The sequence below is a fragment of the Engystomops pustulosus genome, chromosome 7 (genome assembly GCF_040894005.1).
Source record: "Engystomops pustulosus chromosome 7, aEngPut4.maternal, whole genome shotgun sequence".
Lineage (NCBI taxonomy): Eukaryota > Metazoa > Chordata > Amphibia > Anura > Leptodactylidae > Engystomops > Engystomops pustulosus.
In genome coordinates, this window is record NC_092417.1 from 72,467,818 (window position 1) to 72,539,906 (window position 72,089).

A 72,089-nucleotide genomic window follows, 5' to 3' on the forward strand; every position below is an offset into this window, starting at 1 on the left:
GGTCTTGTCATTCTGGCAAGCACACACAGAATGTTTGTCTGAATCTGACAACACGGGGGGCCACAACCCCCTAGGAATGCCCTGTGTCCACTCCTCCAGCGGCCATGCCCCTTCATGCCCAGATAGCACGGAGATGGCATAGTTGGGATAATAATCACTAATTCTTGCAGTGCACAAGAATTTGTGACTGTTTCAGTGTCAGAAAACTAGAGTAGAAGCACTGATAAAGCTCCCTCCACGTGTCTTCTCAGCCCTCCCAGATTGCCTAGAAGTGGCCACGGCTGGTCAGTGTCACTTATACATCAGGCCGCACCTGAAGTCACCTCGAAGTAACTTATTAGAAGTTGTCAGCTTTTCTTTACATCAATTTCTTCACAGTCCTCAATAACAAGTTCAGAGCTATAACATGTAATATCCTATGATCACTTGCAGCCCAAAACAAGTATGTACCCCCCTCCTTGCACAAACCATTTTGACACTCCAGTCCATATGTTCGGTAATGTTATTCCGCCCTCACAGCCACAACCACATGGATGGAGAGTCTGTACCGCTCCCACAGTTTGCTAAGAGATGCCTGCTAGAACCATTAACCCTAGAATAAAGGATCAGGCTCAGCTCCCGACTGCTCCATGTCTGTTCATTAAACCTTCTGCACATTTATGGAATTTTAGAGCTCAGGACCCAGGATTATGATTTAGAAGGTGGGTGAAGTAACAAGGACTTTCAGACATTTTATATCCATAGTAAATTCCAAAATGTAACTGAAAGCTGGTGATTATTTCCCTGGTTAGCAGTGCAGGAAGGATGACCTGTCTGTGGCACCCACATGGTAAAGCACTGCTGGTGCTGGTACCATCATTTTCTGGGTCTTCATATTAATGCTACTGTACTGTATAGTATGTAAATCAATGTTACTGCTGTGCCAGAAGAATCTTTGGGTAGATGGATTGATGTGTATGAATTGATAGAATGGATGCCCTCCATACACATATAAGCCTATGTTCACACCTGCGTTTGGTAGGTTCTGTTACACATTCTCTTATTAATAGCAGAAAAAATTCTGCAGCAACTTTTGTCTTTTTTCAGCTATTCATAATGAATGTGCAATGGAAGATAAGAGAAAGTCTATTAAAGTCTATGGGGAACAGAAGGGGGAATGTAACGGGCGTTGCTAGGGTATTAAAGGACGGGCATGGGCCCAAATGCATATGCACTGAATTTTCTGAAGTGTCCACTCCTTTACCCCCCACCGCCATTTACAGCTACAGAAAATACAGGTGAAAGTCATGCTTATTCCATCCACTGAACACAGGGGACGTATCCTTGCAATGTACCTGTTCTCTATCTTCTCCATTTGACCCAACATCATCATGTCTCCTCTTTCAGCAACGCCGCCCCTGTGTGGTTTACCACAACACATCTTATGTTATTCAATCTCCTATTGTCCTTACATCTTGGTTTCCTAACAGTGTCATCCTGCTGCTTCCCTTAACTCTCTCCCCCAAATACTGTAGTAGTATTTATAAGTACCTCTGAAAATACTAGAAGTAAGCAAATAATTCTTCCTACTAGAACACCCTGTAAACTCCCACTCCAATGTCCCCTTCTATACAGCATTGCCACCAGTCCATTGTAACGCCTCCTCTATGCGCTAATGCCCCCTTTATCCATAGCAATGTCCTTTATACACTAATGCCCCTTCTATACAGAAATGCCTCAGTCCACATTGAAGTCCCCTCTATTAATTAAGCCCCCCAAACCACAGTAAAGCCTCCGCCATACAGTAATGCCTCAGTCCACAGTAAAGTTCCCTCTCTACACCATAAAGCCCGAGTCCATAGTAAGGCCCCCAGTCTACAATAAAACCCCCTGTATACATCAATGCCCCCTGTATACAGTAATGTCCCCATTCTATAGCAATGCATTCTCTGTACAGTAATGCCCCCTCTGTACAGTAAAGCACCCTCAATACAGTGTACTGTAATGCCCACACTGTATAATAATAAAAAAAAACACTGCACTAATACTCACCTCTGTCTTCCCTCCTGAACCTCTCAGTCTTCTGTGCAGAATGATGTTCAGTGACGTCATCACATCGTGTCTCCTGCTCCAAGCAGCTCAGTACAGGAGTCAGGATGTAGTTACATTACCACCTCTCCTGCTCTATGTAGCAGTGTAGCTCTCTGCGTCCGGCAGATAAAAGTGTGGGGGGGGGGGGGACCTCCCTGGATAGCGGGACACATGTCCTGTTGACCAGGTGACATCCGGGGATCTGGACAAAAGATCCAGGGCACAGGCCCTGGAACTTTTGACTCAGGAACACCCCTGGTAAAGGGAGGCCTCATTGGTGGTGAACTGGACCTAAATTAGTTTCTGTTCCTTTGGCTGACAGCTATCTCTCCCTTCTGTCTCTCACACACAGGCATGTTTGTCTTGGCTGAATGTGCATGTCTAGTACAATGAGAATGACATCTGAACAGTAACTTATGCCTGTGGACAAAATGATTTGAGTATCGACTTCCCTGATCTTTATGTACCTTGATATCTGACTTCAGGGGAGCGTGGGGAGGCTCATGAAAAATGACTAGATTCCGCCAATATTCTTCTAGAGCTGCATTCACATTGGGGCACATCTATTATGCTACTTGGTTCCATTGTTTTCTGGTGCGCCTCCTGCGGCCTATTTATTATGTGTCGGCGCCACAAATTTCCTCATTTTCTGATGCTCAGTGATTCAGTGTCTCTTAATTGGCCCCCCCTCACTTTTCCTGCACTTCCAGTTTACTGATTTGTGCAATTTGTGTCACACACTTAGACCCGCAAATAGAGCAGAGTCATTTCAGAGTCTTTCTTCCATGCACCAAATTATAAAGCCCTTGCAACACAATCCAAAATCACAGCCTAAAAAAAACACAATTTATGTCCCAAAAACATCTGCAACACAAGTAATAAATGTGCCCCACTGTGTTTCCCACAGTATATGATGTCCAGTAAATGTCTATGTACTGTACACCATGTCTATTGGTAAGATAAGTTAAAAAAAGGAGTGTGCACATATTTATTCTGTAAGATATTGTTCAGAAGTGGAGCTGGGCATTAACGTTTCATTGATTTCACATCAGACATGTCCGGTTCTTGTTTTGTTACGGTCCCTTGGGGTGTTGCTATGGATTTATAATGAGAAGCTTGCAGCCTAGTTTCCTTACTAAACAAATGCAACCTAGAATTAAGTCAATTAACCTACTAATGAAGCCGCATGCAAAGCAGAGAGAACATTTGGATTGGAATTTGCATTTGTTTTACATAAATTGCTTGAAAAATTGCAAATTTATAATTGGGCACTTCCTGAATTAAAACTGCCGGGGGAAAGTGTATAAATAATCCTAAAACAAAGTGATATAACAAAATGGTACCCCAATGGTCTCCTAAAGTATCAATGAACCCATATGCACAAAACACCCCAAATCTCCAGAATTCCTGCAGCTGTCTCTCCAGTCTCCTTGAATGCACAGCCTCCTTTATTTAATTAAGTTTCCTTCACTCAGTCCCTTGCTTTAGGTCTCTAATTTATTTATGCATGAATGCATTAAACACACAGACGTCTGGAATTGTCCTTGTACAGGACGCCAAACATAGCAGGGCGACTGAGCTTTTCCTGACACAGACTTGTGATGTGATTTCTTAAAGAAAATTTGCTCCAAATTTATCTTATATTAAATTACCAAGAAATGTAAAATCCTCTTGTTGCCTGCTTCTGTTTTATTTCCATTTTTATGGTTATATCTGTTTTTGGGAAAGCTGGGTAACTGCCTGTGAAATTGAAAATATAGCTTCCCTGGACTGTACTTGCTATGTAGAGTTATGTCCTTTACATTTGTATTGCTAAATCACTAGACAGATGATTTGCTTTTAAGGACTAGGTGCTCACTTATATGATTATAAGAGGATAATTTATTAATTTGGGCGCAGGGTGGCTTTGGAAACGTGCTTTAATTTTCAGTGTGATATAAGTTTGTGGCACAAGGGATTAATGATTTGGCGTACAATAAGGTTCAGAACTGTTTCCACATTCATGAAGGTGAAATAGAACTCTCTAGACCAGCTTTAGTTTCCCTAATTGTGTGCCAAAAATTGTGTGTAATTGTGTGACAACTCAGAATAACAAAATAGCACATTCTCTAATTCAATGTTATTAACAAAAATACAGCACTTCACAGATATAAGTCCAACCTGTCTCTATCAGTCCTGGTGTACACAATTTCAGTTGCCCCTGGACACGACCCTGTAACTTTTAACTTACAAGTAAGCCATCTTGCTTTTCTGTCTGACACTCTGGAGCTGAGCTCCTCTCTGCCTCTAGCCCTCCCCCCTCCATTTGAGGACATGTTCACACTGATACACACACACCGACTTCCTGCAGGCAAAAAGCACATCACATCGCATCCTGAGGAGAGCTGCAAGCTACCGTCAGATAAGGGACATCAGATCTAGCAGTGTGATGTAGATAAGCAGAAATGTAGCAGGGCTAACTGTGTCATTATGTGTTATACCCATCTCATGGATCTCATGGATATAATCTCTGATCTGTCTCATCTCTCTTTTTATGTGTCAGATGCTAGTAAATGTTCAGAAGGTAAATTAAAGTGTATATAAACCTGTACCCTGATAATCTAACCACATTGTCAGCTCACAGAACTACAGGGATCATGAAGTGTCTGCTTAGAGAGTCCCTGCCCACACTCTGGAATATCACACTGACCATCACTAAGTAAAAGGAGCTAAAATAGCAATAAAACTAAGTAAATTGTAAAGTGAGGCATTGAAAATTATCTTTATTGTGTAAACATCACTAGTGGATGAAAGTTAGGTCATGGGTTCTCAAAAAAATAGGACATTCCAGCTCTTTTATTTTCGGTTTTTCTAGTAATAACATAGTGGAGTAATGATTACTTTTTCATAAAAACTGAATGACAGTCAATATAGTTGTTGTATTAGAGTTAGAATATTGGCCCTCATCCAGCTTTCCCAGAGACAGATTTCCCTAGTCCTTCTGTAGTGTCTGGAGGTTACTTGCTGCCAGATTAGGTTCTACATTCATATGCTGTCTGGTCTTGGCTGATATGTGGGCCGTTGGCATCCCTGTTACAAGTAACATTTTAAGTGGTTCTTTGTTAACGTTTCAACATAAAGAATGTGTCGCGTTTCCTCCCACACAGAGGGACATGACGGAGGTGTCAGAAAGTGCTGCTGCTGCAAGGACGTATGTGGGATCACAACAATCATAAAGAATAAAGTGCTGGCAAATGCATTAGGGCAAAGCCAGCTGTGCTAAGAACACAGGGAAAGGACAAATGACAGTCGTGCAATTGTACTTTGTCACATCCAGTATTTTTAGACTTCACTTTTGTGCAGCGGTGCTTGACAGTCATTCTTCTCTCTAAGTGCGTTCTTTCTTTGAATTGTTCCATGTTTATTGACTTATATTGTTATCGCAGTTTCATGCCGTCTCCTAACGGAGCCAAAAGCGAGGAAATGAACAAAGGTCAAATGATACAAATTCTGATTAAATGTAAACTAAATGCCTGTTCTCTTCCATTATACTTAATATAAAGAGAGCAACAGGGGAGGAGTGACGACACACTTGGCAGCAGCGGCACTGCATTACATTTAGAAAAGAAGTTATTACATTTTTATTTCTGTGGTTTTCCTACAGGCGTGACATACATAGGGTTACGTCATACTTGCAGGAAGGTTTCTTTCTTATTTAAGCTTGGGATCATGTTTGCTTTCACCATGTATTACAAAATGATGCAGACTACATCAAGAGAAGGATCAGCCCCAAGGTACCCTAAGGCTGCTTTCATATGGTCAGTATTGATCAGTTTTTTGCATCAGTTTTTGACAGCCAAAACCAGAAGAGGTTTCTACACTGAGAAATAGTATAATGAAAAGATTTGTGTCTCCTTTTGTTTTTCATGACAACATTGTACAGATTCAAATTGTCACAGTAAAGGAACATTATGAATATAGTTGTGATCAAAGCCGTCGGGGTTATTCCGGCATTTTAGCACAAAAGATAAAAACAAACATAAACATCTATGAACACATATCCACTGGTACCGGGGAAGTAAAATTACAAGCGTTATCTCAAGTTACCTATAGAGTATTGAGATCTCTGAAATCTTACGGCACCAAGTGAGACATAATTGCATCATATTGGAGGAACCCCAAGCGAGGAGGGAGTAGTAACGTACATGGTCAGAGAATTGCACCATCTATTCCAAATTTTAGTAAATATATCATGGGAGGATGTAAATTTACTCAGAATTTGTTTGAATGGAATGATAGTATTTATTAATTTTTTCTATTGTAGCACACGTGGGGGAGGAGGGTCCATCCAACGCAGGGCTATCACTTTACTTTAATTATTAGATCAGAAACATAGTAAATATTATCATAAAACCTGTTAGTAGGACTCCTGATACATTATCAACCGTCAAAGTCAAAAGTGAAACTGTGACCAGAAATGTAATTTTTTTTTGGTAGTGACAGGTTCCAATAGCATATGTTATGCTGATTTAAAAGAAATGCCTTTGTCAGCATTTTGAATCATTTTACTATTTTATATAAGTTTAATTCACATTACCTGGCTCCCTGTCAGCAGTATGTGTTGAGTCCCAGGGGAGGGGGCAGCTGCAGCCTGTGTGTGCCTGTGTCAGTCTACTCCATACTCATGTAGCTCCCTGACCCCTGCCCACTTCCTGTCATGTGCTTTGAATAGGCAGGAAAGGGGGATGGTGTGGAGGTGAGGGAAGAATGCATGAGGAGACACAGGCACACACAGTCTGCCCCTCCCCTGGGAATCACCACATGCTGCTGGCAGGCAGTCCGGTAATGTAAAATAAACTATTATAAGCTAATGTAATGATTCAGAATTCTGACAAAGGCATTTTTAAAATCAGCATAGCATAGGCATCAGAGAATAAATGGATTTTTATTGTCAAAAAATATGTGATTATTTGTGGTGATTTTTGACATTTCAAAATACACGTTATTGCAACACATCTCTGTGCTTTATTACTTTACTGAGTTTGTGTCAAGGTATGAACAGTTAGCTTGTCAGGGGAGAGCCAAGTCATTTCCTCGTTATATATTGAAATCAATGGACATTTTAATTCAAGATGTGCATATGATATCAGAAAACATTCAAATTTGAATAAATGCCTGAAAATTGCATAGATATATGTATATCTTTTGAGTATTGTATTCAGGGCCGGATCATAGGCGGGGCTCCCGGGGCTCGAGCCCCGGGGCCCCCACCATCTTGCCCCCCCAGGGGGCCTCCACCAGATAGCACCCCCCGTGCCTCACTTCCTGAGCAAAAATCTCCCTGAAGCCCGGCCGCGGAACAAGAGACTACCACCTGCCCGCCCCCCCAGCACAGGTCACCGCCTCCCCAGCACAGGTCACCGCCTCCCCACCCACACATCCGCTTGCATGGTCGACCGCCCCGGGCTATTCCCCTGCAAGGCCGAGCCACACACCCCCGGTACAGTTGACCTCCTCCACGCCCGCATGGCCGAACCACCATGCAGCCCCGCTAGTACTCATGCCGCCCCTGCGCGAAAAAGCATATATATGATATATTCTGTATATTCTGGGTATATGTGTATATACAGTGTATATGTGTATATATGCATCTACTGTGTATATGTGTATATACAGTGTATATATGCATATACAGTGTATATGTGTATATACAGTGTATATGTGTATATATGCATCTACTGTGTATATGTGTATATACAGTGTATATGTGTATATATGCATCTTCTGTGTATATACAGTGTATATGTGTATATATGCATCTACTGTGTATATGTGTATATACAGTATATATGTGTATATATGCATCTACTGTGTATATGTGCATCTACTGTGTATATACTGTGTATATGTGCATCTACTGTGTATATGCTGTGTATATGTGTATATACTGTGTACATGTGCATCTACTGTGTATATACTGTGTATATGTGTATATATGCATCTACTGTGTATGGGTACATTCACACGCGGTATGCCCGTTGATCCCTCCTCCCTCCATAGAAAACAGCGGCGCATGGCCACACACTCGCAAAAGGATGGCGCATGCTCTATCTTTTTGCGGTGTACGGCGCGGATCGGCACCGTACCGCTGCCGGGCCGTCATTGCCCTCTATGGGGACATATATGTGGCCCCACGTATGTACGTCCCCCCAGACGGCCGTGTAAAGGAGCCCTAAATATGTATATACTGTGTGTATATATGTGTATATATATATGTATATACTGTGTGTATATATGTGTATATATATATGTATATACTGTGTGTATATATATATATGTATATACTGTGTGTATATATATGTATATACTGTGTATATATATATGTGTATATATATGTATATACTGTGTATATATATGTGTATATATATGTATATACTGTGTATATATATGTGCATATATATGTATATACTGTGTATATATATGTGTATATATATGTATATACTGTGTATATATATGTATATACTGTGTATGTATATGTGTATATATGTATATATATATATGTATATACTGTGTATATATGTGTATATATGTGTATATATTCATCTTTTGTGTATATGTGTATAGATGTGTATACTGTGTATGTGTATAGATGTATATACTGTGTATATGTGTATACATGAATCTACTGTGTATATGTGTGTACATGAATCTACTGTGTATATATGTATATGCTGTGGATATAGGCATAGATGCATATACTGTATTTATATGCGTATAAATTTATGTAAGCATATATATGTGCACCTTTAAATATATGTATATATATGATGTGTGTTTTTGTATATGCTGTGTATATGGTATGTATGTATATGCTCTATACAGTGAATGTATGTGTGTGGCTGTGCGGGCTGAGATGTACGTTACATGGGACTGCATATCTGGTAGGGGTGAAGGTAGATATAAAGATGTGTTACTGGGGGCGAGGCGGCTGTATGTAGCTGTGTTACTGGGGATGAGGCGGCTGTATGTAGCTGTGTTACTTGGGGTGAGGCGGCTGTATGTAGCTGTGTTACTGGGGGCGGGGCGGCTGTATGTAGCTGTGTTACTGGGGGTGAGGCACTGTATGTAGCTGTGTTACTGGGGATGAGGCGGCTGTATGTAGCTGTGTTACTGGGTGCGAGGCACTGTATGTAGCAGTGTTACTGGGGTGAGGCGGCTGTATGTAGCTGTGTTATAGGGGATGAGGCGGCTGTATGTAGCAGTGTTACTGGGGATGAGGCGGCTGTATGTAGCTGTGTTACTGGGGTTGAGGCAGCTGTATGTAGCTGTGTTACTGGGGGCGAGGCGGCTGTATGTAGCTGTGTTACTGGGGATGAGACGGCTGTATGTAGATGTGTTACTGGGGGCGAGGCGGCTGTGTGTAGCTGTGTTATTGGGGATAAAGCAGTTGTATGTAACTGTGTTACTGGGGGCGGGGCGGCTGTATGTAGCTGTGTTACTGGGGGTGAGGCACTGTATGTAGCTGTGTTACTGGGGATGAGGCGGCTGTATGTAGCTGTGTTACTGGGTGCGAGGCACTGTATGTAGCAGTGTTACTGGGGTGAGGCGGCTGTATGTAGCAGTGTTACTGGGGTGAGGCGGCTGTATGTAGCTGTGTTATAGGGGATGAGGCGGCTGTCTGTAGCTGTGTTACTGGGGATGAGGCGGCTGTCTGTAGCTGTGTTACTGGGGATGAGGCGGCTGTATGTAGCTGTGTTACTTGGGGCGAGGCGGCTGTATGTAGCTGTGTTACTGGGGATGAGGCGGCTGTCTGTAGCTGTGTTACTGGGGATGAGGCGGCTGTCTGTAGCTGTGTTACTGGGGATGAGGCGGCTGTATGTAGCTGTGTTACTTGGGGCGAGGCGGCTGTATGTAGCGGTGCTACTGGGGGCGAGGTGGCTGTATGTAGCTGTGTTACTGGGGGCGAGGCGGCTGTATGTAGATGTGTTACTGGGGGCGAGGCGGCTGTATGTAGATGTGTTACTGGGGGCGAGGCGGCTGTATGTAGATGTGTTACTGGGGGCGAGGCGGCTGTATGTAGATGTGTTACTGTGGGCGAGGCGGCTGTATGTAGATGTGTTACTGTGGGCGAGGCGGCTGTATGTAGATGTGTTACTGTGGGCGAGGCGGCTGTATGTAGATGTGTTACTGTGGGCGAGGCGGCTGTATGTAGATGTGTTACTGGGGGCGAGGCGGCTGTATGTAGATGTGTTACTGGGGGCGAGGCGGCTGTATGTAGATGTGTTACTGGGGGCGAGGCGGCTGTATGTAGATGTGTTACTGGGGGCGAGGCGGCTGTATGTAGATGTGTTACTGTGGGCGAGGCGGCTGTATGTAGATGTGTTACTGTGGGCGAGGCGGCTGTATGTAGATGTGTTACTGTGGGCGAGGCGGCTGTATGTAGATGTGTTACTGGGGATGAGGCAGTTGTATGTACAGCTGGGATAGTGGAAAGTGAGCAGGAGGACGTGTATGTACGCTACAATCAGTGGGGGCCTCCACCAGATTTTGCGCCCAGGGGCCCCCACCAACCTTAATCCGGCCCTGATTGTATTGGAGTATTGTGTTGCTGATGACTCCAGTTTTACACATGCACTGGACATGAGTGAGTGGAGTTGTGTCTAGTAACAGAATCTTCCTGGGGCAGCTGAGGACATGTAGCCAGCGATGTCAGCCATTGAGATGGCTGCTTAATGTTTATTATACTGCTGTCCCAATGATTAATCCTGCAAATGAGAATGAATAAATGAAGATTTGAGAGAAAATTGTAATCAATCGTCCCGAGATGGCATCTCTGAGGGTTGAAGATGGATTGATGTCCACCGTGATGTATAAAACAGGTCCTAAATTTAAAAATTATTAACAAACAGCATCTGGAAGATACTTGAGGATTTGTCATTTAAACAGTATGGTCATCATTAATTGTCACAGGAGCTTTGTTACAATGTGTCAGTCTGTAAAAAGCTACCATGACAAGACAGGTCTGACTGAGATACACATAATATAAGGTAGATGGTGCATGATGAATTCAAGATGCAGCATAATCATTTGGATGGGGCTCATTTTCAATTATAACTTATAACTTCACAGGGTGAACCTGATTAAAACTTTCCTGCTCCCTTTGTTGATATATCTGGGCAGTGTTTGCATCTTGCTCAAGCCTCTAAGGACTCGGATCTACACTCTGCTCTTCAGCTGTTTTGAGGGAATAGGCTGAACCTAGTCAAGAGGGAGTTTTATAAGACCTTTAAGGATGCCTTGATTCCTCTCTTGACTGAGGTATTCAATGAGTGTCTTTCCTCCGGTGCTCTGCCGAAGTCAATGAAGAGGTCTGCCCTGATCATCCTGTCAAAGGTTAAGGACGAATGTTGTATTGGGAACTGGCAACTCATATCGCTTCTTATCGCTTCCAGGTGCTATTTAATGGGCTGGTACAGTTTGCGCGCTGGCTCCATTTGGTGGCCCAGCACTGCTCTGTTCCAGGCAACAGTACATTTAGTGCTGTGCTCTGTGTCTGGGAGGCGGTGTAGCAGGGCAGGGCGGGTCACTGGAAGGGGTACTTGCTGTCCTTGGTTCAGGCAAAAGCGTTTGATCCGGTTAACCACGAGTACTTATATTCTGTCCTTCTGAAGTATGAGCTGCCAAGCAGGTTTGTCAATTAACTGAAGGTTTTGTGTGCAGGGACAGAGAGTTTCCAGCTTGTGAATGGTTGGATTGACCGCTCTTCTGAGTTTGGGTCTGGTGTTTGCCGTGGTTGTCCTTTGAGCCCACTGTTTATTTGCAATTGACCCATTCCTTAGGAGGGTTGATCGTGGGCCATTGGTGGGATTTGGAATAGACCAGGCAGCACCGGAAGCCATTCTAAGTTTGGTAGATAAGCCGATGGATGTCACCATCTTTGTTTCCTCGTGAGGGAAGGCACAATGGGTAATGTCAGAGGTCGACCGCTATTCAGAGGCCAAGATTAACTGGGATAAGAACCTGAACAAAACTTACCTGCTCCCATTGCTGATACAGTATATCTGAGCAGTGTATGTATCTTGCCTGAACCCCTCTGGACTCACTTCTACAGTATGTTCTTCCAACTGTTATGTGGAATAGGCTGAACCTAACCAAGAGGGAGGTTACTTACCACACGAGGAGACATGCAGGGTTATGTATCAATCCTGTGATATTATTAGTGAATACCTTTCTTAAGATCAATGTTGCAAAACTCTGTAAAGGGAGGGCTCCTCCGTGGGTATACTCCTGTAGGAAATGGTTTTGGCCTTTCTTCCAAAATGGTAGACAGGAGGGCAAGTCCCGGCAGGGGGGAAGCCGGGAGAGGAGGGGGAGAGCAGAGGAGGCCCGGGAGCAGAGGGTGGTTTGAGCGGGAGATTGGTGCCTGCCGGGAACGGAAGGGGGGAGTGGAGGTGAGTGGAGGTATGCAGGGGGTCGGGCTCGGAACCAGCCATAGGGCGGGCGGGAGCTGGATGCTGGCCGCAATGGGTGCAATGGCCGGTAAGGGCGGGAGATTGATGCTGGCTGGGGGGTAGAGATCAGTGGCGGGGGTCAGGAGCTTGATGCTGGCTGGCGGGGGGCAGGAGCTTGATGCTGGCCGACGGGGGGGGGGGGGGGGAGGGGCGGGGGGGGGCTCTCAGAGCTTGATGCCGGCCGGAGGGCGGAGATCGATGTCGGGAGCTTGATGCCAGCCGGAGGGCGGAGATTGGCGGCGGGAGCAATGCAGGGGGCGCCAGATTCATGAAGAACATGTGACACATTTCCTGAATCTGTTGCACACTGCACAATCTACAGGCAAACTACACATAGTGTTAGCATAGTTAGCACTATTTCTGCTAAATATGGGCCATTGACTTTTTGCTTTTCCTTGGCTGTAAGCCATAATCACCAACATTAACAAACAATTGAAAGAGTTCACTCTGTTTTTAATGACTTTATGTAGTATATGAGTTTCACTTTTTGAATTGAATTACTGAAAAAAATTACTTTTTGCTGATTTTGTAATTAATTGAGAAGCACTGAAGCACTTGTATATAACCAGCACAATGGAGACAAGAGGTGGACAAGTACTTTGACATACTCTTATTTCTGTACATCATGAGTCTTGGGCTCGCTCGCCTGCAGTACAAACCCTATATAGCAAAGATGGAAATAATATGATGGAATAAGCTTTTTCAGTCAAACAATGAGCCACAGGGAATAGGAAACAACAATGTAACAATGTACTTTCTGTAAAGTGCTCTCTCTGTATGTTCTGTACAATTGCATCTGATCCTGGCATTGAAGACTTGTAGACATTATATTGTGTGAGTAGTGTGTATATATGCCCCATACTGTGCAGGGCTCTGCTCTTCGGCTCCTCCACACTCTTCTATTTCATTCTGAAGCCTTCTGGAGCCACAGCCATCTGCATGAGGCACTTAATGAGCTCTTTGTGTTCTCTAATTGTTCTCGATGACTATTGTGATCTGTCCAAGCCCTTTATGTTGCAGGACTTTGTTATTGGTTAATACCAGTTAATTTCACTTTTTGGCCATTTTGCCATTTTAGACAGGATGAAGTCATGTCTATCAGAGTCACTAATCCCACCAAGCTGAGCAAAGTACTCAGATTACTCTGTGGGTTAATGACATGGGTGGGAAGCTGGCATATAAACCTGCACAGACCAAGGCAATACAGATATACAGAACTATGGACAATGTCCTTGGTTATACAATGTAATGATGTTGCTATACCTGGAGCTTTTATGTACAAGATTACTGGAGACTTGGGTGCAAGTACAGACATTTTCCTCAACTCAGTCCTGACCCAAAGAACTTGTAATGTGATATATAAGTAGGAACTTTCAATGAATTCAATTGCTAGTGGATTGTAAACTAAGTTCCATTTAGACAAGAGACAAGTGACTGTGTGTTACTTGATAGCAATTTTTCACTCTACGCCTACAGGTTTTACTGCAAGTCTAATGGAGGAATATTGCAGAGAGTAAAGACTTAGCTTTCATTTTGTTTCAATTAAAATAAACAAACAAAAACGCCACAACGCGGATATTTACTAAGGTTCAGAGTGAAAACCACTTTCATTAGACTTTTAGATGCTTTCGGTATTTGCACAGCTTTGACAGGTATTTAACAGAGGTCTGTGCCAACACGTGATTAGATTTTGGTGCAGCTGTGCTGGTTCCGCTTCCCTGCGGACCCGAGCAGGGAAGCGACACATGCAGGATATTGGGTGCACAATCTTAGTGAAGAGTGTTTTATTGTTGAACAATACACTTTCGGGGGAACTTCGTCAGACAGGTAAGTAAATGTGCATGTGTCCCATAACCAGTTACAATAGTTTCAATCCTCCTTGCATCCACCAAATAAGTATAGCATGAGTATCTGTTATACTTGTATTCAGTCTTGACCAGTGGTGGCGAACCCATGGCACGGGTGCCAAAGGTGGCACTCAGAGCCATTTCTGTGGGCACTCAGACCATTGCAACAGGACAGAGTTCACCAAACAGGACCAAATCTTCCTGCAGTCCCAGGCCACGTTAGAGATGCTGCTCCCAGCACTATTTTAAAGCTGTTTGGAACTGCATGAAAATTGAGAAGGTTTTGACAGAACTTCCTCTACCGAGAGACCCTGGAGAAAAGCTACGTCTGAATTTGCCTTCCTTCTTTCAACTCTATTGGTTGCCTAAGGGGGCTTATACGATTAAAGGGGACCTACCACCACGATTCTACCTATAAAGGTAGAACGGGTAGTCGGTGGATGAATGGGACGTGAGGATAGCCCTTTTTAGGGCTAATCACGTCCCGGCTATCCTTTTGCAAACTTTATTGCTTGTATATGCTAATTTTCCAGGTAATCTTCGGCGCGCAGCTCCTCGTAGCTGCGTGCCCTCGTCCGAATACCATGTGTTCTGCACATGCGAAGAACGCAGGCCTACGGGTGCGCGGCCTTAGCTCCGTGGCCGGTGTAGCTGTGCGACGAAGATTACCTGGTAGGCGGAGGAACGAGGCTACTAGGGCGTGGAGTAGCTGCAACTAGTAGCCTCATGTCCGGCTACTCCACGCCCCAGTAGCCGCTTAAGAAAATTAGCATATACAAGCAATAAAGTTTACAAAAGGATAGCTGGGACGTGAGGATTAGCCCAAAAAAGGGCTATCCTCACGTCCCATTCATCCACCTACCACCCGTTCTACCTTTATAGGTAGAATTGTGGTGGTAGGTGCCCTTTAAAAGATGTGGAAGAACATGTTGCAATAAGTTACTGCAAAAAATGCCTTGTTGGCACTTCACAGTAAATAAGTGGATTTTGGTTGTAGTTTGGGCACTCAGTCTCCAAAAGGTTCGCCATCACTGGTCTAAACAGTCCTCTGCAATCTACAGATAAAGTTGGACTTGTACATTTTACCTGCTCTGATACATTGTTGCAGCATAGCAAAACAGGAGATAACTGGCAATAGGTTAAACTTACAGAGATTTGGTTACTGCTTTCTTTGTCTGTATGACTGTATGATCACTGAAGAAGAAGAATTGTGAATATAAATCGAGAGATGAATCCATGGTACAAGACAAATAAGGTGATGATCATTACTGTAATGTCTAGAAAATAAAAGAGAAAAAGTGTTTGAGCAGTTTGCAGGTAATATAACACAAGCGGATCAGGTGGATGATAACATAGTCTACACTCTCTAGAAGCACAGAAGAAGGACTCCTGATGTTCAGTCATGGAATTAAAAGCTATAGAACATTTTACAACTTTTTAATACATCTTGGGGCTTCTATTAATGATTCTAGCATATTCCTTGTATTAGAATGGAAATCTACCCTAACAGGTTCTGACATGGATTGGGTAAATGTATCGCCACCCTGCCGTATCTTTTTTTAAAATGGCTCCTTTTGAGTTTCAAATTGTCAACATTTCCAAGCTTTCCCCCACTATATATTTTAATCTGAAATTACCAGGCATTACCTTTTTGTGTTCTCAAAAAAGCACTACCAATCCAATAAAAAAATTGTTCTATATTTTGCAACCACCCCACTTGGTTACAGTGTGTTGAGCCCCTATGTGCTACTGCACAGTGATCGGGTTCCATATGGGGGCTGTAATCCCACTGCAAATCGTGCAACCGAAACACAGGCTCCTATATAGCCATGTATATTGGGCATTAGACTGCGTTCCCACATTAAGCTTTTCAGATGCAGTATTTGATGTCCAAACCAAGAGTGGAGTTAAGAAAGAGGAGGAGTAACAACTCTCATTTATTCTTTCTCATAAATTATAATCAACACCTGCATTTGGCTTTAAAAACTGCACCTGTAAAACTGAATTCCCCTCCAGCTCCAATAGGAGGTTGGCTGTCTCACCTTCTAAAAAGGCCAATGTGTTCCCATCTATCGGCAGTCACCTGGGGCTATGTAACCCTGCATGGCCTGCTATTCAGAGCCTGAGGAAATGTTCCTACTTAGTCTGGTCCTAATGTACGGTATTTCTGATTCTTTTTAACACTTGTGTTAGACCCTTGGCTTGTTTCTCGACTATGCTCCTGATCTGTGTTCCTTCAAGTGTACTATGCACCTGGTTGACATGTGAACCTGACTTGTTTCTGATTGTGTGCTGCCTACAACAACTCTCCTGTCCCGACTTCAGAAGGACCTTGACCATTTGCTTGCCTGATCCCTCAATGTTACACACCAGTGACTTTGTTCCCATTGGGCCATCTGTTATCCTCACCTGGACCACCACAAGAGAATGCAGTCTTGCGATCTGTCTGCAGCAAACATCAGAACCCTGTACAAGGGAGTGGTTCTGGGATAACCTAATTGGGTGGTGGCTTAAAGTCAATCTGAAAAGTGTGAACCCAACCCAGGGTTACACAGGGCGCGAAAAGCTACTTTTCCACAAGCTTTCTGTCCCCATGACTGCAGACAGATCACAGTTATATTTCTGCACTTTACTGCATGAATGAAACAGAACAAAGATACTACTTGGGAAGTCACCCAATGCCTTATAAGGTTTAGATTAGATTCATTCTGCAAAATCATTCTGACAGGTTCTCCTGCAAAATACATTTTTGATGCTGCACATTTTGAGTTGAGAACATAGCTGTAATATAAAATTGAGGAAACTATGAAGGACAATGAATTTCACAATATCCTGTGAACTACGAGCACATGATCGCTCCTCATTGTTTAAATTTCCATGTGCTCTTTTAATACGGCAGATATTTATTCCTCCTGGGTAATGAAAACGCTGAAGATAAATTGGTGTCCTTGCTCCATCTACCACCATGTCTCTAGATAGTCTCGAAATTCACTGATTACAAAACTCCCTGCATTTCACTAGTCCATGTCCCAAGGGCATAAGGTCCAGCCACTGACTGCCCTGAAGACAAAAATTCAGCATCTGTGTTCTGAACGTCCGGACGTCCTCTATGCAAGAAACTGCAGATTCTGTTATACCAACCAGGTGCCAGCATTAATGTCTGTGTTACGTCACTGTATGTACATGCTCAAAAGTTTGGGATATTGTGGTCAGTAGGTGGCAGCATCGCTCAGTGATGCCACTCTGTACCGCTATATTCCCGTCTACTGATGGACGGAAGAGAAGAGGAAGGATGAACACTAGAGATGAGCGAACATGCTCGTCCGAGCTTGATGCTCGGTCGAGCATTAGGGTACTCGAGACGGCTCGTTGCTCGGACGAGTATTTCCCCTGCTCGAGATCGAGCATTTAATTAAAAAAAACACAGTGAAGAACAATGAAGAATAGAATAAAAACAGTGAACACAGGATCATTTAAGATAAAAACACAGTGCAGAACACAGTGCAGAATAGATTACAGATGTTCGGCACATCTGCTTACTTGTCGGGAGATACGCGCGGAACGGCGCGAACAAAATAGCATGTGAAGAACAATATATATGTGTGTAAAGAACACATTGCAGATGTTTAAATACATCTGCAATGTGTTCTTCACACATATATATTGTTCTTCACATGCTATTTTGTTCGCGCCGTTCCGCGCGTATCTCCCGACAAGTAAGCAGATGTGCCGAACATCTGTAATCTATTCTGCACTGTGTTCTGCACTGTGTTTTATCTTAAATGATCCTGTGTTCACTGTGTTCACTGTGTTCACTGTTTTTATTCTATTCTTCACTGTTCTTTACATCTGCTAACTTGTCGGGAGATAATATACGCGCGGAACAGTGAAGAATAGATCGCAGATGTTTGCAAATTATCAGAAGACATTATTTTTCAATTAAATAACACATTTTATTCCTGAACCATGGTCCCTTTGAAAAATGCTCGGGTCTCCCATTGACTTCAATGGGGCTCGTTACTCGAAACGAGCACTCGAGCATCTGGAAATGTTCGGCTCGAGTAACGAGCACCCGAGCATTTTAGTGCTCGCTCATCTCTAATGAACACCATTTTCATTTCTCTTTCCCTCATTATAAGGGGCTGCCATAAGGGACATGGGACTAGGGAAAGGGAATCTACAGAGGCTTCAGTGGAAGGATATATATGCAATCTCAATTTACCTATCTTGCCCCATCGGCACACCTACTGCCTCCCTTTCTGACCCCCAGAGTCCATGTCAACCATTTAAGTTAATTCCCTTGTAACCCCTCAGATGTGTGACGTTAATTGCAACCTGTTTTGTATCACTGCCCTGTGCAATACAGGCAGGAATAGGACCTGTATCCATGAACATGCCTGATAGAAGGTTCTGAGGCCGTGAGTTAGCTGCTGTATGTACGGCTAGCTCACAGTCATGTGCATTTATGTGCACTTTTTGACGCCTCCATGCTGAGTATGTTTTGGCCTGCAGGGCATCTTTTCAGTTTTTCTAGCGTTGCATTCTAAAAGTTTTCACACTGCTGGGTTATTCACTGTTCACATTGCTGGGTAGCTTCCGGTAGGTTGATTACAGCCCTTTCTTTATTAGCAGATCTCTTCCTGTACTTGAGGCAAAAGTGCTTTGGGGGGATGGCCAGAGCCCCTTCCGGCTCCGGCTATTGTACCTCCACAGCTCTTGTAATGGTCTCCATGCTCTTTTTTTCGTTCTCCATCCTGCTGAAATCTCACCATTACACAAAGCAACAAGATTTCAAGCAAACATCAGGGGGGTAAGAGAAAGAGCAGGGAGGTGCTTACATGTCCCCCCCGTGGTGACGGCTCCTGAGGTACTTGTGCTACATTTACATAAAAATGTTCATCGTTTAAAGTACAGGAGCCCAATAAACAAATGACTGTATTCACCTGCTGGAAGCTTTCCAGTAGTGGGAATGGTAAATACAGTCCCATCGGCAGTGTCGGACTGGCCCACCAGAGTATCTTTTCCTGCATGATGAAGCCATTGATGCTACACACGTATCATATACACTCACCGGCCACTTTATTAGGTACACCATGCTAGTAACAGGTTGGACCCCCTTATGCCTTCAGAACTGCCTCAATTCTTCGTGGCATAGATTCAACAAGGTGCTGGAAGCATTCATCAGAGATTTTGGTCCATATTGACATGATGGCATCACACAGTTGCCGCAGATTTGTCAGCTGCACATCCATGATGCAAATATCCCGTTCCACCACATCCCAAAGATGCTCTATTGGATTGAGATCTGGTGACTGTGGAGGCCATTTGAGTACAGTGAACTCATTGTCATGTTCAAGAAACCAGTCTGAGATGATTCCAGATTTATGACATGGCCCATTATCCTGCTGAAAGTAGCCATCAGATGTTGGGTACATTGTGGTCATAAAGGGATGGACATGGTCAGCAACAATACTCAGGTAGGCTGTGGCGTTGCAACGATGCTCAATTGGTACCAAGGGGCCCAAAGAGTGCCAAGAAAATATTCCCCACACCATGACACCACCACCACCAGCCTGAACCGTTGATACAAGGCAGGATGGATCCATGCTTTCATGTTGTTGACGCCAAATTCTGACCCTACCATCCGAATGTCGCAGCAGAAATCGAGACTCATCAGACCAGGCAACATTTTTCCAATCTTCTACTGTCCAATTTCGATGAGCTTGTGCAAATTGTAGCCTCAGTTTCCTGTTCTTAGCTGAAAGGAGTGACACCCGGTGTGGTCTTCTGCTGCTGTAGCCCGTCTGCCTCAGAGTTCGATGTACTGTGCGTTCAGAGATGCTCTTCTGCCTACCTTGGTTGTAACGGGTGGCGATTTGAGTCACTGTTGCCTTTCTATCAGCTCAAACCAGTCTGCCCATTCTCCTCTGACCTCTGGCATCAACAAGGCATTTCCGCCCACAGAACTGCCGCTCACTGGATGTTTTTTCTTTTTCGGACCATTCTCTGTAAACCCTAGAGATGGTTGTGAGTGAAAATCCCAGTAGATCAGCAGTTTCTGAAATACTCAGACCAGCCCTTCTGGCACCAACAACCATGCCACGTTCAAAGGCACTCAAATCACCTTTCTTCCCCATACTGATGCTCGGTTTGAACTGCAGGAGATTGTCTTGACCATGTCTACATGCCTAAATGCACTGAGTTGCCGCCATGTGATTGGCTGATTAGAAATTAAGTGTTAACGAGCAGTTGGACAGGTGTACCTAATAAAGTGGCCGGTGAGTGTATACAAATACTATAACTTATATACCTTATTTGCCCCTTTTCATTATATTATTATTTTTGTTACTTCTGTTGACTGTTTTATAAAGAGAAGACACAATGGGTAAAAATCATTGACTTCAATGTATAACATTCAAACCAACACAATAGAATGACTGTAGGTCATGTGACTGGCAGGAGGCGGGCATGTGCCTGCTCACTACCTGCCACCTGCTCAGCAACTGACCAACTGCCAGTCAGTGGAGAGGGAGCGCCGCATCTCGTCTTCTGCCCGCAGCAACTCGCATCTTTTTCACTTCTCAGCCGCACAGGAGCTTTATCTTTTATATTTTGTGTTACCTGTTGTTCTGTGTGTATTTGTCTGTGTATTACTTGTTACTTGTTGTTCTGTATTGGTGTCCCTGTGTACTTGTCTGTGTGTGTAATTGTCTGTGCATTTGTACTTTTCTGTGTGTACTTGTCTGTGTATTTGTGTCTGTGTACTTATATATATATTTGTGTCTGTGTTACTTCTTGTTCTGTATTATTGAGTCTCTTCTTGGTTGCAGGTTGCACCCCCTTCATCCTCCGCTGGTAAGTCCTAGTCACACATTTTTTTACGGGTTAGATACGGCCACATTCATTTCAATGGACAATACGTCTAACCATTTATACCGTACCGTATACTAGCCGTATAAAAATTTAGAGCATGTCCTATTTTCTCCCGTATTTCAGTTCCGTATGCCCTAGAAGTCTATGGGTACGTATAAAATACGGGTCACATACGTGCTGCATACGGATGAAAAACGTGACATATATACGGGCTCATATGGCCTGTAAATACGGGACTGGAGAAATCATATGGTCATGTGAATGTAGCCTAAAACTGATATAAAAAGCTGAGATGTGAACTGGCCCTGGCCAGGGCCATTTAGGTTTGGTTAACAAGACTTGTAAAAGGATTATATTTTTAATTTACAAAGTAATTGGAAAACAACTTAATTTAACCCCTTAAGGACGCAGGGTTTTTCGGCTCATTTCTCGCTCTCCAACTTCAAAAATCCATAACTTTTTCATTTTTACATGTACAGACCTGTGTGAGGGCTTATTTTGTGCATAACAAATTTTACTTTCCCTTAATGTTATTCATTTTAACATGCCGTGTACTGCGAAGCTGAAAAAAAATTCCAAATGTGGAAAAATTGAAAAAAAACCGCACGTGCGTCACGTTCTTGTGGGCTCAGTTTTTACGAATTTCACTCTTTGCTCCAAATAACACACCTACTTTATTCATTGGTTCGGTGCGATCGTGGTGATACAAAATTTATATAGGTTTTATTGTGTTTTAATACATTTTCAAAAATTAAACGAATGTGTACAAAAAAGAAAAAAAAATTTTTGCCATCTTCTGACGCTAATAACTTTTTCATACTTTGGCGCATGGAGATGTGTGAGGGGTCATTTTTTGCGAAATGAGGCGCGTTTTCATTGCTACCATTTTGAGGTCTGTGTGACATTTTGATCATTTTTTATTTCATTTTTTATGTTATGTAAAAAGGTGTAAAAGTCGCATTTCGGACATTTCGGCGCCATTTCCCGCCTCGGAGGTCACCGCCGCCCGTAACCGTTTTTATATTTTGATAAATCGGGCATTTTGGGACGCGGCGATACCTAATATGTTTGTGATTTTTACTGTTTATTATGTTTTATATCCGTTCTAGGGAAAGGGGGGTGATTTGAACTTTTAATATTTTATTAATTTTTTTTATTTTTTAAACTTTTTTTTTCTTTTTTTTTCCACAATTTTTTAGGCCATCTAGGGTACATTAACCCTAGATGGTCAGATCACTCCTACCATACACTGCAATACTACAGTATTGCAATATATGGCATTTTTGCATGTCATACATTACAATGAGCCACTGGCTCATTGTAACGAACCTGCATAAGCCATGTAGCCTCGTGTCAAAAGAAGACCCGAGGCTACCATGGTAACCGATCGCCGCCCCCCAATGACGTTCGGGGGCACGGTGATCGTAATAAAGATGGCGGCGCCGCCGTCTTTTAAACGCTGCCGGCGACTTTGCCGGCAGCGTTGAGAGGGTTAATAGCCGCGATCGGTGCAAGCACCGACCGCAGTTATTAGCGGTGGGGGTTTTCTGCAAAATGCAAAAACCCCCACCTTTGTATGAAGAGGACTCAGCCCGTGAGCCCTCTTCATACATCCCTTATACCTCTGCGCCGTAGAGCTACGGCGCAGAGCGTTAAGGGGTTAAAGGATACCTGTCAGGGCAATTTGGGGCACTAAACCACATATAGGTCATTATAGACAGGTGATTAAAGGGCATCTACTACCAGTTTTACTGATGATAGATGTGTCCTGCTAAGATTTTCATGTGGAATGATGTTCCTCAGGACTTCTTTTATTATAACTCTATAGAGTTATAAAAATGAAGCTAATTAGCCTCGGGTGCTCTGACTACATCACTGGAGCACCTAAGAGCACCCCGTATTTTTATTCATTCACTCACCATGGTACTCAGCAAGGACTGGTAGCAGAACAGGGGAGTGAATAAATTAAAATACAAGGTGCTCTGAGGCGCTCTGGCTATGTCTCCGGATTAATTAGAAACATTTTTCGAACTCTGTTTTGCAGCAATGGTGGCATATAAAGTTATAATAAAATAAGTCCCAGATCCGCCTATATTAGTTCTGTCCAAGACCACATTATACTTCTCCCTGGTGCTCCTAGTGCCTGCACGCTGCTTCTGTAAGGCCCAGGATATACAATTCATCCTCACTGTACATGTGTCTGAGGTCCAGCGCATGTGCACTGAGGCCGGGGTGCACTATTACCTATTTGTAGGTAAAACTTAGCTTTTAATTTATGTTATCACAAAAAAAATATAAGTATATTAACTGTGCAATAAATTATTGAAACCACAACTGTCTGAGTGGAGTATACTATATATAGTCATGTAAAAAATTCATTCAACTTATAGGAGTAGTATTTTTTGGAAGCAACCTAAATCCTGAATTGCTTTATTGGGTATATCGTAAACTACATTTACTAGGGAACATAGTCTTAGACTTGAATTATTTAAATGTTTTCAACGCTACTGTGTTTTTCACGACACGTATACAGTGTTATAATGTTGTGTTTCACACTCTCTTTGATTGTTCATGGAAGGTTAGAGATCACATGACCCTCCATCTGTGGCTGGACACGAATGTCTGGCTGATGAGGTTAAAGACAGGAGGCTTCACTTTCAAGAAGTGGTGCAAAACTTGTAATAAATATATATTGGTAAATTACCTAATATTCTGCCCCTCACACTTACATACACATTACAAAATAACATGAGGTAAAGTGGCCAATCCTTTTAATACATTCTTATCCATAAGATATAGATGCCCCACATTGTATGTGTGAAGTGTATCTTATTCCACAAAAAAATCTCTCATATGTCCACATTATAAAAAAAAATAAAAACTTTATATCCTGTGCAATAAGACAAAGGAAATTGGCTCTGAATGAAAAATACGGTCACCCAAGTCACCCCAAATTGACACTTGTGAATTAAAACACTCGCTTATAGTCCATGACATGTATCACTAGTCTAATAGGCTTCATCAGGGGAATTTGGGCTAACACTACTATTATTACTATCAATATGGGGTATCAGAGACTAGCTTAGCCAGAACCATGTAATGGAGCTTTGACCAGCAGGTAAAACTGTGTCTATATCCTGAGCTAGCAGAGCAGAATCTCGATGTGAATGAGTTGACTAGAATCTACATGTAAATTGTGATGTAGGAGAACATGTAGATGGAAGGTTACAGTGTATTCCAGAATTAGTTTCAGTTGTGTGAGGAAAACCCCTTAATAAGCAACATTGTAATATGTGACACATTGGACATGTGAGTATGTGCTAGCAATGTAATGCAGAACCTTAGTAAGTTGTTTGAGGATATCCCGAAGCAACATTGTAATTGTTTCAAGTATAACACTGAACCTGTAAGCTGAGCTATCAATTATAACACCAGTATATGTGTTGCAAGAAAATAGTTGAAAACATTGTAAGTAATTTAAATTGAAGACGATGGGGGTTATTTGCCTGGCATAGAAATAAAACGCTGCGCAGCCGGACACCGGATACGTCAAGAGGCAGAAGACGTATACGGCTGCACTGTGGGGTCAGCGGGGCTGTCATATGCCAGCGCTCGTAAATGTTCCCTAGTAAATGTGGTATATGGTACACCCAATAAACGAACACTTCAGGATTTAGGGTTCTTCCATTTAAGAAAAATGACTACTTCTTTACATTGGATGGATTTTTTGTATAACTATATATAGTAGAGTCTATTCAGACACCTATGGTTTTAAATACTTTATTTCACAGTAAATACACTACCGTAATATTATTTAGAATTGACATGAATTAAAAGCTAATTTTTAAGTGTCTTGATATAGGTATTTTTCACTTCACGTTGGCATTTTCAGAAAAATTCTTTACTGAAAGGGGCGTTCTGGTGCACAATAGTACCATGCGCCACATTTATCATGCAGTGTCTCACAGACTTGGGTTACACCCTCTATGTTAATGGTGCACCAAAAAAAGTTGGTGCACTCTGCTGGAGCAGTGCTGGGGGCCCCAGATTCATGGAAAACATGTACCACAATTCATGAATCTGTGCTTCTTTGTACTATAAGCTACCCTTTGGTGTCTGGGGATGTGGGTCCAGCCTTATTTATAAATAGTATTCCAGCCAAATATTTCACTACATCTTTCACTAATCTACAGGTTACTTTGTGTACAAGGGGCAGTGACAGGAGTATGTCAGCAGCACACCCATAGGTTAGAATGGTGGAACAGCTACAGATTGTTATACCAATAGATGAATGTATGTAATCCCATTCAGAGCTCATATCACTCAAATATCGTTATAACTAGAGATGAGCGAGTATACTCGTCCGAGCTTGATGCTCGTTCGAGTATTAAGGTACTCGAGACGGCTCGTTGCTCGGACGAGTATTTCCCCTGCTCGAGATCGAGCATTTAATTAAAAAAACACAGTGAAGAACAATGAAGAATAGAATAAAAACAGTGAACACAGTGAACACTGGATCATTTAAGTGAAAAACACAGTGAAGAACACAGTGAAGAATAGATTACAGATGTTCGGCACATCTGCTTACTTGTCGGGAGATACGCGCGGAACGGTGCGAACAAAATAGCATGTGAAGAACAATATATATGTGTGAAGAACACATTGAAGAACACGGTGAGCAGGACAGAGACAACGGGGAGCAGCACAGAGACACCGGGGAGCAGCACAGAGACATGGGGCAGCGGCAGCACAGAGACATGGGGCAGCGGCAGCACAGAGACATGGGGCAGCGGCAGCACGGAGACATGGGGCACGGAGACATGGGGCACGGAGACATCGGGGCACGGAGACATCGGGGCACGGAGACATCGGGGCACGGAGACATCGGGGCACGGAGACATCGGGGCACGGAGAGCAGCGGGGCACGGAGAGCAGCGGGGCACGGAGACATCGGGGCACGGAGACATCGGGGCACGGAGACATCGGGGCACGGAGACATCGGGGCACGGAGAGCAGCGGGGCACGGAGAGCAGCGGGGCACGGAGAGCAGCGGGGCACGGAGAGCAGCGGGGCACGGAGAGCAGCGGGGCACGGAGACATGGGGCACGGAGACATGGGGCACGGAGACATGGGGGCACGGAGAGCAGCGGGGCACGGAGAGCAGCGGGGCACGGAGAGCAGCGGGGCACGGAGAGCAGCGGGGCACGGAGACATCGGGGCACGGAGAGCAGCGGGGCACGGAGAGCAGCGGGGCACGGAGAGCAGCGGGGCACGGAGAGCAGCGGGGCACGGAGAGCAGCGGGGCACGGAGAGCAGCGGGGCACGGGACAGCCTATCTCCCGACAAGTAAGCAGATGTGCAGAACATCTGCAATCTATTCTTCACTGTGTTTTTCACTTAAATGATCCTGTGTTCACTGTTTTTATTCTATTCTTCACTGTTCTTCACATCTGCTAACTTGTCGGGAGATAATATACGCGCGGAACAGTGAAGAATAGATTGCAGATGTTTGCATACATCTGCTAACTTATCAGAAGACATTCTTTTTCAATTAATTAACACATTTTATTCCCGAACCATAGTCCCTTTGAAAAATGCTCGAGTCTCCCATTGACTTCAATGGGGCTCGTTATTCGAGACGAGCACTCGAGCATCTGGAAAAGTTCGTCTCGAATAACGAGCACTCGAGCATTTTAGTGCTCGCTCATCTCTAGTTATAACGTTACCTCTGTACAGGAGCCAGCCGCCAAACAAGAAGAGATGGAAGACCTGGAAGAGGACAACAGTATCTACAATATATCATCACTGTTATCCAGCCTCATGGAAGATGACATCGAGGACCTGCCAGAGGACAACAGTGTCTACGATGCATCATCACTGTTGTCCTCCTCCATGGATGATGTCAGTATTGGGGTCTTTATTTTACAATATCTGTATTAATGATTGTAATGGATTTGGTCCGACCTCCTGTGCACTGACCCTAAGATACACATCTGATGAGTTTGATGCTTAATTTTGTACAATTCTTCCAAAAGATATTGTGCCCCAGAGGTTTATATGTGAAAAACTCATACTAGTCAAGGGGGTGGTAAACTTTTATTTTCTTAGTGGCACACAGGGACACTAGAATAGTGACACTAGAGAGAATAAAAGGTTACCAACTCCTTGCCTATTATGAACTAATTCACATACAAACCACCGGGGTTGATAGCTACCATACATACATAAGTATAAGCCAATTTTTTCTGGACAAAAATATGTGCTGAAAAAAAACTAACTGAGCTTATACTTGAATCAATGAAAAAAAAGTATTTTCTTACCATTCCGAAGCTCTCCCCCTCCCCCGCTCTGCAGGTCCTCTTCTGTCTTCAGCTCCAGATTTGGCTCCCTGTGCGGTCCCGTTGCACACACAATGACGTCAGCTGCTTGCTGACATCATAGTTTGGGCGCCACCTTCGGCACACACTATAATGTCAGAGCGAAAGACGGAGCCAGAGCCATAGCTGAAGACAGAATAGGACCTGCAGGGGGCATCAGAAAGGTGATAAGAGTATTTAGGTTTTTTTTTTATGCTGGGCAGGGGGCTGCTGGATATATACGGGGTGGGGGGCAGGCACTGGCTCTATTCGGGGTGGGGGGCAGGCACTGGCTATATACTGGGGACAGGGGGCTGCTGGCTATATACAAGGGGGAAGACACTGGCTATATACAACGGGCTAATGGCTTTATACAAGGGGGCAGGGGCTGGGTATAAACTGGGGGGCTGCTGACTATATACTGCAAGGGCATGTGACCAATGCATTTCCCACCCTCGGCTTATACTTGAGTCAATACTTTTTCATCGTTTTTTTGTGGTAAAATTAGGGGCCTCGACTTATACATGGGTCGACTTATACTCGAGTATATATAGATGGACAAATAGCACCCCTACAGTCTAGAATGGAAACAACACTGAAAATCTAGAGGAGACATTGACATCATGGAGCTTGAAAAAAGGCATCTCTGGTCATTTTTTGCAGCAGTTTTTGTTCTATTTTCTTTGCAGCTTGAAGATTTGATTTGTTTAAAGGGCTGGACCTGGATAAAGCGGGGAAGTCAGGTTGACAGTATCCCACCCACTACAGCCTGCAACTGCTGCTGTAGCGGGTGGACAGCTTATGAGGCTGCTTCACTGCTGAGCTGGCATGAGATTACCTCTACTTGTGCCTATTTTTGTTATTAAAACTTATAAAACTAAATATAACTAGTTCTTTTGCAGCCTATTCCTCAAGACGTCATAGATGACATTGTGAAGATGACTGAAGAATATGTAAGTGATATTATAAATATATCAGTGTATTAAACATGAGGTTTAATGATGGAGATCACAATGACAAAGCTGAGAGCCACATTCACATGATAAAGGAAGGGACACTAATAATATAAAACTTGTATTTCTTTTATAGGCAAGACCCATTGGCCTCCAGATCACAGAGAGCTATGTAAGTGATACCGGACCATCATACTACAGGACTTCACTGCCCAAATATGTGACAGCATTGTACTATTGTATGTAATGTGCTGTTTTATCTCTTTCCTTCTCTAAGGACACACATCTGGAAGAAGACTCTGAGAATGAGGTAAGAGACTTAGAAGACACAGACCTCACACATACACCTCAGTCTATAATTCTATAGATGGTGGAGATTTATCAGTGTTTGTACACCAGTTACCTGACATACAAGCACTGAAATAATCGGAATCACCAGCGAACCCCCAGGAATGCAATTATTTCCCCCTTTCTAGTGGATGGGGAGGAGTGTGAAAGGAGCATGGCCAGTGGTGTAATGGGAGGACAGGAGCGCCCCCTGTCTGTGCAATCTGTAGTGGCAAACTTCCAGAAGTGAAAGTTCACAGGTTGTGGTGCAATTCTACACAGACAGGGCCGGGGGTAAGATTGTATGCCGGCACAGGCACCCTGCCGAATACATCAGGAAGCCGGAGCCTCCTAATGTATCTGGAGAGGTGGGGACTTTATCATACTTCGGCACACAAGCGCTGGCGTTTGATAAATGCCCCCAATCTTCTAACTCCATTTGTTACTCACTGATCACATACAAATCCTGACAGATAACAGAGACTCCATCACAGCAGCACATGAGCTCATGGCTCCAAAGAACCTGTAAAAAGCAGGATGTTCTCCCCATTTCTCTATACATCCACTGGATGACAATGACATTGGTGATAATAATACTAAATGTCACAAAAAATAACCATCACCTGATTTATTTCAGCCGATCTACATGAACGTGGAGGAAGGCCTGAGCATCCTGGACGAGTACGATGTAAGTGATATCACCAAATAATATTTTTTTATATTGAGATTTAAAACACTTTTGGTACAAGACAATATTAAGTATTGTAAAGTTATGTAGAGAGCACCCTCAGATAACTTACCTGGGTAAAGAAGCTGTGTAATAGTCTCCCTGTACAACACAGCTTAGAGCTGAATATCCATGGCCATGGCTTATTCTTGTAATGTACCAAACCTGAGTAGTCCAGAGCACAAACCTCTTCTCGCTGTTCAGCATCCAGGATCTGTACACACGGGGGGATCAGCAGATCATTCAGTTTTTCATGTGACTTCATTTCTTTTACAGGCAGGGCCGCATCTGCCATGAGGCGAGATGAAAATCTCGCCTCGGGCGGCAGAATGCGGATCCCTTCAAAAGCGGCATTTTGCCGCTCTAATGTGGACGATTCGGGCGCCCGTTGGCGCCCGAATCGCCCACCAGGTAAATCGCACCTGTCTCTTTAAGACACAGGTGCGATTTACATTCGGAGCGAAGCAGCGCCTTTAAGGCTGCTGGCGTCGCTCCGTACCATGCAGGGACACAGGCGGCGGATGATGACGTCACGCCGCCTGTGTCTCTGAGCTGACGGGAGCTGCGTGTAGACGGGACCCGCGCCGTGGGAGCAGCCTGCCGAGGTAAGTATAAGTTTTATTATTTTCATATACACTTTTTAATTAAATAGATATAAGTGGCTAATACTAATATAATGGAGTGGGGGGGGGGGGCTGTATACATTTATACAGGGGCACATTATTCTTATACTGGGGGGAGCTGTATACATTTATATGGGGGCACATTATTCTTATACTGGGGGTGGGGGGGCTGTATACATTTATATGGGGGCACATTATTCTTATACTGGTGGTGGGGGGCTGTATATATTTATATGGGGGCACATTATTCTTATACTGGGGGTGGGGGCTGTATATATTTATATGGGGGCACATTATTCTTATACTGGGGGTGGGAGCTGTATACATTTATATGGGGGCACATTATTCTTATACTGGGGGTGTAGGGGGCTGTATATATTTATATGGGGGCACATTATTTTTATACTGGGGGTGGGGGCTGTATATATTTATATGGGGGCACATTATTCTTATACTGGGGGTGGGAGCTGTATACATTTATATGGGGGCACATTATTCTTATACTGGGGGTGGGAGCTGTATACATTTATACGGGGGCACATTATTCTTATACTGGGGGTGGGGGAGCTGTATACATTTATACAGGGGCACATTATTCTTATACTGGGGGTGGGGGCTGTATATATTTATATGGGGGCACATTATTCTTATACTGGGGGTGGGGGCTGTATATATTTATACGGGGGCACATTATTCTTATACTGGGGGTGGGGGAGCTGTATACATTTATACAGGGGCACATTATTCTTATACTGGGGGTGGGGGGCTGTATATATTTATATGGGGGCGCATTATTCTTATACTGGGGGTGGGGGGCTGTATATATGCATTGGGGGGTGCTATATATTTACATTGGTCAGGGGGAGCACTGAATATAAAATCATATGTAACATAACAGGGTGGGATATATTAGTTATAGGATACAATAGATCACTTTGCATCATGTAGACCAAATGTTGGGGTTGGGTGGTCTGTATTGGATTGGAGTGCTGTGCAGGCTGTGCATAATTCCAGTAGAATATATATATATATATATATATATATATATATATATATATATATATATAATGAAGGGATGTTTTATATGTGGGGAGAGTGTGGTCAGTTGTGTTGTGAGGGGTATATATTATTTAGGAGCACAGTGTTGTTATCCAGGAGACTTCTTACTGTAAGTGACTGTGGTATTTTTAGGGACGCCGGGTGGAGATGCTGCATGGAGCTGAAGATATCTGGTAGTGAATTCAGCAGTGATACGTCATGAATGGAAGAACCCGGAATAAAGTCCTCCTGATGGAAGAGATTGTCATCTATAAGGTACTAGATGCCACTAATGACTCCCAGAACCTGTAGCCAGTCACACAGTTTTCAGCATTTACTGAACAGGGAGCGAGGGGGGGGGGGGGGCAGCATTTTAATATTCGCCTCAGGCAGCAAATATGCTAGAATCGGCCCTGTTTACAGGAGTCATCGTTGGACACATCCTGGTGGACAGAAGATGAGAGATCAACAGACACAGCAGTAGAGCCTGCAGAAGAGACTGCAGAGGTGCCTGCCGAAGAGACAGCAGAAGAGCCTGCAGAAGAGACTGCAGAGGTGCCTGCTGAAGACGCAGCAGAAGAGCCTGCAGAAGAGACTGCAGAGGTGCCTGCTGAAGACATGGAGGAGACACCTTGCTTCGCCTGGTCCTGCATTCCTGTAAGACGGATCTTCCGCAGATTAAGGGCCAGGGCTGCCTCCTTCATTGATAGGGTGTTTAGGTAAGTAAGGTAAGTATAGATAAGAATAGGCAGTTATAAGTTATAAATAGTTATAAAAATATATAAACAATTTAAAAAATGTGTGGATATTTATTGCTTAAAAATATTTTTGGTTTAATATAACAGTAAGGGTTTTTCTTGGCTCAAAAAATATTCACTATTCATGGCTACTCTAGCATGGGATTTATCGCCTAATCTAGAACTTACCTGCACTGGACTAGTGATGTGTATAGAAATGCAGAGAGTTTGAATTTTTATTAAAGCATTTTTTGAACCCTGATAACTCCTTAAATATAAGTATGAAATTTTATAATAATAATAATAACAATAATAGATAAGTTTAGGTTTAATGTAGGAATGAGTTATAAAATACGGATAATACAGATTTAGCGCTGGTTAACAGGACATGAGGTGTTAATTTAACTGTGTTATGTGTTAATGCACATAATAATTATCACTAGTTACCACATCTGGTTAACTAGTTATGATAATCAGTCATGATAACCAGTGCTACTTCTTTATTCTATAGAAATCCTGTATGTAGTAGGAAGGTATAAGCTAATGATAAGACATAGACAGTAGAGTATTAAAGTAAAAGTTATTAAAGATATTGATGATCTATCTAGAACATAACAATAAGTTATTAAAATCAGATCCACGGGGTCATGCTTTTAGGTCCCTCACCATCAGCTAACTCCTGATTAAAGTCAGCTGAATAACAATAAGGTCCAGCACCATTTCCCATGTAGTGGTCAATGACAGGAAATACAGCGAAGTTCCTACTCAAGTGTATGGGATCTCAGCTGCAGTTCCTGCTCATCAACAAGAGCAGATCATCAATATCATTATCATGGAAGGGAAGAGAGAATTACAGGACATCTACCGCCAGGATCAAGGACTGTAAACCAAGCACACTGACATACTGGTATGTGTCCCCTCTGGTAGGATCTGCTCTTCTTTCAACTTCTTATGTCCTGTTTTTATTTTTAAAGGCATATAAAATAATGCAAATGAATCAGAAAGCTCTGAGCTCCAAAGGTGTTAATAGAGCCTGGAGCCCTTCAGACTAATTTACATTATTTTTTAAGCCATTTTTTTTAAAAAAAGACAGTTTTCTTAAAAACAAGGGCATAGGAAGTTTAAAGAATAGCGGATCCTGCCAGAGAGGCACACACCAGTATTTCAGCATGCTTGGTTTACAATCCTTCATCCTGTTAGTAGGTGTCATATATATATAAATAATATATATATATAAATATATATACAATATAGATAGATAGATAGATAGATAGATACCCTTTATATAAAGGGGATTTCCAGGATAGAATAAATCTATTCCCAGATACAAATACCTGACCTTCATATCCTGACCCTCTATCGCACTGAACCCTAACCTTCACATGCCAACCCCATTACACTCTAACCCTAATATCCTCACCCCATAGCACAGTCACTGTACCCTAAACACTCATATCCTGATTTTATACCTCACTCATTTTACCACAATTCTCAAACCCCCCAGCTTATATGTAGAACATGTCCATAGACTTACACTGGTAGACAGAGGAAACCTTTTTGCCTTTGTCTGCTAAGAAAGCATGTGTCCAGCAGGAAAGACAGGATTAAAAAGTGCAGCTTGCACTATAACATCCTGCTACCTGCTGGAGAGGGCAGCATATGCTCATTGGAGGCCATTGGAGGCTGTAGAGGACAAATGTCACTGTATGGCATCCAACCCAGACCTCCGCTGAGCATACACTGTGGTGGCTGCTGCTGATGTTCACTGAACTCCTGCTTTCAGGGGAGAAGAGCTGAACCAGAAGACATGTCCCACTGTATGAGCCTATAGTGCGATATGCTATTGCTCTCTGTTGTAACCATACACTGGGAAACCTCCTAACATACAACGGGGACTGGGAATAACTAGATATGAACGCAGCCTTAGCATCAGTGTTTATATAAAGGTTATGTTCTTTTATATGTAACTTGTTCCTGGAAAACCTTTTTACTAATAGGAAAATACATTGATAGTAATATTGTTGATGATAGCATAAAATCAGTATATATAAACGATATAAGATGGGAATCATATATATAGTAGATAGAAAAATAGTGTAAAAAAAATCTAAAAAGCTAAAAAGGTTTTAACAAATGATTTATTATATAAAGTATAGAATATGTATGTCAGATAAGCTTAGTATACAATTTAAATATAAATAGAGAAAATTAGGTATAAAATATGATAGTATGTAATAAAATAATAGAAGTAAGGAACTAGAGAAATATGTTACATATATTAAAAAGAATAAGATATGAATAAGAATAACAGAAATAAGGTAATAGTTTAGTTATTTCTGACTGATGGAAGAAATTATACGTTAGATAAGCCTCGTATAGGATAAGAATTACATAGATAGAGAAAAAACAGGCATAAAATATGATAGTATTTTAAAAAAGCATATATGAATAAGAATAGCATAAATAAGGTACTGTATTTTTCGGACTATAAGGCGGACAAAAAAATCCTTTGATTTTCTCAGAAATCAAAGGTGCGCCTTATAGTCTAGTGCGCCTTATATATGAACCGTACTTACAGACAACAGCTGCCTTGAACTGTGCACAGGTCTGCCACCTGCTGGTCATACTTATGATCAAATGCGCCTTATAATCCGGTGCGCCTTATATATGAACCTAGACGTTTCATCAGGCATTTATTGATGGTGCGCCTTATACTCCGAAAAATACTGTAATAGTTTAGTTATTTCTGACTGATACAAGACAATAAGTTAGATATAATAACACTGGTTTAAGTATAAGTATAATCTAAAGTGATAAATTATATATAGTATAGAAAATGTACGATAGGATAAGGATCATATAGATGAATAAGAATATATGAATAACATAAATAAGGTAACAGTTTAGTTATTTCTGATGGATAGAAGCATATAAGTAAGATATAAGTGTGACAGGTCCCATTCGGTGCTATCACTGCAGTGAACCAGGGAGTAGCCGATCGCCAGTTCATGGGGTCAGGAAGGAATTTTTTCCCCCTGAATGGGGGTTATTTTCGCCTTCCTCTGGTTCTCACCTCTTACTGCAGTAAATCCTTTATATTACGCTGGATGGTTCAAATTCAAACCAAAAAATGACTTTAATAAATAGTTTTGGAATCTGTGCAATGTGTTTGTGTCTCCATTAATGTGTGGTGTCATTTATTAAAGTCTCTGGTGATGTGTTACCTATTACAGGCAGTCCCCGGGTTACATACAAGATAGGGTCTGTAGGTTTGTTCTTAAGTTGAATTTGTATGTAAGTCGGAACTGTATATTTTATCATTGTAATCCCAGCCAGAACTTTTTTGGTCTCTGTGACAATTGGATTTTAAAAATGTTGGATTGTCATAAGAACTAGGATTAACACTAAAACTTCATTAGAGACACCTTTGATAACTCTTACACCTTTTCATTGTAGCCTAGGACTAAAGTACAATAAATTACCAATATCCAGAGGTCCGTTTGTAACTAGGGGTCGTATGTAAGTCGAGTGTTCTTAAGTAAGGGACCGCCTGTACTGCAATCTGTTACTTGTGCTGCAGATCCACAACATATCCGCAGGGGGCGCACATTCATTTTTAGTACGTTGAAAAAGCACCAAGAACTGACCAAGGACCTACCGTGTGATCACAGCCTTAGGGATAAGGAAATACTGTTTAACCATAATTTTTAATGAAGCAATTATTTTTGGGTGGGTTTATTTGCATGACAGGTTCTCTTTAATGGACTTTACCACCTCCCAACTTATCCACAGGAGTTGTGTACAGCACTTTACAAGATGTTTCCCAGTGATCTCTCATTTTACAGAAATGTCTGACTTTATCTATGCAAATGTTTCAAGGTGAGATCCATATCTGCCGCTTCACAGGTTTTCTTAGTTCTACACCTATTTTTGCAAGGGATCAATCATTGTATAAACTGTGGGTGTTTGATGCTGGGCATGGTAAAATGTAGAATAAAGGGCCATTAGCAGCCATTAACTTGGCGTTGGTGCATTTATAGGCTAAAATGCGTAATTTTCTGTAATAGATCATTAGGAAACAAAAAATGTAAACTGCCTACATATTTTATCACTCATGGGGGCACATGTACAGGCGGTCCCCTACTTCAGGACACCCTACAGATTGACCTCTCTGCCCACTCTGACCTCTGGTGAAGCCCTCTGGATGTTACCATAGTCCTAGGCTGCATTGATCAGCTGTAAGGTGTCTGTAATGAAGATTTATTTATAATCCTTGTTCCCCTTACAGAAAAAAATCCAATTGTCACTGGGGCAAAAAAAAATTCTGGACTTACAAATATACAATATACAGTTACGACTTACGTAAAAATTCAACTTAAGAACAAACCTAAAGAACCCATCTTGTATGTAACCCGCCTGTACCTTTGTTTTGGCTTTGTGCTCTTGGTGTTTTTTTCTTCTTTTTTTGTGCTTTTTTGCGGGCCAGATGAGTCTTTAACACATCTGAGTTGAGCTCTTTAGTGATTTTTTGACTTTTTGAACAAAAGTAGCGGAATGCCCCCCCCCCCCCCCCCTGGTTAAATGGATTACTAAGGGGACTGCCTAATAAATTACTAAGGGGGGGCTGCCTACTGAATTATCACCAGAAAAAACTGTTGAGAACAGCACATGTGCAGGTAGCCATAGAGAACACATCTGATCTGAAAAATTAAATTCTTATCTTTTGTAGGATATGTTTTTAGGTGCTATAGAGTCATAGATAGGGGAGTCTGAAATTATTCCTCCCCTTACTTTAGAGGAGTTTATGTTATAGGTAAATGGGTGGGATTTAGCATAAAAGAGGGAATTCTAGAAAGGATATTTCATACCTGATCTCAGGGGGCTATAGGTTTAATAGGCTAAAAGATAGAGACAAGTTCCCTATAAAGAAGTTAATTTAAAAAAAATGGCTAAAAGCCAAATTGTCTGTTGCCAATAGCAACCAATTACAGTACAGCTTTTATTATGAATAAAAATAATATGCAACATGTTTTTTAATAATTCTATCACCAGCATTATCCTCCTAATAAAATCAGGCTAAAATTGGTGTGGCACAATGTGGTCAATTATGGTGTGAGGGGTATATATGATATATGTGGGGGCACAGTGTGGTCAGTTGTGGTGTGAGGTGATATATAATATATATGGGGGTACAGTGTGGTCAGTTGGGGTGTGAGGGGTATATATGATATATACTCACCGGCCACTTTATTAGGTACACCTGTCCAACTGCTCGTTAACACTTAATTTCTAATCAGCCAATCACATGGCGGCAACTCAGTGCATTTAGGCATGTAGACATGGTCAAGACAATCTCCTGCAGTTCAAACCGAGCATCAGTATGGGGAAGAAAGGTGATTTGAGTGCCTTTGAACGTGGCATGGTTGTTGGTGCCAGAAGAGCTGGTCTGAGTATTTCAGAAACTGCTGATCTACTGGGATTTTCACGCACAATCATCTCTAGGGTTTACAGAGAATGGTCCGAAAAAGAAAAAACATCTAGTGAGCGGAAGTTCTGTGGGCGGAAATGCCTTGTTGATGCCAGAGGTCAGAGGAGAATGGGCAGACTGGTTCGAGCTGATAGTGTTGGTGTCATGGTGTGGGGAATATTTTCTTGGCACTCTTTGGGCCCCTTTGTACCAATTGAGCATCGTTGCAACGCCACAGCCTACCTGAGTATTGTTGCTGACCATGTCCATCCCTTTATGACCACAATGTACCCAACATCTGATGGCTACTTTCAGCAGGATAATGCGCCATGTCATAAAGCTGGAATCATCTCAGACTGGTTTCTTGAACATGACAATGAGTTCACTGTACTCAAATGGCCTCCACAGTCACCAGATCTCAATCCAATAGAGCATCTTTGGGATGTGGTGGAACGGGAGATTCGCATCATGGATGTGCAGCCGACAAATCTGCGGCAACTGTGTGATGCCATCATGTCAATATGGACCAAAATCTCTGAGGAATGCTTCCAGCACTTTGTTGAATCTATGCCACAAAGAATTGAGGCAGTTCTGAAGGCAAAAGGGGGTCCAACCCGTTACTAGCATGGTGTACCTAATAAAGTGGCCGGTGAGTGTATGTGGATGGCACAGTGTGGTCAGTTGTGGTGTGAGGGGTGTATATTATATATGTGAGGGCACAGTGTGGTCAGTTGTGGTTTAAGGGGTTTATATGATATGGAGGGCACAGTGTGGTCAGTTGTGGTGTGAGGGGTATATATGATATATACGGGGGCACAGTGTGGTCAGTTGTGGTGTGAGGGGTATATATGATATGGTAAATACTGGTCTGGGTTTTCATGTAGTATTGCAGTATTATTCAGTTTTTATTGTTCTGGTAATGATCATGGTATAGTGGTGTTATTTGGTCTTGTATAGAGGTATCATTTGGCATATTGTCCTTTACATGGCAGAGTTTTTATAATAACAATATAGCAGTAAAGATTGTTAATAAATTGAGTTTATATTTGGTAAATTACTGGTAATAGTGGTCTGTGTATATAGTCTTGTGTTCATTATCAGGATGTTGGTATTTTTTTATGTTGTGGTAATGCTGTGGGTTGCAGTTTGGATGGATAATTTGGAAATTGTAGCGCTATTGTTTGGGGTATTGGTCTTATGGTAGATTCATTTGGTAACAGTATTGTGCTATTATTATTATTTGGTTTGTCAAGGACCAATATTGGAATTGGTTCAGTAAAGGTATGAATGTATGCAGTGTCGGACTGGCCCACCAGAGTACCAGAGGATCCTCCGGTGGCCCTTGCTCAATACTGAACCCCAGAGGTCCATCAGAAAACACCACAATTTGGAGGCTACTAGAGTATATTTCCTGGAGGATAATGAAGAATGGGCCCCAAATTGATTTTATCTGGTGGACCTAAGGAAACACAGTCTGATACTGCCCATCAGGGTGATAGATTTCCTAAAAAGGAAATTTCCTAAATCTTCCTTTTAAAAGAAATTCAGTGCAGGCATTCACTAAATTAACACTACTGTATATTTGTAAAATTGGTATACTTAGGTTGGGGGCCCACTTTAATGTGTTCTTCCCCTCTATACTAAACTCCTAACTGCACTTCGGTCTATACTCATCTGAAAGCAAGGATTCTTGGGTATCTTTTTTACCAATGAAGCCTGCTCTGCACTCTGCTGGAGCAGTGCAGAGGGCGCCAGATTCATGAAGAACGTGCAACGAAAATCCTGAATCTGACGCCCTCTGCACACTACACAAAATGGGGCACATTTACTTACCTGTCTGGTCGCGATCCCCACTGTACGTTGTCCAACAAGGATTCGGATCTTCCGCGATTCACATAGCTCGTGGGCCCGATCTTCTGCATCCGTTGCTTCCCCCGCTGAGGTCTGCCGGAGTTCACCATCATCTTCCCGGTGTATGTGAGTTCTGATCTTGTGACACAATTTCGTTTTTGAATTCCGCGGTTTGTCCAAATCAGTTGGATTGTCTGACGTCCACGCTCCACGATTTGTGTTGCATGCAAGCCGGCACCTATGTGCCACAATCCGATCACGTGCGCCAAAAACCCGGGGCAATTCAGGGCAAAACATGAAAAAGTCGGGAAACCCAATGAAAATGCGGTGTTCGGACCTTTAGTAAATGTGCCCCATTGTGTCATTCTCCACTCCCAGAAAAAATGCCCAATTAAATTTAAATGGAAGTTGTCACCAGAAATTTTTTAATGCATATTTTTCAGGATTTGGTTTTAGGTTTTCTTTCATCTTTATTTAAAAAAATATATAAAAAAAAGATGTGTAACTAAATCATGCTATTATCACTGTGGCCACTGGGCTTAATGATAGACTGACAACTGCTAGTTCTATAAAGTTTCTATAAAGCTTCTTATGAATGCTTTAGTTTATCTTCTAAAACATAGATGACATGGACAGATATCCCAGTTGACATGTTTTGGACATACAAATCGTCTTTGTTTGTACCATTTTTTCTTAAGAAGCATTTACTCTGCTGGCACCTGACTGGCGTGTTCCCTGCACGCATACAAGATGTGACCAGTTCAAATCATCAAACTACAGGTGGTCTTCCAGGGGTGAGCTGTATTAGACTCTTCTTTCTTACTTTCTATAAAGCAGTCATTTCATTTACATCACAGACAGGATAAAAACCTACCATTATATGCACTACTGAAAAAAGATTATGTGGCACGTTCACTTACCCGGTCCGAGGAGTTCACGAAAGTACATTGTCTGACAAAAATGCACTGTGCCGCGATTCACTAAGATTGTGCGCCGATATCCTGCATGTGTCGCTTCCCTGCTGAGGTCTGTCAGAGTTCACCTTCTTCTTCCTTGAGGATATAAGTGCATTGTCTTGCGACACAATTTGAATCTTAAATCCAGCGATTAGTCCGAATCAGTAAGATCGTCCAATGGCACGGTCCACAATTCCTGTCACATGAAAGCCAGCGTACCCCCTCCAAACATTGACATGGTATAGGTCAGTGGTGGCGAACCTATGGCACTGGTGCTGGAGGTGGCACTCAGAGCCCTTTCTGTGGGCACCCAGGCCTTCACCCCAGCATAGATTTTGCCAGATAGGACTCAAGGCTTCCTCCTGCAGTCCAAGACAGCCCAGGACGTGCCATGCTCAGCGCTATTTTATAGAAACATCCTTGGCTGCCAGGACTACAGGAGGAACAAGAAGGTGGGGATAGAGATGGATTGTTATTATAATTCCTGCTCTGGGTCTCCCGATTCTTCCTCTTCAGGGGACCCTGAAGGTAAGCTACAATCCAGATTTCTCCATCTTCATTCAATTGTATTGGTGTCCTCAGGATTCCAATACAATTGAAACCTGTGATAGAGCAGGGTTCAATAAATTACTGCTTAAATTGTCATGCCAGCACTTATAGGTGGGTTTTGGTTGTGGTTTGGGCACTCCGTTTCTAAAAGGTTCGCTATCACTGGTATAGGTGGTTGAAGGGCTGGGTACATGGTTGACACTGGATGTCACAGAAAGTCCTGAGTCCTGCTGTGGACTAAAGGGAGACTTTGCCATGGTAAGTACAATGTGGGTGACCCTATTGTCATTTTCCTTTAGAGTTTATTATAATAATTTATTAAATAATTATTTCTTGTGCCCTGATAATAAATGGTATGCAACATAAATGTATTCGTAATGGCTAAGCATGCATTTCCTATGATACTATTAGAGAAGTTGTACTAAGCTCAAAAACTCAAATTTGTATGGAACTATTCATGCTCTAAAGAAACATTAAAATATGCACTATGATTTCTTTGTAGGATATAGCTAGTTACAAGACCAGCATCGGTCCAAAAAGGCGTTGTGCATATGGGATATGAGGATGTACATTTTCCCTTAACGTATTTTGTACTGAGAACCAGAATGTCATGTGTGAGCCAACTGCTTCCTTTGTTCCTTGATTTTGTTTTTCTAAACACCACCCAGAAGGCTTAGACATCACTTTCCCATATAAGAAGGCTAGTACCAGGGCCGATTCTAGCATATTTGCTGCCTGAGGCGAATATTAAAATGCTGCCCCCTCCCCCCCCCCCGCTCCCTGTTAAGTAAATGCTGAAAACTTTACTAACAATTAACAACCCTACAGACAGCTCCCTGACACTGTGTGACTGACTACAGGATCTGAGAGGCATTAGTGGCATCTAGTACCTTATAGATGACAATCTCTTCCATCAGGAGGACTTTATTCCAGGTTCTCCAATCCATGACGTATCACTGCTGAGTTCACGGGCAGATGTCTTCAGCTCCGTGCAGCATCTCCACCCGGCGTCCCTAAAAATACCACAGTCACTTACAGTATAAAGTATATACATAATATACTGTATCCCATATACAGCCCCCCAGCTTAGTAATATACTGCATCCCATATACAGCCCCCCAGCTTAGTAATATACTGTATCACATATACAGCCCCCCCAGCTTAGTAATATACTGTATCCCATATACAGCCCTCCAGCTTAGTAATATACTGTACCCGATATACAGCCCCCCAGCTTAGTAATATACTGTACCCCATATACAGCCCTCCAGCTTAGTAATATACTGTACCCCATATACAGTCCCCCAGCTTAGTAATATACTGTATCCCATATACATCCCCCCAGCTTAGTAATATACTGTATCCCATATACATCCCCCAGCTTAGTAATATACTGTATCCCATATACAGCCCCCCAGCTTAGTAATATACTGTATCCCAAATACAGCCCCCTCCCAGCTTAGTAATATACTGCATCCCATATACATCCCCCAGCTTAGTAATATACTGTATCCCATATACAGCTCCCCATCTTAGTAATATACTGTATCCCATATACATCCCCCCAGCTTAGTAATATACTGCATCCCATATACAGCCCCCAGCTTAGTAATATACTGTATCCCATATACAGCTCCCCATCTTAGTAATATACTGTATCCCATATACATCCCCCCAGCTTAGTAATATACTGTACCCCATATACAGCCCTCCCAGCTTAGTAATATACTGTACCCCATATACAGTCCCCCAGCTGAAATCTGGACCCATATAAATATATAACCCCCCCAGGAAAAGAATAATCTGGCTTCATACAATATATACAGCCCGCCAGTATAACATTATTCTGGCCCCATATAATATATAGAGCACCCATCACCCCAGTTTAAATGTATCTGGCCCCATATAATATACACAATACCCCCCGCCCCAGTTTAAATGAATCTGGCCCCATATAATATATACTGCATCCCCCCAGTATAAAACAATTCTGGCCCCATAAAATATATACAGTACCCCCCCCCCCCCCAGTATAAAATAATTCTGGACCCATACAATATATACAGTAACCAAACCCCCCCCCCCCCGCCCCGCCCCCAGTATAAAACAATTCTGGCCCCATGTAATGTATACCCCCCCCCCCCGTATACATCAATTATGGCCACATATAACTCCCCCACATAAAATAAATGACAGTACATGAAAAATAATAAAATCACACTCACCTGCATGCAGCTGCTCCCTCGGCGCGCGGGTCCAGTCTTCACGCGGCTCTTCTCGCAGCCGCCGCTCCGCACAGTGACACAGGCGGCGTGACGTCATGACGCCTGTGTCACTGATTAGAACGGAGCGACGCAGCTGCCGGAAAGGCGCTGCGTCGCTCCGCATATAAATCGCGCCTGTGTCTTAAAGAGACAGGCGCGATTTATTTAGCTGGTGGGCGATTCGGGTGTTAATGGACGCCCGAATCGCCCACTTTAGAGCGGCGAATTTCGCCGCCCTTTACAGGGACCCGCATTCTGCCGCCTGAGGCGAGATTTTCATCTCGCCTCATGGCAGATGCGGCCCTGGCTAGTACTATAAACCATACGTTGTAGTCGGAGCCCTGGCACAGACTTTGCACTGGGGCCCTTTAGCTTCATGTTACACCAATTTCACCCCCCAAAAAAAACATGGCCAAGGTAGCAGTGTATCAGTGAGTATCACAGGAATTCTAGTACGTTGACAATGGTCATAAACTCTCTTTTAGATGACTTTGCAAAAGACAGGGTCAATCTTCTGATTTCTCACTGTAGACTACACAGTCTCTCCCAAAAGACTGTTGGGAATGATAATCATAAGAGCAGTACCTTGAGTGATCATGTTTTGAAGGGGGGAGATTTATCTGGACACCACAAAACTGTAACCAGTTTTGTGGTGTACAAACCCTGAAATAATTGCACTTCCTTGTGAACCACCAGGATTTGCGATTAATTTCGACCTTTACGCCGTGTCTACTCTAAGTGAACGTGGATGGGGGGCGGAGTTGGTCGGCCCAGGGGGTTTCTGCCCTCGTCTGCACACTCAATACAGCCTGCGAATTTTCAGGGCTGAACTGCCCTGGTGCAAGTACAATTTTACGCCAGGCCCTTAAACTCCAGTGCAGCCAGCCGCTGGATACATCAGATAGTTAGGTGATGTATCTGGTGGAGGGGTGGGGCTTATATCATATGCCAGTACTTTGTATGATAAATGTCCCCCAAAGGATTAAACCTCTTTAACATAAAATGTCCAGAGAAAATCTGTGCTTTAACCCTATCAGAGTTCATCAGTATTATCTGATTTTTCTAACAAGTATAGTCAATAAAAAGAGCTATATGAACCAAAAGCAGATTTGTTCCTGTCCTATTTGTCTGTGTTCATACCACACAGATCTTTGAATTCAGAGCTGAATGAAGTCAAAGAGATCCATAGTGAAGACCACTTGAGCAGAATAGTATTAAACCAGTCCAATTAAAAGGGTGTTAAAAATAAATTGATAAAATGAGAGCACATTGCCTGACCCAGATTTTGCCAATTCTGGCTTCTAGCAAGCACAATTATGCCTTTTGTGCTAGTCAAAACCTTCTAGTAATTTTTTTTTCAACATACAACATTTGATAAAATATCCTCTTGTCTTTTTTTTTTAATTTCCCAGACTTTATACCATCAATCCCTTTTAAATAGACAATAACTTCCTACCCAATCATTACCTACTATATTCATTCAATAAACCTGGCAAACAAATGAATATAGAAAATAATGATCGGATAGGATTTAAAAATTATTGGTGGTATAAAATCTGGGAAATTTTAATTAAAAGGATATTAACCCCAATCAGGTGCGGACTGGCCAAACAGGAAAATTCCTGATGCACCGACTACTGTTGGGGCCACTTGGTGGTTACTACTATAATTCTGACTTCTTACCAATATGTGCGCCTCACCACATCATACCCTGATATTCTCTTTCTAGTGATGATCCCTCATGTCCCCCTTCTCTGCTATACCAACAAGCTGTGGCACAATAAAGGATTGTTACAAGTAAAGGAAAAGCAAAGCAGAATGTCACACACATGAGGAACATCGCAGCAGCTGCAGTCACAACAGGCTGGGGCTACCTTCTCCTTCACCCAATAGCCCTTCACAGGAGGGAAGAGAATCACATAGGTGCCTGTGCTACTGCTGCCAGAAGGTGATGGCCACTGCCCCCTTCTCAGCACACTGAGGAAAAAGAGTTTGGTAAAAACCACTTCAAGTTGTGCTTGGATTGTAAAACCACTAAGTCTGAGTCCCACGAAGTATAACATGTCTGTATGAGTCTTTCATTGCTGTGCCTCTAATTATTTAGAGGTGATAACATTTGTGTTGTAATGGACCAAAGGTGATAAAACTAGACCGTTATTAAAACTAATTTAATGTTATATATTAATAATGTTATACACATAAATGTTATAAATACATCCCAGTGCTTACTCCTTAAAAATGATGCAGGATGTGGTTGCAAAGGTAGTAGTTCTCACCACTCCAGTGTACATATGGCTCTAGGACCTCCCACCATCGCTCCACCACCAAAAGCAATCCACTCCCCTGTCGGAAATCCACAGTGGTTACTAATGCTAATCATACAGACACATAGCATAGATCCTTCAATTTTTGGGTTATTAAAAAAAAATTATCTACTCACAAAACTATTTATGAAAGCGAGCACAAACAGTGTATCAATGTCGTATGGCAAACACCTACCCCGACCCAGGTTTTGCCTCTTCCGGCTTTGTCTAGGGCATGGAGTTGGCGTATTTCCGTATCCATGCTGCAAACATTTATCGATCTACTACAGAATATCACAGAAGTAATTACCGTATTTTTTGGCCTATAAGGTGGACTATAAGGTGCACCTCTAATAAATGCCTGCTAAGACATCTAGGTTCATATATAAGGCGCACTGGAGTATAAGGCGCAGAGGATCAAATGCAGTACCTAAAAATGACCAGCAGGTGGCAGACCTGTGCACAGTTCAAGCCAGCTACACTTCCCGGGAAACTTGTCTTCAGCGTGTCAGAGAGCTCCGATCTCAGAGGTATGGGCTGCTGGGGGTTAATGCAGGGGTTAAGCGGTCTTCCTCTGCCCCTTCTCCTTCCCCCCTCAGCCAGGGTGTTATTCCTGTGGGGTTCCCAGTGGCTCCTTCTCTTTCCCCTGTTACAGGGCTGTCAGGTATGGGGGATTGTTTACTGATGATGATGATTGCCTCGTGGTCGGCACTATGGCGGCTCAGGTCTCTCCGTGCTGGGGGGGGGGGGGGGAGGGCACAATGTTAGTTGTGGTGCCAGGGCACTTCAGGAGCTAGGGGCCCTGTATACTGTGTGGGAAGGTGCAGGAAATTTCTGGGGATGGAGCTATTAAACACTGGTAAATGTACAGTACATCTTGTCTGTAGTACATTTCTGTATAAGTTCATATATAAGGCGCACTAGCCTATAAGGCGCACCTTTGATTTCTGAGAAAATTAAAGGATTTTTGGTGCGCCTTATAGGCCGAAAAATACGGTATATTTCCAATTTACATACAAAACATAATTCTTATTATTCATTTATTATTAGTTTATCCTTTCACTGTTCATTTTGTTGAGAAAATACATTTTTTTAGAGGTGACAACTAATTATTTAGAGGTGATAACATTTTTGTTGTCTTGTACCAGAGGTGATAAAACTGGATCTCTATTCAAGCTAATATAAGGTCACATATTAATAATGTTGTTTAGATTTTTATATTCATTAGTAGCTTTGTTAGTGCTACATTTAATTACTCAAATTATTACCAAAGCGTCGTCTATTTGTACTGACTCTGCATACCTATAGTGATCGCTGCCATGACATAGGGATTTTTTCAAGGGTCACTTTCATTTCCCAGTCCACCACTTACCCCAGTGACATTACACAGTATAGAGAGGTCTCATGGGCACAGATTTTCTTTAGTTTATTTAGACTGGCGGGTCTGGCGCATTGTGCCCCAGCCTTAATATTTCCTGCCACTTTTTGTCTTTAATCTTTTATTTTTATTTACTGTAATTTTGTCTTTAATCTTTTAATTTTATTTACTGTTCCTGGACCTACAGCAGTATTTATGACTTTTTTAATGGCCAATATGCCAGAAAGTTCGCAATTTGTAGATTGTAGGCTGGAGCAGCCATCCTGAGTCCAAATGGTGGAGCTGGACAGATAATATATACAAACTAGTATAGCAATAGAGGCAGAATTATTATTAACTATTTCTATGAAAATAATGTAATATTTAAATAATTAAATAATGACATTTTACATACATTATTAGAAATAGAAGACATGACACAGAATAATAAGTTATATAATATGACATTTTGTTATAAATGTATTTCTCATACTACTCACAAAGAGAGTATAGTCGCACTCAGGGCAGAAAAAAAATCCTATGGAGGAAACCATGGCGGCTGGCTTCCTGGTCTCGACTTACTTGGGTGTATGCCCCCTGAAATAGAATCCTTTCCTATCAGCCAGGAATAGAAAAATCAATTTATGAAAACCTCCCATCTTTTTGGTATAGAGATAAAAGGGGTTATAGCAAAACTTGTCGCAATTTTTTTTCCCCAAAGCCATGCGCATTGCCGACCCATTATCCCTCCTTCACACTGTGGCCCTGTCCTACTCCCCTTTATATTGTGGCCCCTCTCTTCCTCCTCCTCCTTCACATTGTGGCCCCTCTTCTCTTTCCCATGATTCCCACACAGTGCCTCCTACCACTGCATTTCTGTAATATGAGGTACATAAGATGTATGTAATAAGAAGGTCCCAGAAACTTGCTCTGGGGTGGGCATTTATCAATGTAATTTTTCACAACCATATTGATAACTTCCCACCATGCAGCGTGTGTGACACATGCATGAGGAGAGGCAGGCCTTGTTATATATTTGGCACAAAGCTCACCACAATTAACTTCTGTTTGGAACTGAAGTCAATTATATAGAGCTGGTATAGATATTGGTAAATCCACTGAAGACTGATGGTTCCCTGGGCTCACCATGCCTCCTGCTCAGGAACTTGCGAGAGCGGCTAAAACTCAAATTGCACAAAACTTTTTGTGCAAATGGAGTTTAAAAGTTGCAAACAGGTTGCATTTTGTTCTATGCCATATTCGCTTTGATATATGCCTCCCTATGTCTCTGTGGGATTTAACTGTCTGAAAGTATAACTGCCCCTTTAGTTTCCAAATTCCAAATTGCAGGGAGGTTCTGCAGCAGCCAAAATGTGTATTATGAAGTTCTGCAGCTATATATATGTGTATTAGAAGGTTATGCATCTGTTGTGTTGTGTATTAGGAGCTTGTAATTGGATGTTCTGCAGCAGCTGATGTGTGTGAAAGGATTTTCTGCCAGAGCCAAGGTGTGTAATAGGGTGTGGTGTTGCAGCTGAGGTCTGTATAAGGATGGTTTTCTATAGCAGCTGAAATGTGTATTATGATGTTCTGCAGTAACTGAGGTGTGTAATAGGATGTCCTGCAGCAGCCGAGGTGTGAATTAGGATGTTCTGCAGCCACCGAGGTGTGTATTAGATGGTTCTGCAGCAGCTGAGGTATGGATTATGAGGTTCTGCAGCAGCCAAGGTGTGTATTAGGAAAACTTGCTGCTGCAGTCTGTATTAGGAAATTCTATACTAGCTGCAGTGTATATTATTATGTTCTGCAGTAACTGAGGTGTATAATACGATGTTCTGCAACAGCTGAGATGTGTATTAGGATGTTTTTCAGCAGTGAGGTGTATATTAGGAACATCTACAGGAGTTGTGGTATATATGAGGAAGTTCTGCAGCAGCCAAGGTATGGATTAGTATAAGCTGCTTTTGTGACTTTAGGTAATTACAGCAACAAGTTCAGAGATTTAACCCTTACCCTGCTTCCATGCATCTAATGCCTCTTTAGGCAAGCGGTGTAAGGGTCAGACCTGCAGCCAACACAAGTCATGATAAGGAGACATGGCATCATACTGCTATCCTTAGTGTACGGTTGGGATCACACTCCACCATCAAGGGTTTCCATTATCTTCTTCCATTATGGAAAAGAATAACAAATTATTGTTTTATGAAAAACTTATAACCTCTGAATAGTGTCATATCCAGTAAGCAGAAATCACTGGTGTAGCAAGAGCCTAAATGTTACCCTTTGTCCCTTTCTTGGTGTAATCTTCTATGGGTCTCTGAGATCCGATCTCTTCTTTATAATTACAAGCTCTGTAGGTCCTGTAAAGATTTGTGACAGTAAGTTATATCATTCCCAGAGTGGTGGACTTTGATGTATCTCTTGTACATTCTGCAGCCCCTCTATTAGGTTCATGTCTCTGTTTATAGATTTGTAAAGTTCATCTCTTCCACTGAAGCAAGTAGAATATAGATATACTGATGTCTATGACTATATCACCCTTCTTCCAGTATCTTCTGTCGAATCACAACTTTCTGAAATATAACTAAAACTGCTCAGATTGTGGAATTTCTGCCAGTGTCATCTCATCTACAGAACATTTTGTGTATTTATACCCATCACACTATACAGACAGTGGAGAGAACAGCTAACTCAGCAGAACTGTCAATGGAAGGAGCCATGGAGCATCCCCTAACGACGTGTCACAAAGTGGCAGGTAATTGTCACATCCACTGACGGAGAAATGATGTTCCAATTTGGCAGCTGTGGCAGAATGAGATTCCACTGCACGCTGGACACTGCGTATCTTCTCATGCGTGGAGGTGCAGTTAAAGGGAACCCAAAATAAATACTTCATAAAAATTGGATTAAAGAGTATTTTCCTTGTACCAGAATGGTTCCTTTCCATGGCTGCAATGTTAAAAAATCAGTTTGTAAACTTATATGCAACTTAGCCAATGATATTAAAGGAGTCCTGTATATTAAGTTTTACTTGCATTGCCCTGCCTCCTTGCTCCTGATTGACAGGTCTCACTGCTATCACATGCTGCTGTATGGAACTAGTACTTAAAGACTGTTTGCTAATATTCAAATACAGACATACACAGCACTGTTTACTTATTATAAGAGGTAGGTAGAAAATACTATGTCAAATAGTCTACACAGTGCCTTGCTGGAAAGTTGAAACAGAGTTTTGTTACATCATTGAGCACTTCTTGTCATGTGACGGGGGTGATGTCATCTAAGGTCCTTTACCCAGTAACATTTGCTTTACCCAGTAACATTAACATCTACCTCATCTATGTATGTAATCACATTAAATTATAACATGCTTGCTTGGACTTCTCCATGGAGGCATTATGTGATTTCATGTGATCAGATATGTACACAGGGTAGACTTTTCACATGTTACAGGGTAAATGACCTTAGATGACATCACCCTGGTCACATGACATGAATGCTGAATGGTGAAAAGGCATATGGCTTGGGTAAGAGTAGATGGGTGGGATCAGCTGAGCAGAACACACCCCCTCTGATGCCAGAGAAGAGTGGCATTAAGTTAATAGGGCTCTATTAGAATCTTTCACTAGCTGTATTTGTGTAAAATGCGGTAAATTGACAGTTCTCCTTTTAGATATAAAAAATTACCCGGGATTGAAGAGTTTCAGTGTTGATCACTTGGGGTTGGATGACATGTTTTCTGGTGCAAAAACTAGAACAGACACAATTTACAATAATATACCTGGGCCATTGTCTGGCAGACCTCCTGGTGTATCTCACGCACTGCTGTGTTACCTTCTCTGGAGGCCATATTTTAGACCTGGTGCTTCTAGCACTGAGCCTATGAACAGAGGAGCATAGGTGGTCTCTCTCGTAATGTTATCTGCTTCATTTTTTTATATATCATATTTTACTTTTTTGCTGTTTTTTTTACTTTACCTGACACATTGATGAAGGGAATCACCCCTACACTCCAGTAATTTTCCAGATTTCCCGCATCTCCGCCTTTATAATTAGTTTTGTATGATCTGTATGTTATGATGTCGCTTGAAGGCTCTGTTGTCTGGTTGTAAAGGTTGCCATTAGTAATTTGGAGGCAGATGGATCAACATTTAACCAAATGAATGTTCCTTTAATAAGGCACAGAACAGGGAACATTAGTAGTGACTCTATGTCTATGTATAGAATACAAAGTAATGGATGTAATAATAGAAGCAGAACAAGGGAGGGGAGAGAAGAAGATGGTGGTAATGTAATTACAATGTCACATAATATCTATGCATCCATCTCATTAAATTGATTTTGTATGTGACATAAACGCACCAATTCAGGTACGGTTGGTGTTCCCACTCCGCAATGCTATGCTGGACTCTCTGGGGGGTATTTCTGCACCACGCCAGTGGCATAGAATCCCTGAAATCATCGCAAATGCTAGTTTATTGGTAGAACTTGCAATTATTTTCCCCTTTCCACCACCTCCACGCCAGGGTGAAGGGAGGGAGGGGGAATATGGCCGATGTAATTGGGCCGGTGCAGGGCATTCCTTTCCCGGCACAAAGTAGGGCCCAAAGTAGGGCCTGGCATAAAGATAAACGCTGTGCAGGCCCCCTCCGAATACATCAAGAGGTTGTGGCCTCTCCATGTATCCGACTGTGCCTGATGCTCGGGGGGTATTATTCGCCTGCACATCAGCATATGATAAATAACCAACTGTCTATCTATCTATCTATCTATCTATCTATCTATATCTCATATCTCCCCCACATTTAGGCACCATTTCCTCCCTACAACCCCCAGCCTGCCAACATCCTACAACACATTACATTGCTTGTTTCTTTCATTCCATTTTAGTTGAAAACAAGTATACAGAAGTTTTCATAAAAAATTAAGCACCAGTCAGAAAAAGATGAAGGCGCTGTACTTCTTAAGACTGACATATGGAAGTCTTGTTCTAGTTTATTACACTAAGTGATACGTTAAGATTTACAGAGCTCTCTCTACCTCCAGATCCTCCAGCCTATAAACTCTTGCCGTCTCTATAAAAAATGCATAATCTCCATAAGCCGCGCACTGTAACATGTTGTACTCAGGTAATTATCACAGCGGGCATCCAATCACTGCAAACCTTTCATAGAACGTAAATGAACGCATGCTATACAACGTTACAGAGGAGGGGGCCAGCACTTTAACTTACAGGGAGTTTCTGTAGGAGCCTAGCTGCTCCATTATTCAAAGTATTCTATTATATTGTACTTTGTTTCATATCTTTTCACTTTAACTTTATCCATTCTCAGGAGACATGATTGATGCTTCCTAACTAGAGATGAGCGAACATGCTCGTCCGAGCTTGATGCTCGGTCGAGCATTAGGGTACTCGAGACGGCTCGTTGCTCGGACGAGTATTTCCCCTGCTCGAGATCGAGCATTTAATTAAAAAAAACACAGTGAAGAACAATGAAGAATAGAATAAAAACAGTGAACACAGGATCATTTAAGATAAAAACACAGTGCAGAACACAGTGCAGAATAGATTACAGATGTTCGGCACATCTGCTTACTTGTCGGAAGATACGCGCGGAACGGTGCGAACAAAATAGCATGTGAAGAACAATATATATGTGTGTAGAACACATTGCAGATGTATTTAAACATCTGCAATGTGTTCTTCACACACATATATATTGTTCTTCACATGCTATTTTGTTCGCACCGTTCCGCGCGTATCTTCCGACAAGTAAGCAGATGTGCCGAACATCTGTAATCTATTCTGCACTGTGTTCTGCACTGTGTTTTTATCTTAAATGATCCTGTGTTCACTGTGTTCACTGTGTTCACTGTTTTTATTCTATTCTTCACTGTTCTTTACATCTGCTAACTTGTCGGGAGATAATATACGCGCGGAACAGTGAAGAATAGATTGCAGATGTTTGCAAATTATCAGAAGACATTATTTTTCAATTAAATAACACATTTTATTCCTGAACCATGGTCCCTTTGAAAAATGCTCGGGTCTCCCATTGACTTCAATGGGGCTCGTTACTCGAAACGAGCACTCGAGCATCTGGAAATGTTCGGCTCGAGTAACGAGCACCCGAGCATTTTAGTGCTCGCTCATCTCTATTCCTAACCCCAGACAGAGGAATATGATGGCTTTTAGCCTTTTCTTTCATGTTTTCTGCAGGCAGATTTATTATTACTTTTGATTGGTGCTATATAACGGCGTGGGTCCGTGGCAGCAGCCTAGTCACCTTCCTTACCGGGCATGGATGCCACCATGTGTCATGTACCAGTGTCTCTGTGCCCACTGGGTCAGCCGCTATCTACACCAGGACAACCATATGTTGTATCAGCTTTGTGATCTCCCTGCAGTGAAGTCCAGATCCCAGGGATAACGTCCTTAGTGGAGGCACAATGTCAAACAGTTCTGTAGTTCCACAACACACTGGTCATTACAAGCTGTAAAAATCTGTATGCAGAAAGCTCCCCCTAGTTGTGGTTGCAGTAAGACAGAATGTCATTTAACTCTATAGCTAGATACAGCAAAATTTTGCTTCCACCACTGGTTTATGTGAAAATGTTGGACTGATGCAGTTCTACTATCTTTGATTCCCAGTAAGTTCAGACTCTTCTCACAGCCAAAAGAGGACATTGCCATTTGTCAAGCGTCCCCAACAGACCATGGGTAATGTCAGACTTGAATACACCCATATCACAGGACAATCTCATCATCTGATCTGATACTTTGTAGCATCATCTTTCTATTGCCATTTTCCCTTATATAAAGCAGCCGAAAGATAAAAGAAAAGATTCTGATTTCTGACTTTGATAAATGACAGCGTCCTAGAGCAGACACAAAACCCTGGCTATTTCAATGTGATGTTGATGAATGATTCTGTCCAGTAATGGAAACAGCATAGCTTGTGACTTCTGGGATTAGGGCCCCAATTTCATTTCTAATACTGAGGTTTGGCTTTATGTTTTTCAGGAAATACATTAAAAATACACCATAACTAAATAAATGATTCAGAAATACAGCAAAGGCAATTTTGAAAGTAAAAAGAATCCAAGCCATGCTCTACACCCCACTACCATTATGTTCCTTTTTATGCTTCTTTTGTCTTTAGCTCATAGAGGATACTGAGATTTGGATACATTGGGGCACATTTATTAAGGGCTTTGCGCCGCATTTTTTGACTGACTTTGCATGTTCTTTCAGGTGAAAATGGCTTGCACAGGTAATTAAAAAGTGTCTGCGCCACTATTGTGTCACATACAACCCTTTTTGTGGTGCAGCTGTGCTGTCCTTCATGCGACACAAATTAAGGGGCGCACAAATTGTGTCGCACAGCCGATGTTAAAAGTGCACTACATAAAAGCTGGTCAACTGTCGAACCAGTGCAGGGAAGCGACAGATTCATGATTTTCTTTGAAGTTTCAGTCTTTCTAAGTAAATGTGCCCCGTTTTAGTCTACTTTAAGCTTGGGGTAAATCATAATGGTTTCCAGCTTCTGCGTACAACATTTAGGGCTCATTCATAGGGCCACTATGGGTTCCTTGATCTGGTCGCATGATTTGTGACCAGATCACAGCCCCATACATTCTGTGTCTCCCGGTGACTGTGCGGGGAGCACACGAGGTCTTACCACACAGTTAACGAGTCTTTACTTGCTTTAGGCACAGTAACAGATAGATGTTTCAATGGCAATAAGTTTAATTCACATGTATCTTGCACGTTTTGCTTTTAGTGTGTTTTTCGAAAACTTTAGACATAAAACTATACCAGCTCACTAATTCCCCTAACTCCTTAACCCCTTCACGCTCTGTGACGTATATATCCGCCACAGAGCTATGAAGGGTGTATAATAAACAGTAAAAATCACAGACACATCAGGTATCGCCACGTCCCAAAATGACCGATCTATCAAAATATTAAAAAACGGTTATAACCGGCAGTGACCTCCGAGACGGGAAATGGCGCCCAAATGTCCGAAACTTTTACACCTTTTTACATGACATAAAAAATTTTATGAAAAGTGATCAAAATGTTGCACAGTCCTCAAAATGGTAGCAATGAAAACTTCGGCTCATTTCGCAAAAAATGACACCTCACACAGCTCCGTAGTATAAAAAAGTTATTAGCGTCAGAAAATGCCAAGTTTTTTTTCCTTTTTTATACACATTTGTTTAATTTTTGAAAATGTATTAAAACACAATAAAACCTATATAAATTTGGTATCACCGCAATCGCACCGAATCAAAGAATAAAGTAGAGGTGTTATTTGGAGCGCAGTGAAAGTCGCAAAAATTGAGCCCACATTTTTTTCCATATTTGGAATTTTTTTCCTGCTTGCAAGTACACGGCATGTTATAATAAATAACATCACGGGAAAGTAAAATTTGCCCTCATACAGCTCTGTACACGAAAAAATGAAAAAGTTATGGATTTTTGAAGGTGGAGAGTGAGAAATGAGCGAAAAAACCCTGCGTCCTTAAGGGGTTAAATGCCACATATATCTAGATGGGAAATCTGCTAAGAAACAAAGCAGTGAAAAAGACGCATGAAGGCAAAAACTAACTAGTTACTTTCAGTAGCCTCAGCAGTGACACCTGCAGGCTAGAGAGATGTACAGCACACCCTAATAAATAACTGATGCAGAGAACGATCGCAGTGATTTACATGAAGCTTCTCCTCGGCAGACTTCTATTTAACATTACACAACGTGCTGCTGGGAATGTTACGTTCATGAGCAGCAGCGCAGATTGTAATGAAATCTTCAGATTTACAAGCAAATTAAAAATGAGACACAGATGGTGGGATTTTTATGGTGATATAAAATTCAACTGCTCAAATTCAAAGTCAACAAACCGCAAAGGATCAGAAATCCAACCTGGAGCCGCAGCTGAGTAGTCACTAAATCACACACAAAAGACGAGAGGAGGAAATATTACTTGATGCGAAAGGTGACAGAAGTAAAAAATCTGTGAACCCAGCTTCAGTCCAATAGGGCCCCAAAATGCAGAAAGGTGAAGCAGTGCTTGTGGACACTCTTAAACAGTTGTGGTGTTACATAGGACTGCAGGTAACGCCTATTATATTATCTTTACTCAAAGAGCTATCACTGTGTTATCTGTGGTGTTACACAGGACTGCAGGTCACATCTACTACATTGGCCCAGATGTATTAAAGCCCGTGCGCCAGTTTTCTATCAGACTTTGCACATTCTTTCTAGTTTAAACTGCTGGCACAGGTATTTTTAAAGTGTCAGAGAGACATTTGTGTCATGCCTGCACTGTAACCGATGCTACACAAAATTCTGCTCTGAAAGGGGCGTTCTGGTGCACACATTTATAATGCAGTGTCTGACCGCATTGTGTTGCAAGCCCCATGTTAAAGGGGCACAAAAAAAAGTTGTTTCACTCTGCCGGAGCAGTGCAGGTTGCACCAGATTAATGAAGAACATGCGCCACAATTCATGAATCTGGCGCACCCTGCACACTACTACTACACACTACAAACTGCACTTAGTATCATTTTTTTTTTTTTTTTTGATAAATGTGGGCCATTTTGTATACTCACAGGCCCACATTTATCAAAACTAGTGGAGTCTGTACTATGTGCAGTTTGCCTGTGGAGTGTGCAGGGTGCACCAGATTCATCAAAACTGGCTCATGGGCCCACATTTACTAAGGGCCGTGCACCAGTTTTCTGGCTGATTTTGCGCATCATTTATGTGCTTGCTTAGTTATTTCAGAAGTGTCCATGCCACATATGTTTCGCACGTGCCCCTTTTGTGTCTCAGCTGCAATATTCTTCAGGTGGCACATATTGCGTCACTGAAATGGGCATTCCAGTGCTCAGTTGAACTGTGTGCCACATTTATCATGCAGAAATATGCTAATGGTGTACAAAAGAAAAGTCGAAACAGAAGTGCAGAGAGCTCCAGATTCATGAAGAATCTTGAATCTGGAGCACCTTGCACTATACACAGGTAAACCGCACAAAGTGGAGTCTGCACAGTTTTTTTGTAAATGTGGGCCATGGTCTTCATTAAAGAGAACCCGTCAGGCAAATTAACCCCCTAAACTAAATATATTTTCAGAAACTGCCACTAGAAAGCATTGCCCATATTCGGTCATTATCTCTCTACATGCCTGTAAACCTAAGCAATGGGTCCTAAAGCTGTATGCATGACTGACATCCTGTATAATGATGTGAGGTATAATGGTGTAATGACTCCTCTATGTGCTTCATGGTGCTGGAGACCATGCCCCCTGCAGCCTGTGTGAGTATGAGATACTACTATACACAGGACTGACAGCCTGTATTATGGTGTGAAGTATAATGGTGTAATGTCTCCTCCATGTGCTTATTGGCGCTGGCCACCCCTGCAGCCTGTGTGTGTATAGGAGAGATACAACTGCTCCAGGCAGCCATTTTACAGCAGAACATGTCAGGTACTTGTGGTGATATCTGTGTCTCTGTGTATTAGGAGGATGCAGCATGTCAGCACACACACCAGCAATGCTTTACTATACATTACACAAAGACATGAGCAGGGGGAGGAGAGGGGAGGGGTAACAGGGGTGACATCACTGTCTCTGACCATGTGACCAGCCTCATTTACATAATAAAGAAAACATGATTTTATAATGATTAATGTATGAATTGACTAGATAAAGGCTGGGATGGATCCTTGTGAGCTGCTCCAACAGGTAGTGGTGACAGAAATAGTGAAAGAAACCTGATGACAGGTGTTCTTTAAGTGCCCCTCCGGGAAGTGTGCACCATTTTTTTTTGTGCACTTTGTTCATGTTGCAGTATTGCACGATTTATTACGTCAGTAATAAATGTGGCGCCCGGTCCGACTAAGCAGTAACACGCTCCTTTTGGTGCACATTTTTTCTGTCTTGTTGGACAGAGTGCAGCCACGCCACAAAACTGGCACAAACGTTTTAATAAATGTGTGTCAGAGAGTTGTCTCTGTTTGTTATCTGTGGTGTTACCGCAGGTAACATTCCAAAATCTCCAATATCCCCTGTGTTAAAAAGTACCCAGCCCAACATAATTGGTTTCAAGTCCTGGTGATTGATAGTAAAATAATTGTCCTAACACAATCTTCCAAAAATCCTTTGGCATTTCGGTCAATGTCTCTTCCTCTGCTGTCGGAGTCCCTGCACCTGGCCAGAGCTGGTGTCCAATTATCCTGATGTAAATGAGCAGTTTCACAGATCTGCACTGCTGTTATCCCAGGAAGAGTCCTACTTATGGCGGCTGATGGTAAATGAGTTTTATAGACAAGATTCTAATTCTTTTAAATGATTGTCTTGGTGATGAATATCGAGAGTGACAGATAGATTAATAGTATCATCTGAGGAGCTGCAGCTACAAAGACCACAACTTCTAAAATACGCTGGCCGGACACAGACCTGTGAAACTCAACCTCTGGCTCGTGAGAACAAGCAGCTACCATGTGGAAAAGTTAATGGGGGGATCTAACATTGCAATTACATCAGTCATCAAAATGGCTCATAATTGTTGCACCTGCCCTTTTACAGAGTGTAACCTTGATCTCATCAGACCATAACACATTTTCCTACTTGCATCTGGCAGACTTGATGTAGGTTATGGAGAAACATAGCCAGGTTTGAGTGTTTTCCTTGAAAAAGCTTCTGTCTTGTCACCTTACCCTACAGCATTTACCCACCATTTTTGTCACATAAAGTAGCAACCCGAACTAGGAAGAAAATTCAATCTGCTCCCCAGACCCCCTCTGCTGTGTTCTGTGAGTAGATGTAATCTACAAGAAAGTGCTCTTAATCCAGCTGCAATTCTAGAATATGAATGCATTTTTCACAGCCCTGCTGCTAGCACTGACGTGCACGCTAAAATGTATGGTAACACAGCTTTGTACAGCTGCTATCTAACACAGTCTGCCGCCTTGAATGGTCAAATCTGCCGATAGACTCCCTTTAATGCAGTGAAATGAACCTTCAAATATTGAATCCTTATGAATAATGAATTAGTTATGAATAAAGCAGATGATTGGCATTCTTCCTTTTATTCCTGCTAAAAGTAACGCCTGAATCTTGGTGGCACGTGTTAAAGCATTGCTGGAGAACAGGACTACACAAGTTGTACACCAGTTACACAACCAGGATGATGGAACCTGAGGGAATCCAACTTATCCACATAAGAAGTCAATAAGTTAATTAACATGTCTTAAGGAAACATATAAGTCAGTATTCCTGGGAGAAACCTGCGTCCAGTGTCATGTATCACTCACTTACACGCAGTAATCAGTAAAATGCAAGAAAAATGTGTCAGCGGCAGGAGGTGACCTGGAGCAGAACCGCATTCATAACACCCCCGACTCCTGATCAATTGGTCGAGTCTGAGAAACTTTATTACATTATTCACAAAGTGGCCAAAATAACCATCATTAATCTGCTTGATGTGCCCGCTCCTGGAGGAGAGTGTGCCGCTTAACTATCTGGAAAGAATAAATGAACGTCGTCTGAGAGAAATGCATGAAAAGACTTAGAAACCACATCCCAGCAGCACGCCGCATTCTGCTCTGTGATACAACTGAAGGCTGGTGCTGTGGTTAAGGGTATCCACTAGTGGGCACCCTTAATCTTAGGGCATCCTTAATCACAGATAATCCACTTTAGATTTTGAACTGTTTTAAAGTGACCTTTATACATTTGCTAGTGGATGCCCACGACTCATGTTCACAATTTTCACTTGGTTTCAATATAAATTTTAACCCCTTATCACCGACACTAGTTTTCAGCACAATTTCAGATTTTTCGAATCTGACATGTACCAGGATAGAACTTCAGAACGCTTTAACATATCCAGGTGATTTTGAGATTGTTTTCCCGTGACACATTGTACTTCACGTTAAAGTGATTAGTTTTGCATTTCGTGCTGAAAGAAAAAAAAAAATTGGCAAAAGTGTGTAATATTTCTTCATTTTCAAAGTTTAAAATGTTCCGCTTTCCAGAAAAGAAATAAAACTACCCAAAAAGCTTGATAATTAACATTTACATAATCTCTGCTTTATGTTGAGATTAAATTTTATGCGTCCTCTCATTTTTCTAGGATGTTATGAGGTACAGAATTTTCGGTGCAATTTTTCTCATTTTCATGAAAATTGCCAAAACTCACATTTTGAGGGACAACTCAGCTTCCAAGTGACTTGGAAAAGCCTAAATAATAGTAAAACCCCATAAATTACCCCACTATAGAAACTTCATCCCTCAACGTATGTAAAACAACTTCTATTAAGTCTATTAACCCTTTAAGTGTTTCACATGTTTTTAAATAAAATACATTAATTTAGGCCAAAGCTGACAGTTCCATAATGAATAAAATGATGGTACGCTCTGCGAAGTTTGATGCCCAATTTCTCCCGAGTGTGGTGATACCCCATATGTGGTGGTAAACTTCTGTAGTGGCGCAAGGGTCAAAGCAGTGCCATTCACAGCAGATTTGTATTGTCACAATGTACAGGCTATAAAATTTATATTTTTTAGGTAAAAATAATTCATTTTGGGGGTCTATAGCTTATTCATGAGATTTTATTAACTATTTAAAGGGGGACACAAACAAAATCATAAATTTTTATTTTGAATTTTTAGCACTTTTTCCCCCTGCTGATCATAATGTAAAACTAATATTATATCTTTATTCTCTGGTTCACTACGATTGCGGTGATACCTCATTTATATAGGTTTTCTTATCTTTGCTAAATTTTACTGAGCAAAACCAATATTTTAGAAAATCTCATTGTTTTTACTATCGACAACTTTGCAGGGCCATAACTTCTGTATTTTTCTGTTGTCAGATCTGGTTGAGCACTTATTTTCGATCACTTTATAGAAAAATTTTTGTGATGGTGTTTGATTAAAAATTTTCATATTATGGGAAGTTTTTCCTTTTTTTTTTTTTTTTTTTACGTTGTTCACCGAGCTGGATCAATATTGATTTAGATTTATTGTACAGTTTAATACAGTACAGTGATACCAGATATGTATCTTTTTTGTGTTTTTATGTTTTATATACTTTATTTGCATTTTATGTGTAACTGGGGAGATTATGGGACTTATATTTCATTTAGTTATTTAATTATTATTATAAAAATGACTTAATCTTTTTTTTTTTTTTTTTTACATTTTCCACCTTTTAGCTTGAAGAAGCGTTCATCTGATCTCTTATTCAAGCCCTTACACTGCAATACACTTGCTGCGCGTGCTCAGTTACTTACAGCCGGGTCCTGCCAAGAAGGCGGAACCCGGCGAGAAGAGGAGCCGGAAAGTCTCGGGGCACTCGCAAGACCCCAGGGCAGTGGCAGGAGGGATTGGATGCCCCGGTAAGCTCACCACGGGGGTCCGATCCACGGGGACAAACTTACACGCCATGCTTGACCGCGGCGTGTAAGGAGTAAGGAGGATCAGAAATCCCGGGTGTTAGTGCCGGGTCTGGGCTGTGACATCACAGTGTCCCGAAATCTTCTTCTGAAGCACCGCCGTAGAAAGGCGTTGCGTCAGAAGAAGTACCCTTAATGACCACCTTGGAATCCCGATAGGGCGGTCGTTAAGGGGCTAAACACTGTGATAAAACCACCTTCTTAGATGTTGTACAATATAATGCATCCACTACAGGGCATCCTAAAATGTTGAACATTTATTTTTTTAATTTGTTATGTGATTTTATATATATAGAATATGCATACATAAACAGTATATATATATATATGTGTGTGTATACACAGTATATATACAATAAATACACATAGACACATACACAGTATATACACAATATATACACATATACACAGTATATACATATATACACACATATACACAGTATATATACAATATATACACATATACACAGTATATAACTGTTTACACACATATACACAGTATATACATATATACACACATATACACAGTATATATACAATATATACACATATACACAGTATATACATGTATACACACATATACACAGTATATACATGTATACACACATATACACAGTATATACATGTATACACACATATACACAGTATATACATGTATACACACATATACACAGTATATACATGTATACACACATATACACAGTATATACATGTATATATACAATATATACACACATATGCACAGTATATATACAATATATACACATATACACAGTATAAACAATATATACACATATACACAGTATATACATGTATACACACATATACACAGTATATATACAATATATACACATATACACAGTATATACATGTATATGCACATATACACAGTATATACACAGTATATGCATATAAATACATATATACATACAGATAAATACATATATACATACAGATAAATACATCTGTATATACTTACCTTTTAGGAAGTTTGGGGGCTGTATGGGTGTTCAGGCAGGTGTTCAGGTGGGTGTCCAGATGCATTCAGACGGCGGGGGGATTGCGCGAGCGGGAGGGGAGGGGCGAGCGGGGGGGGGGCGAACGGGGAGGGGGGCGAGCGGGGGAAGGGGGGGGCACAGTGTCAACTGTGCCGCCCTGCAGGGTGATGAGCGGGCAGGTCAGGGAGATGAGCGGGCGGGTCAGAGAGGTCGCTGGGGGGTGGGTCAAGGAGATGAGCAGGCAGGCGATCCGGAAAGAGGTGGGTGGGTGGGCTCAGGAGATATGTGTAGATGCACAGAGAGGGAGGGGCCCGGGGGCACGATCCGGCAGGCACCCGGCACTGCAGCCCCGGACCACTTACCCCAGGCTGTGGCAAAGCACTGCAGGGAGCGTGCATCCCCAGGCCCCTGAACCTCAAGGGCCCCGTAGCAAACGCTACGGCGGTAGTTACGCCACTGCCTCTGTTTTCTCCGAGGTCTCCTGAAACAAGCCCAGGATCCACTGACTTGAGACAAGATGATCAGTCTTGCCCACCTGAAAGCTTTTACCGGCTCATAAACAAGATCTGGTTGATCCATAGCTAGTAAAATAAGAAAAATAAAAGTAGGTAATACCACTAAAGAAGGTTCTAGGCTACTTGCTGGTACATAAAGAAGTTGACATTGAATACATTGAAAAACCACTTGGTCGCTGATTTGAGCTGTTTTGACAAATCTCCTATTTTCTCAAAGCATGAACCATAAATAGGGCATCCACATGTTTCAAACTATTACAATACACGTTCATCAGTCTGTGATTGTTGATGGGATTCTCCTGTTACCATGATAAGACAATATTAAAGAAAGAGAAGTTTGAAGAACGTAGCTCTCTGCTTTTAATATTGTTACATCAACAATGTTTTTCTTGGTTGTCAAGCTAAAGCGAAACACAATTGCAACATCCCCCACCGGGGCCTAGCCTTTTCTCGGGGCCTGGAGTCAGCCGGGGCCCGCAGTACCTGAGTGGCTGGCGGTTGCGGCCTAGGCACGCTAGTGTCACAGTGCTTGGTATGGGGAACCGGAGGGCTGTCCTACAGCCTGGCAGGTCTCCAGCAGGGTGGTGTTGGCAAGAAATGATGAGGGAGAGGCTGCTATAGCGGATCTCCCTGGGGCAACCCTTTGGTGTCTAGAGTATTAGTCTCTGTGTAGTGGACAGGGTGCCTGTGATGATGGCAGCTGTAGTAGCAGGGACCAGACGGAGGCAGAGGTTGAACAAAAACAACTTACAGTTCTTTATTGGAACCGACAGGAACCGCAGCAACGTGCCTTTAACAGAATGGTGGAGTGCTGAGATGCAGTTGGAGGGAGCCACAGGAGGTAGATCGCCAGCCTGGATGCAGAGGGCAGGCTGGGAGGTAGCTGTGTCCTAATAGGAAGCTTCAGCTTGTCCTGGAGTGCTTCAGGTATCACCCTTGAAGGTAGGATGATACCCCTTTCCTCACTAACTCTTATCTATTAGCTCCACTCTTCAGGCAGGGGCTAGGCTCTTCCTGCTCTGGTCTGGTATGCTAGCTGTATAGAGTTTAGACTGGGGTTACTCCAGTCTGCTTCTGCAGACTCCTAGGTCTGGCTAGAACTGGTCTCTTCTCTCTCCAGGGAGAGACTGCTCTCTTCTGGAAGTTTCCTGACAGGGTCTTGTAACTCCCCTGGTCAGGTGGTGGCTACTCCTCCAATTACATCTCAGCTTACAGAGAATAGAGTGCAATACATGTGATTGGATGACACATCTTATACCACATAAAACAGTTAACTCCTGCCTTGCCAGGCAGGATCTACCACTGCAATGTTCCCTTGTGTCCTATAAGGACTATGTAGTGTGATGTAGTGACATGCTGTGGGACGTATTCGCAACCACCCCTCCGCCTTGCATCGGCGAGGGTGTTGCACAATCTTTTAAAGGTCAATTGGTGATCTAGTTTTTATTTAAGTTAGCTAAATGAGAATCCAATGATATAGTTGTCTGTTCCTAAGTTATAAGCTCAAGGCCCTTCCGAGTTGGGAGGTCACTCAAGAAGGACCACACATATTATGGATCTGGGTGTTTGTGGTTTTTGTCCTGGGAGGAAAAAAATTAATAAGAGGCATCTAAAGACTTAAAAAAACTGCAGGGTGAAGTTCAGTGAGTGCCCATTACTTTGACCCTGAGTCAGGTCAACTTTCCCTGAGGGCAGATGCACACTGTCTGTCATCGGCCTGTGATCATGTAATATAAAAAGTGCTGTGTCAGGGACTGACCACTATGCTGGGGACGGAACTCTGTGCATCATATTCCTAAATGATGCATGCATTTTTTGATTCAGAAATGTTACAGTTTTGGCTCTTCTGCATAACGGAGAAGCCCTAAACTCTAAATTATACATAGGGAGCTCTGGCTGGTAGCTGTAAGGCTGAAGATGAGAAGTCGAATTTGCTGATGCTAAGCCTGTAGGGTCAGACGTTGATAAATTACGCGTTCACTAAAAGTAGTAGTAAAATTTTTCTGAGGCTGCCGTCTCTTGATGTATCCGATGAGGACCTATGTAGCGTTTATTTCTACCTAGCTGAATTTTCATATGAGAAACTTTGCTGCCTGCAGAGGGTGTGCAAGCATTGGGGCAGGAATGCCCCACATCGGCCAGGTCAACTCTCCATGAGGGCGGATTCACAGTCTGTCATCGGTTTGGGATCATGAAATATAAAAAGTGCTGTGTCAGAGACTGACCACTATGCTGGGGACAGAACTGCTATGGGGGTCTCTGGGGGCCTCAAGTATTATACAAATGCTCCAGTATTAGTGTCTGCTCTGGGGTCCCCAGTATTAAAGGGCTGCTCTGGAGGTCTCCAGTATTATGTGTCTCCTCTAGGTGTCTGCAGTATACAGTAAGTGTCTGCTCTGATATCTACTGTATTATACATCGGCCCTGAGGGTCTTCACTATTATAGGTCTGCCCCAGTGGGCCTATGTCTGCTTTAGGGGTTTCCAGTATTATGGTCTGCTTTGAGAGTCTCCACTATTATAGGTTTTCTTTGAGGGTTTCCAGTATTAGTGTCTCCTCTGGGGGTCTCCAGTATTATAAGTCTCCTCTGAGGGTTTCAGTATTATACATCTTGCCCTAGGGGGTGTCCACTACTATACGTCTGCTCTGGGGGGTCTTGAGTGGTATGACAATGCAGCCCTTGGGCCAATAAAGGTTGTGCAAACCTGCTCTACGTATATATCTTATTCATACTTTACTTTTTGTTTCTTGGTGTCATTGACTAACCCTTAAAATTTATATTTTTACATCTATAATTATCCTTATGTGCAGAGTCCTGGAAATATTATTATTGTTGGACTAACTGTTGAATTCCTCGCTGTTTTATGGAGTCCATGATAAATTCTCTTGACTCCCTGGTTACAAGTTTCTCCATTTGTAAAACAACTTAATCTGACCACACTCTATTATTGAGCACAGTACATTCATTTCTATGACGTCCTCCGTGTGCTGCGTCTTATGCAGGTTCAGAGGCACAAATATATCACACGTTCACATTACCCATCAATCTGTGGAGAAGTCTTCTCTGTTAATGAACTGTGTGGCTCATTCGCATCCAAACCACCACAGATGGTTTCCTGATTTGCCTTTTAGAGCTTTGACTCGGGACTCAGAGGGAGAAATTACAGATAGTTGACTGAAAAGATGTAATTTACTGTTCCCTGGGGTGGCTGAAGACTCCTAGTCTGCTGAACAAACCATCATTTCTACTCGTAGACTTGTCTTGGATTCTTGGAGAGTCCATTTGGTAACCTATCAAATTATGCCTTTCTAAAAAATAAACTACGAAGTGTAACAAAATAGAGTAGCCTTCAGGGTTCCTGTTCTTCATAACTCTGTATACATGACATCTGAACCTTGCATTGAAATCATATGCGAGGAGGAAGCCACTTTGGCATGTAACAGGTGATAATAGATTGTAACAGACCCTCAAATGGAAGTTTCATTATATAATGGATGTTTTTCACCTACGAGGAGCCAACAGGCTATTTCTTCTTTCTTTAATAAGCAAATATCTTGAGAATGGACAGTATAGTTAAAAGTTGCAGAACTAGGACTGGACAGCCCGTCAATTAAACTTGGCCATAGTCTTTACACAGCAATTTGACCTGATGACCCTGACCATGAACACGAGGCACATGTAATTTCACTAGAGGAATGAGTTTGAGAGCTGAAAAATATTTCTGATGATCGATTTGATGGCATGTTCTTGTTTCACAGTAAAATAATACTAAACAAGAAAATATAATGAGTTTAATTTGGTTAGAAAAGATCAGATTTTGAAAAGAACCTTTCTTCCGAATTTCGCTTCATCAGCTCCACTGATCAAAGTCTCCTAATTAAGAAAGACTAATCTGGTAGCCGCTGCCCAAAAGATGCTGTTCATAATTCCAGATCCATCTCATGTGACTCCTGTAAACGGCACAGGATTAAAGAATGATATGTTGAAATTTTCTGAGGATGATCTGCATCACTGATTCCAGAGAAAATACAGCTCCCTCTCTTGTCTGGATGGACAGGGACCCAAAACAAGAACTGGAATCATCGATCAGACAGTACCTATTCCTGTTTGTGAGGAATAAGGCAACTATTTATCCCAAAATAACCGCTCTTTCTGACCCCAGAGAGTAGATATCCATTACACAATACACTATCTTGTCGAAGGAAATCTCAATATGCATAGACACACACACCATCCAATTACAGGGAATAGCACATGACAGCCGCTCCAGCCAATCACCAGAAATAGCAGAAGTCACATGACAGATGTCCTTTGGGAACTTTACATGACATCCACTCCTCTTGACTATGCTCTAGTCACAGAGTACTGACTGCCATTCCCAAGTTAAACAGAACAGCAAGATATCTATGTATGTATGTATGTATCTATCTATCTACTTGGAAGAAAATGAGCAGCACTCCAAGTTCAGTTGAGATGAAAATGGGGTTCTCTTCATTCCACAACAAGTGACAGTGATGTTTCAGCTGAAATAGATCCTTTGTTACAGTCCTGTGAAGCCCGGATCCAGTCTTGCCTTAATTTTTGTGCTTCTGCTTGGGATTTCTTGATATATACATATACACATACATACATACACTCACCGGCCACTTTATTAGGTACACCATGCTAGTAACGGGTTGGACCCCCTTTTGCCTTCAGAACTGCCTCAATTCTTCATGGCATAGATTCAACAAGGTGCTGGAAGCATTCCTCAGAGATTTTGGTCCATATTGACATGATGGCATCACACAGTTGCCGCAGATTTGTCGGCTGCTCATCCATGATGTGAATCTCCCATTCCACCACATCCCAAAGATGCTCTATTGGATTGAGATCTGGTGACTGTGGAGGCCATTTGAGTCCAGTGAACTCATTGTCATGTTCAAGAAAGCAGTCTGAGATGATTCCAGCTTTATGACATGGCGCATTATCCTGCTGAAAGTAGCCATCAGATGTTGGGTACATTGTGGTCATAAAGGGATGGACATGGTCAGCAACAATACTCAGGTAGGCTGTAGCGTTGCAACGATGCTCAATTGGTACCAAGGGGCCCAAAGAGTGCCAAGAAAATATTCCCCACACCATGACACCACCACCACCAGCCTGAACCGTTGATACAAGGCAGGATGGATCCATGCTTTCATGTTGTTGACACCAAATTCTGACCCTACCATCCGAAGGTTGCAGCAGAAATCGAGACTCATCAGACCAGGCAACGTTTTTCCAATCTTCTACTGTCCAATTTCGATGAGCTTGTGCAAATTGTAGCCTCAGTTTCCTGTTCTTAGCTGAAAGGAGTGGCACCCGGTGTGGTCTTCTGCTGCTGTAGCCCATCTGCCTCAAAGTTCGACGCACTGTGCGTTCAGAGATGCTCTTCTGCCTACCTTGGTTGTAACGGGTGGCGATTTGAGTCACTGTTGCCTTTCTATCAGCTCGAACCAGTCTGCCCATTCTCCTCTGACCTCTGGCATCAACAAGGCATTTCCACCCACAGAACTGCCGCTCACTGGATGTTTTTTCTTTTTCTGGCCATTCTCTGTAAACCCTAGAGATGGTTGTGCGTGAAAATCCCAGTAGATCAGCAGTTTCTGAAATACTCAGACCAGCCCTTCTGGCACCAACAACTATGCCACGTTCAAAGGCACTCAAATCACCTTTCTTCCCCATACTGATGCTCGGTTTGAACTGCAGGAGATTGTCGCCATGTGATTGGCTGATTAGAAATTAAGTGTTAACGAGCAGTTGGACAGGTGTACCTAATAAAGAGGCTGGTGAGTGTATATTCACATATAAAATAATATAAGCTCTATCCAAGAACAGGGGACAACACATCATACCTTCTCCTTCCAATCATCCTTAGTAACTATAGTAACTTTACATGACCGCTGATTCTTCTACTCAATATACCACAGACCGTCTATATATTTACAAGCAGCAGAACATGGTATTCACTCCTTAATGAGAATCTGACATGCAAATTAACCCACCCAAAATTAAAAATACTTCACTAAAAATTATGATTAAAAAGCATTGCCTTATCCCTAAATGATTCCTTTCAATGACTGCAATGTTAAAAAAATCAGTTTGTAAACTTATATGCAAATCACCTAATGCAAGTCCTTGTTCCTGACAGGTCTCGCTGCTGTGTGGAACAATGAGAGACAGCTGTGTTACATCATTGGCCACTTCATGTCATGTGGCCAAATTGATGTCAGCTAAGGTCCTGTTACATTTGCAAAGTCTACCCCATGTATCTATCTGATCACAGCATGTCTCCATTATGGAAGGGGAGCAGTAGACATCCATGGAGGCATGCTTTGATTTCATGTGGTCAGATAGATACATGGGCTAGACTTTGCAAAGGTCACAGGAACTTAGATGACATCACCTTGGTCGCATAACATTCAGAGCAGGACATGCCGCTCTGCTGCCAGCAAATATAATATAAAGATGATTTATGGAGATGTAAGGGAAGCATTGTTTAACTAAAAGAAGAATGTCAGTTAGATAGTTAGTATGGCTCTATGGGACCTGCCACTAGCTGTATCTGTGAAAGTGTGGTTACATTATCCCTTTAAGCAGTTATGTAAGAGCTGCTCCTTTAAATCATAGGTAACAGCAGGGGCGTCACTAGGTCAAAAGATTCGGGTCTCCTGCCCCGGATCTTTTGGCTGGTGCCCCGGATCTCCCTGGGCCAGCAGGACATTTGCCCCACTGCCCGGGCATCCTCCTCTCTCTTATCACGATCCGTGTCCTGTGGACATAGATCGTGATGAGAATGAGTGCACAGTGTACACTGCTTTCCCTACAGGACCTGTGATGATGTCACGATCACATGACCTGCAGGGGGAAGCAGTGCATGGAGATGCACGAGTCAGGTGAGAGGGAGAACACAGGGGCATCTGTATGGGCACATTACAGGAGGATTGTGTACAAGCACATTACAGGGGTGCTGTGTGTGGGCACATTACAGGAGGATTGTGTATGATGCACATTACAGGGGTGCTGTGTGTGGGCACATTACAGGAGGATTGTGTATGATGCACATTACAGGGGTGCTGTGTGTAGGCACATTACAGGAGGATTGTGTATGATGCACATTACAGGGGTGCTGTGTGTAGGCACATTACAGGAGGATTGTGTATGATGCACATTACAGGGGTGCTGTGTGTGGGCACATTACAGGAGGATTGTGTATGATGCACATTACAGGGGTGCTGTGTGTAGGCACATTACAGGAGGATTGTGTATGATGCACATTACAGGGGTGCTGTGTGTAGGCACATTACAGGAGGATTGTGTATGATGCACATTACAGGGGTGTTGTGTGTAGGCACATTACAGGAGGATTGTGTACAAGCACATTACAGGGGTGCTGTGTGTGGGCACATTACAGGAGGATTGTGTATGATGCACATTACAGGGGTGCTGTGTGTAGGCACATTACAGGAGGATTGTGTATGATGCACATTACAGGGGTGCTGTGTGTAGGCACATTACAGGAGGATTGTGTACAAGCACATTACAGGGGTGCTGTGTGTGGGCACATTACAGGAGGATTGTGTATGATGCACATTACAGGGGTGCTGTGTGTAGGCACATTACAGGAGGATTGTGTATGATGCACATTACAGGGGTGCTGTGTGTAGGCACATTACAGGAGGATTGTGTACAAGCACATTACAGGGGTGCTGTGTGTGGGCACATTACAGGAGGATTGTGTATGATGCACATTACAGGGGTGCTGTGTGTGGGCACATTACAGGAGGATTGTGTATGATGCACATTACAGGGGTGCTGTGTGTGGGCACATTACAGGAGGATTGTGTATGATGCACATTACAGGGGTGCTGTGTGTGGGCACATTACAGGAGGATTGTGTATGATGCACATTACAGGGGTGTTGTGTGTAGGCACATTACAGGAGGATTGTGTATGGGGACATTACAGGAGGATTGTGTTTGGGGAAATTACAGGAGGATAGTGTGGGGACATTACAGGATGACACTAGAAGGGGGATGTGTTTGGGGACATTACTGGGGGACATTACAGGTGAGGGCTGTTTGTGGGGACATTACTGGGGGACATTACAGGTGGGGTTGTGTGTGGGGACATTACTGGGGAACATTACAGGAGTGCTGTGTGTGGGGACATTACTGGGGGACTGTGTGTGGGGACATTAATGGGGACATTACTGGGGGACATTACAGGGGTGCTGTGTGTGAGGACATTACTAGGGGACTGTGTGTGAGGACATTAATTCGGACATTACTGGGGGACATTACAGGGGTGCTCTGTGCGGGGACATTACTGGGGGACATTACAGGTGGGGGTTGTGTGTGGGGACATTACAGGGGGGCTGTGTGTGGGGATATTACTACGGGACATTACAGGAGTGCTGCGTGTGGGGACATTACTGAGGAAAATTACAGTCTGTGGGGACATTACTGGGGGACATTACAGGTGGGGGTTGTGTGTGGGGACATTACTGAGGAAAATTACAGGGGTGCTGTCTGTGGGGACATTATTGGTGGACATTACAGGTGGGGGTTGTGTGTGGGGACATTACAGGGGGGCTGTGTGTGGGGACATTACTGGGGGACATTACAGGGGTGCTGTGTGTGGGGACATTACTGGGGGATATTACAGGGGTGCTGTGTATGGGGACATTACAGGGAGACTGTGTGTGGGGACATTACAGGGGGACATTACTGGGGACATTAATGGGGACATTACAGGGGACTGTGTGTGGGGACATTACTGGGGGACCTTACAGGGGGGCTGTCTGCGGAGACATAAATGGGGTGGGGTTTGTGGGGGACATTACAGGGGGCCTGTGTGGGGGACATTACTGGGGGGCTGTGCGGGGGAGACATTACTGGGGAGCTGTGTGGGAGGAAATAACTGGGGGGCTGTGTGGGGGAGACATAAAAGGGGGGCTGTGTGGGGGAGACATTACTGGGGGGATTTGTGGGGGACTGTGGGGACATTTCTTGGGGCGTGTTCACACGTGGCAGTAGAATGGGGCCTCGGTTTGCTCACACATGAGTTTCCAGTGACGGTTATGTGATGGATAACGATTGCCTGGTCTCTTGTATTTGATTAGATGCAGATGTGTGAGCACAGCCTTTATAGTATTTTGGGAGAGTGTTAGGGGCAGCAGTAGGACAACACTGTCAGGGTGTGTTCACATGATGCAGTTACAATCAGTTTTGAGGTGGTTTTAGGTGCAGTTTTGTCAATTAAACAGGTGAAAGACATTGGGGCAGATTTACTT

At 42.6% G+C, this 72,089-nt stretch overlaps 1 protein-coding gene and 1 long non-coding RNA gene across 3 annotated transcripts in view; both read left to right on the top strand.

The window, feature by feature from the left end:
• The first annotated feature begins 20,890 nt into the window (after positions 1–20,890).
• Positions 20,891–33,142, top strand: LOC140068835 (uncharacterized). 2 transcript variants are annotated; one of them, XM_072114221.1, is made up of 7 exons: positions 20,893–21,262; positions 27,017–27,181; positions 28,539–28,589; positions 28,726–28,761; positions 28,867–28,899; positions 29,554–29,604; positions 31,728–33,142. In XM_072114221.1, the coding sequence occupies exons 2-7, from the start codon at positions 27,041–27,043 to the stop codon at positions 32,025–32,027; spliced, it is 612 nt and encodes a 203-aa protein (XP_071970322.1). In that variant the 5' UTR covers positions 20,893–21,262; positions 27,017–27,040; the 3' UTR covers positions 32,028–33,142. The 2 variants fall into 2 exon arrangements, with proteins under 2 accessions (XP_071970323.1, XP_071970322.1); XM_072114222.1 differs by lacking the exon at positions 28,539–28,589 and having other exon boundaries at positions 20,891–21,262.
• Positions 33,143–69,629: 36,487 nt separating this feature from the next.
• LOC140068836 (uncharacterized) overlaps positions 69,630–72,089 on the top strand; it is an 8,252-nt gene continuing 5,792 nt past the window's right edge. Inside the window, exon 1 of the long non-coding RNA XR_011848580.1 lies at positions 69,630–69,690. This is a non-coding gene — a long non-coding RNA (uncharacterized lncRNA). The remainder of the gene's footprint in view (positions 69,691–72,089) is intronic.

Excerpts from the sequence above, each read along its gene's own strand:
- LOC140068835 (XM_072114221.1), top strand. The coding sequence starts at position 27,041 with ATGGAAGACCTGGAAGAGGACAACAGTATCTACAATATATCATCACTG. Across the intron at positions 28,762-28,866 it reads TCCAGATCACAGAGAGCTAT|GACACACATCTGGAAGAAGA; the intron begins GTAAGTGATACC and ends TCCTTCTCTAAG. Across the intron at positions 28,900-29,553 it reads AAGAAGACTCTGAGAATGAG|CCGATCTACATGAACGTGGA; the intron begins GTAAGAGACTTA and ends GATTTATTTCAG.